This window comes from Apium graveolens, chromosome 11, assembly GCF_009905375.1.
Source record: "Apium graveolens cultivar Ventura chromosome 11, ASM990537v1, whole genome shotgun sequence".
Taxonomy (NCBI): domain Eukaryota; kingdom Viridiplantae; phylum Streptophyta; class Magnoliopsida; order Apiales; family Apiaceae; genus Apium; species Apium graveolens.
Window position 1 is genome coordinate 126214179 of NC_133657.1, and position 72089 is coordinate 126286267.

Below are 72089 nucleotides of genomic sequence, written 5' to 3' on the forward strand. Positions count from 1 at the left end.
GAGTTCTCTAATGGACTTTGGCTTATCAATAACTCAGAGTTCTCTAATGAATGTATACTTGTCGATATCTCTGAGTTCTCGAATGGATATCTGACTTATCGATATCTCTAATAGCATTTCCTGAGTTCTCAATAGACAATTCCTGAGTTCTCGATAGGTCTTTCTGAGTTCTCGAATGACTTCTCTATAACACTAATTCTGTGACTTGTAGAGATCTTGACTTAGCATGTTTTTCACCAAACAGATTTATTCAACTCCAAGCTTCTTCATAATTCTTCTGAGGCATGACCTTCTTGATCTTCTTCCAGATAGAATTCTTCGGCTTGACACTGTTTAGAGAAAAATGCTCCAGTCTGCTCCATTTATATTTTACAGACATTAAGTGTTACAAGTATAAATTACAGATTAAGGTTACAATACAACTAATCTTAGGGTTGGCCCCAAGCTTGACTGATTGCTAATGACATTGTCAGCATCAGTAATCTTTGACATCATCTATTATATATTACAATCTCCCCCAACTTGTTCATTATGAAATTATGCACAAGTTCTGATTGATGATGTCAAAACTTTAACTAAATGCAGAAACCAAAACCAATCTTCCCATCAGGTCTTCTTTTGTTGAGTTGCATTTAGATTTATTCAACATCCATTAGCTGTTTTGGCATTTAGATATATATTCTCCCCCCTTTTGACATTATCTCCAGGAAGAAAGATCCAGCTAAATGCACATTGTTCAAGCTGCTGTCATTGTCCATTTGGAACACTGTCTGCAGCTTCAAGCTTCATTGAGATTCATGGTGATGAGTTTATCAAAAAGAATAGAAGTTTCACTTAGATCTGCAGAAAAAGTCTGTCAGTGATAAAAGTCCTAAGCTCTCTGTTCTTTTGAATAAGTAGTCTCACCAATTCTCACTGCACTGTCTCATGACTTTTGAGAGTCAGAGTTCCCTCACAAGGATTACTAAATCCATACACTCATCTACCTCTCCTTTTTCCAGGAAGGATCCTTCCTCTCTTATTCTTTGTTTTTCACTCAATCTTTTCTCTTATCCTCACATGAAAGGCTCAAATGTTGTTTGACTTACAGAAATAAGAGGTGGCTTAGAAGAGTTAATCTGTGATCATATGATTAGAGGAAGACCATATAGGGCTAATCATACTCATTTCACCAGAAAAATGAGTGCATAAGCATCTATGACTCGGGTCACAGTTTGACTCACAGATTGCTCTATGGTTGTGACAGTGTGTTGTCCTCCACTTGTAGTGGGAACCTTCAATTGAATTGGAGGGGATTTGACTGGGTTACTGCCATGTGCACCAGCCTCAAACCCTTGTGTGTCTTGCAACACACTGGCACTTGAATGTGCTAAGATTTCCCTTCTTATGACATTGTCATAGGCAATTGTTCTTCTAGCTTGGACTGCTAAGACAACTTCTGCTAGAGTTATGAGGGGAGTTGTTCCTTCTTGAGGAACCTTCATTTGAATTGGAGAGGATTTAGATAGCTCCCCCTCAGGAGTACTACCCTCAAACCTTTCAGTCTGTGAAGACTGTTTTGCACATGAAGGTGCATAAGGAATACTCATGAAATATTCAGTAAACTGATAAATTTTCATGTTTGGTGGATTCTTTTCTGAAACAACAGAACAATCTGAAGAACATCATGAAATTGCTGTCCTTTTTTAAAATAGGTGGCTTTTGAGAGTCACCTGAGTGGGATTGTGTTTGAGTTTGTGTTGCTGTGCCTGGGTAAACCGCAGTTTGGTTTTGAAATGTTTTAGCTGCAGTTTTAGCACTAATACCTGTGAATTGATTATTTGAATTCTCTGTTGATGTCTTGTATTAGACCTGTAATGCATTGAACAAATGTATCTTTTTGGAGTTTCATTAGACAAATACATTGTAAGATATTTTAGTTGCAAGCACTATCGCAGAGAAGACAAAATTTAATATAGATATAAGCACATAGTAATTATTACACAAACAAGAGATTGCAAGACAAGAATCAGAACTTTCATTAAAAATGGAAACATAGTACATTAAGACAAAGATTGAACAAGTAAATCCTAATCCTAACTTGTCTAATTCAGACTCCTTCTTCTCGGCCTCCAACCTCCTTGCCCTGCGCTGGTAAGCTCTGGATATGGAGTGTACAAGAGAGATGATCCTCTCCTGCAACTCCAAAGTAGCAAGGCGTTGCTGCTCAGCCACTCTTGCACGTCTCTCCATCTCCAAAGAGACTTCCTCTTCAAAGAAAAGAATGCTGATTTGATCATTCCACGAGAGTTCGTAAAAGACCTCAAGTGGAATATCAAAGGGGCTGTAAACAACCCCCTTGAGACGGACACGAAGTCCGATAGGATCAAAATAAACTAGGTCATCATCCAAATGATGGACCGGTTGGTAAACTCCATGAATAAGTCTGTAAAAGACTGGGGCATCCATTTGAGTGAGAGAGAGAGAGATGAACAGGAGGTGAGTTTGAAAGTAGATGTTTGTTGAGAATAGGAGAGTAGTGATAAATGATAAAGAGTGAAGCATTTTAATTTATAGAGGGAGTAAAGATAGAAACCAAGAGACTCTTGAGTTTCCCGGATAATAAGAGTAATAATCACATAAGCATACTTGACAGCTAGAAATGACTAGTTACTATTCCCCCATGCAAGTACTCAAGAATATTAGTTTACTTTAAAGAGTGACTATTCCCCATGCAAATAAGCACGTACTCCCTACACAAAAAGTAACTCATCCTATTAGCAATCAGTCAAATAAATTTACCACTATCAGCATACTCAAAACAACACAAATAATGTACTAGTCTACTAACATTGGACTAACTTATTTTCACGTAAACAAGAAATCATATAAGCATGTAAATGTGTCAATAAGTCAGAGAAATTAGAGACAAAGTATGTCAAAAGTATTTTTATGAACAAAATTTATGAATTAAATTTGTTCAGTTTTTCATACTTTTTGCTTCTTTTGATCTTTTATTTATTAAGTTCATATACTAAAGATATGAAGTAATAAATATTCAGTTTACTTATAATTTTGAAAAATTCCAAGTTCAAATTGAATCGAGAAGTCTGGGTATTTATAGAAAAAGTAAAATACTTATCGAGAAGTCAAATAAACGTTTAATATTAAACTTATCGAGAAGTAATTTTGAATATGAGAAAGGTACATTCGATAAGTCATTTTATTAATTCTTTTCGAGAACTAAGAAATGATTTATCGAGAACTCTGATAAATGCCCAGTTTGATATTAAACTTATCGAGAATCAAATTGAAATCAGAATAAATTTTCCAAAAGTATTTGTCTAAAATAATTCATTGAATTAAATTATTCTAGTTCTGAGTTATTGATAAGTCTCAAAATATCCTTGTCGAGAACTCTGTGAATTAATACTATTAGAGAACTCTAAATGGTCTTATCGATAAGTCATAATAGAGCTTATCGAGAAGTCATTCGAGAAGTCTGTAAATAGACTTATCGAGGACTCACTCGAGAACTCTAAAATGACTTGTCGATTAGTCATTTTGACTTATCGAGAACTCAGTTCTCTATACCTTTGAGTATTGTTATTCTGCCTTATGTTAATTTTACACATTTAAGATGTAAATTAACAACTAAGCAGTTTACTTAGAATTTGAAATATTCTAAGTTAATTTTTGAGTTTTTAAGAAAAATAAATATACAGAGATTCTGAAATATTTATAATTCATATTTCAGTTAATTTCCAATTAAATCAAACTAGGTTGATATATTAGAAATTAATCTGCTACAACACATTAGCTGAGTTCTTGCCTTAGGATGAAAAATTGAGCATTCCAATTTCACTCACAAGTTTAGTGAAGGTTGCTTCATCCAAAGGTTTAGTAAAAATGTCAGCTAATTGTTTCTCTGTTGGAACAAAAATGAGCTCAATGGTACCATTTGCAGCATGTTCCCTGATAAAATGGTACCTAACATTAATGTGCTTTATTCTAGAATGATTAACTGGATTAGCTACTATAGATATGGCACTAGTATTGTCACACATAATAGGAATTTTGTGTAACACTAGACCATAGTCCATTAGCTGATTTCTAATCCATAGCACCTGAGCACAACAACTTCCAACAACTATATATTCAGCCTCAGCTGTGGAAGTTGACACATATTGTTGTTTCTTACTATACCAGGATACAAGTCTATGACCAAGAAATTGACAGCTTCCACTAATACTTTTCCTATCAAACTTGCATCCAGCAAAATCTGCATCGTGTATCCAACAGCTTCAAAACCAGTTCCCTTAGGATACCATAATCCCAAGTTTGGAGTTCCCTTTAAGTATCTGAAAATCTTTTTCACAGCCATCAAATGTGATTCTTTTGGATTGGCTTGAAATCTAGCACATAGACAAGTAGCAAACATGATGTCTGGTTTACTAGCAGTCAAATAAAGCAATGATCCAATCATCCCTCTGTAGCTTGAAATATCCACACTCTTGCCTTTCTTGTCTTCATCCAACTTGGTTGCAGTAGACATTGGTGTAGATGTAGGTGAGCTATCCACCATACCAAATTTCTTCAATAAGTCATTCACATATTTGGTTTGGCTGATGAAAATACCATCACTTATTTGACTAACTTGAAGGCCAAGGAAGTAACTCAATTCTCCCATCATGCTCATTTCATAGTCACTCTGCATTAGCTTAGAGAATCTTTGACAAAGCTTTTCATTTGTAGATCCAAAGATGATATCATCCACATAGATTTGAACTAGGATCATATCTTCACCATGCTTCTTGTAGAAGAGAGTCTTATAAATGGTACCTCTGGTAAAACCATGTTTGAGTAGAAATTCTGACAGTGTGTCATACCAGGATCTAGGTGCATGTTTCAATCCATATAAAGCCTCGAGTAATTTGTAAACAAAGTTAGGAAATTCGGGATTTTCAAAGCCAGGTGGCTGTTACACATAAACTTCTTCTTCTAGTTCACCATTAAGAAAAGCACTCTTGACATCCATTTGATACACCTTGAAATTTGAGTGTGCAGCAAATGCCAGAAAAATTCTTATTGCTTATAGTCTTGCAACAGGAGCAAAAGTCTCATCATAGTCAATTCCCTCTTCTTGTGAGTAGCCTTTAGCAACCAGCCTTGCTTTGTTTCTAGTAACAATTCCATTTTCATCCATTTTGTTCCTGTACACCCACTTAGTTCCAATTATGCTTCTGTTCTTTGGTGCATGGACTAATTTCTAAACTTTGTTTCTCTCAAACTGATTCAGCTCCTCCTGCATAGCACATATCCAATCAGGATCTAATAGGGCTTCTTCAGTTTTCTTGGGCTCTACTTGAGATAGAAAACATGCATGTAGGCATTCATTAGCAGTTGCACTTCTAGTTCTCACACCAGCTGAGGGATCACCAATAATAGCTTCTACTGTATGACTCCTATCCCACTTTCTAGTGTGTGTCTGTTGACTAGTGCCTTCATCATTTTCTTCAGTATTACCATGACTGACATTTCCATTCTCTCCTTCTCCCCCTGAGTTTGTGCCATCAAATTCAGGTGTCTGAAGAGAGCTTTCATTCCCATGATTTTGTTCAGAGGTCTCTTCATTTGTCATTTGTTGTGCCACAACTTCATCTTCCTCATCAGAATCACTATCAATGGTTAGATTCTCAAATGCAAGGGCTTCAGCATCATTTACATCAATGCATTCCAAGCCTGGACACTTGTCATCATCAAAAGTCACATCTGTGCTTTCCATAATTTTCTTTTGATCAATCACATAAACTTTGTAGGCTATTCTTTCCAATGAATATCCCAGAAAAATTGCTTTAAAAACTTTAGAGTCAAATTTTTCCACATATTCAGAGTTGTCTTTTAGAATATAACACTTGCTTCCAAACACATGTAGATGCTTCACTGTAGGCTTACTGTTAGACATGATTGAGTAAGGTGATTTTCCATGAGCTTTGTTGATGAGATATCTGTTTTGAGTGTAGCATGCAGTATTAACAGCCTCTTCCCAAAAACTAGTTGGCAACTGAACATCTTGTAGCAAAGTTCTAGCAGCTTCAACCAATGTTTTATTTTTCCTCTCAACTACTCCATTCTGTTGAGGTGTTCTAGCTGCTGAAAATTCTTGAACAAAGCCTTTGCTTTTGCAGAATCACTTAATATTGAGTTTCTGAATTCTGTTCCATTATCACTCCTCAATCTTTTCACACTAACTTTTCCTTCAGCTTGCTTCTCAATTTTCTTGATGTGCTCAATTATAATGTTTGAAGTTTCATCTTTAGAGTACATGAACTCAACCCAAGTGTATCTTGAAAAATCATCAACCATGACAAGGGCATATTTGTTCCTTGAAATGGACACGACATTTACTGGCCCAAACAAGTCCATGTGAATAAGTTACAGAGGTGCACTTATAGAATTCACAGATTTTGACTTGTGACTTGATCTTTTCATTTTTCCTTTATGACAAGCTTCACAAACTTCCAGTTGAGCAAATTCCAGACTGGGCATGTCTCTCACAAGCTCCTTCTTGACTAAGGTGTTGATTGCTTTGAAATTCAAGTGAGATAGCTTCTTATGCCACAATTTGCTTTGCTCTTCTGATGCCTTGGTGTAGAAACAACATACTCCATCCTTATTTGTTGAGTCTAAGTCTGCAACAAACAAGCTTCCCTTTCTTACTCCTTTAAGAGCAATTTCACCAGTCTTTTTGCTAATAAAAGCACAATCTTCTTTGTTGAAAACAACTTGAAAACCTCTGTCTGCAAATTGACTAACACTTAGAAGATTTACTTATAATCCAGCAACTAATGCTACATTTTCAATGACAACGTTTCTAGAAACAATCTTGCCATATCCCATTGTGAATCCTTTGTTGTTGTCTCCAAAGGTCACCAAAGGGCCAGCCATCTCCTCAAATTATGATAGCAGGGCCTTATCACCTGTCATATGCCTGGAACATCCACTATCAATGATCCATATGACCTTCTTTCCTTTGCCCTGCACACAATGAGGATTAAGTGTGTTTAGCTACCCAAGCTGTGTTGGGCACTTTCTTCTTGTTAACTGATTTTGCCGAAGTAGAATGAGAATTTTCAGATAAAATGGAATTCATAGACTGTTGAGCATTTTCCCTTTCAGATATAGAACCAATTTTTGATTCTATGAGATCAATTCTCAATTTGTGGCAACTCTTCATCACTTTCATGTTGCAGGGAATGCAGTCAAACTTGTCACAGAATGAATAGGGATCATTAGCCTTAGCTTCATTGTACTTGCAGACTCCTTCAGGTGGATTGCTAACAATCGTTTTACAAAGATGAGTTAGGTGATTCATTGATCCACAATTCTCACACCTCTTTCTAGGAGCATATGCAACATAAGCAAAATTATTGCTTTTGTTTATCCCAATCTTTCCATTTCTATTCTTCTTTTTCTTTTTGACCTCTTCAGCTTTAATCTCCTTCACAGGCTCCTTAGTTTCTTGATTGGCTTTTGTTGTTTCAACGGAGATGGAAGACTGAGTTGTCTCATCATTTTTCTTTTCCTTGTCCTCATCAGCTATCTCCTGTTTGATGATCAACTCTTCTTCACTGAAGTTCACCTCACATGCCTTGAACAAAGGTGATTCAACTTTCTTTAAAATAATTGGGACATTCTCAGTTTCAGTTGATTTTCCTTTATCGCTGACATACTTCTTTTTGTTGTTCAAACCCTCATAATCAAGACCAATGGCAATGTTTGCACATGGCTTGTTCTTTTCATTATATTGGCCAATCAATTCAGAAGCATTTTTGAAGGATTTTAGCTTCACTTCATTCTTCTCCAGCCTTTCTCTCAATACTGCTTCAATTTCACTTGCACACTTTAATTTGTTCTTTAAGTATGCAATTTCTTGCTTAGCAGCATCAAGCTCAACCAGCAACAATTCATTCTCTTGTTTTTCACTCTCAAGTTTTTCATTGATCTTTTTTAATCTGCTAACTTCCTCATTTGCAGCAATCATGCTTGTATGAATGTGGAACATTTCTGTGCTCATCTTTTCAACAGTTTCCTTATATTGACTCACATTTAAATCAATTGTGGTAAGAGTTGGTACCTGTGATTTAGATGATGAAGAATCTCCTTGCTCCAAGGCCATGAGTGCATAGTTTCCAACTTCTTAATCTTCATCATTATCTGAATCATCCCAGCTTTTACCCTCAGCAATATAAGCTTTCCCTTGTTGCTTCTTTAGAAAAGCATCATACTTTGCTTCCAATTCAAGATAGGCTTTGTCTTTCTTTGCCTTCTTGGGTTTCCTACATTCTGTAGCAAAATGGCCCAACTCATCACAGTTAAAGCACCTTATGTTTGATCTATCAACAGATCCAGTTTTATAGCCAGTTTTTCTATCAGGAGTGTACTTCCCTTTTCCTTTCCAGCTGCTGTCTTTGTTGAAGGACTGTCCTTTGCTCTTGAAAAATCTTGGTTTCTTCACTCTAATGTTAGAGAATTTTCTAGCCAAGTCATTGATTTGTCTAGCTCATCAAGCTCATCAAGAGTGTAAAACTCATCTTCTTCATCCAATTCCAGTATGACTTGCTCTTTAGTGTCATTGACTCTTTTCTCACTTGTAGAAATTACTGGAGTTTAGGATCTTTGCTCATCATTAGAGGTCTGGCCATCATTCACAATCAGTGTACTTGAGCCATCCATTACATATCCTTGACCAACCCCTAATGATTTCTTTTGAATCATTTCAAGTTCATAAGTTTTCAGAACCCCATAGAGCACTTCTAGTGTGATTCTACTCAAATCCCTTCCTTCTCTGATTGCAGAGATCTTTTGTTCCAAATGATCAGGGAGAGTAAGCAAGAACTTCAAATTCACTTCTTCAACATCATAAAATTTATCATGAAGCTGCAAGTCATTTATCAGCTTATTAAACCTTTCAAACACATCAGTAATAACTTCCTTTGGTTTAGCCATAAAACCCTCACACTGAGAAATCAATATCCTTCTATGATTTGACCTAACCTCCTCAGTTCCTTCATAGAGTATCTCAATCTTTTCCCAGATCTTTTTAGCAGTGTCACAATTGACAATGTTATTATACATTACATTGTCAAGTGACTTAATTAGTATCAGTTGTAAAGCACTGTCTAGGGAAACTTTCTCTCTTTCAGGTTCAGTATACTCAGAGGGATCCTTGGGAGCATAATGAGATGGAATAACCATGTCTCCATCTGTGGTTTCCTCAACTCTAACCATAGGAGTGAAGGGCCCATTCTTGAGGATCTGAATGTAAAGGTGATTGGCCATTCTTATAAACAACAACATTTTCTTTTTCCATAAAGTGTAGTTGGCCTTATCAAAGGGAGGAATCTTGATACTACTGATTTTCTATGTATTCATTTTTCCAAGATCTAATCTGTTTACTTTCAAATTTTGCTCTGATACCACTTGTTAGGTATGAATACAACACAGAGGGGGGGGGGTGAATGTGTTTTGGCTTAAATGGTTTTTTTTAATCGACTTTGGGTTTAGCAGTTGGTTGTTATCAATGATTTTGTAGAATAGATGTTAAACATAATCTTCAAAACTCAATTAATTTTATATTAAAAATCAAGAAGTGTTTTTCTACAAAATCTCTAAATTCTTGGTTTAGAACTTAGCTTCTTTCTTGAGAGAGAATACAATTTCTAATCTGAATTCTTACTATTGACTAAGGACCAGTGTTAACTTTATAACTTAATTAACTGCTAATTTACACAGTGTGTAATAAGACATGCTATTAGCTTTTCTAAACTATCACTTGTCATTTCTATTTATATAAAAACATATCTTCCATTTATGGCTTAGCATATCTTTAGCATTCCGTGTTCACTTTAATCTTCCTTTATTAGTTAATCTTTATCATTAATCTTGCACATCTCTCAAGTTGCTTTTTGTAGACTTGTCAATTCAGCTGTGTGAATTGTTTGTCGATTTACAACCTTGGATATTGAACTGTTCTATAATTCTGTACTTAGAGAAATTTCTTCACTTCGAGATCTCCAATTAAGCTGTAGAGAACTCGACATCTCGATAGGTGTTAGGGCGAAATTACGCACTAATATTCACGCAAGTATACGTGTTCGCAAGTAATATAGAATACTTTCTAGTTCGTTCCCTCAGAGACTCAGACTAATTTATTGTCTAATTTAACTCACTCACCAATGTATGACTACTTCTCAATGTTAAGATAATAACACTTAAAATTGTTGATTAAATATTAACTATAATTAACTACTTAATTAACCACTTAACTAACACTTCAATTTATTAATAATAAAACACTCATGAGATCACAACTTCATTATTACTTCCTTCTATAGCCATATTTATTACCTTTAGCATGTGACAGTGATGATATTAATCGAATAACACAAAACTGATAAAAGCCAACTTTCATTGTACTAATACCATTCTACCAAACATCCACAATTAAGATAGAAGTTGAATAGTCATCAATTATGTTGAGTTCCTATATGTCTACAGAAATTGACGACACAACGATTTAAGCACAAGTTATCCCTTTTTGATTACATAGGGCAAATAAAACTGTTAGAGTTACCCACTAATCATGCACAACGTACATGAACCTATGCTAGCATGGCAAGTTCTAAATCTCAAGATCCACCGTCGCTTCACAAGAGATTAACACCCTATCTTATATGTTCGCGACGCACATAAGACGAATACGCACAACCAATACTAGATATCATGCAATCATCACATACTAAAGTATTAAACAATTAACTAAAGAATTCCATAATAAATCCGTTGCAACCCCATGATCACGATTAGCCCATAATAGAACTTATCGCCATCATGGGTTCATATGAAATCATGATAAACAAACACAAGAAAATAATAACTAAACTGATTATATTAAAACAGAGTACGTCACAAGAGTAAATAAGTCAAAGCAAGAAAACTAGCATCCAACGTTATAACGAAACAAGAATCACAAGAATATATGCTTCCTCTTCGTTCCTGTGTGCTAAATCGGTCTTCTTCCTTATCTCCTTCGCTTCTTGCAAAACACAATCTAAAACATAATCTCCTCTTAATACTCTATGAAAATGTCTCAAAGATACCTATATAATAGTCCCATAAAACTCAGATTACATAGAAGTTGGAAGCCAAACAGAAATAGAAGTCTAAAATAATATATCTTTTTCCCCGACCTTGTGCGGCCGCTCAGCATTTCTGCGCGGGCGCGCAAGGCTGCTGCGCGGCCGCTCAGCATTGCTGCGTGGGCGCGCAGGACCCTTCTGGAAAAATTCCATGTTTGCTCCGTTTCTTCGCCGTAATCTACCCATTCTTTTCCTCTCGCAATGGTGAACACATGCCAAGGCTTATTCTTGATGATTCCTCCTCCGAAATGCAACTAATACCCTGAAATGCATAAACACTAGAAAAACGCATCAAATACACAAAATACTTGACTTTAAGACACCAATTTAAGCCATTTTAAGACGTTCTAAGTGGTATAAAATGCCACTTATCACACCCCCAAACTTAAATCGATGCTTGTCCTCAAGCGTCACAGACTCAAAAACAAATAAAAATATGCATGAATGCAATATATATGAAAATGCAACGATCCCCCTTACTACAATTAACCAACCAAATTGTCACATCTCAACAAATGCAGTTAGATACTAAAGATCAATAAACTCATGCAAACGGACATACCGCCAGAAACGTGGTGTGTGCAAATGCTTAACAGATATGCTTTGGAACTAGACCAATTACTATGACTAGACTATCCTCAAGGCAATCCTACGATTATACAAAGAATAAAAATTCTAGGCACAAAGTGATATACAACACTACAAGAACTCTGGAGCTTACTACGGAATCGTGCTTTTTATTTACAACTCAAATGCTTATTTGACCGTGCAATGAGTGAGGTCCACAAAAGACTTATACAATGGTATCCATGTAACGAGCGTTAGGTTAGCGGATCCCAGACTCTAAAAGCCTTAGGTCACTAGGCACAAAGTCCCCTAAGAACTTAATAACTCGAATACCAAAGAGCCCACTCTTGATCAATTATGCAAAATTTTTTTTTTTTTTTTTTATTTTTTCTGAGCAAGTGCGTTTCGCTCCATCTTGCTCAACCCTAGACTACTCGCATAACATGCGAGCCGGCTACTAGCCATTTGACGCCTAGCCACAACTAGCAACAAATTCCATTTTTACTCCATTTTTTTTCTTTTTCATGCCTTTACCACTAAGAACCTATTATCAAATTCTAAGCATAATAAATAGATTATCCTCGAAAATAATCAGATCATAACAACAATCTAGTCCTTAAGCATTCTCTAAGACTTAGTGACAATACAAGTGCTTCTAGCATGCATATCAACCTACACAACTTAATATCACTTTAATGCTATCACTACACTCGCATCAATATCACAAGTCAGTCGATAAATCATTGCAAAAGGGATCATGGTATATGCATGAGCTATATGATATGACAAACAAATAAAGCTATATATAAAAAAACTATGTGGCAAAAATTATGCAACTATATGAACTAACTATCATGAATATGCAGCTATATGACACACACAAAATATTCCTTAACTACCACCCCCAAACTTAAAATCTTCACTGTCCCCAGTGAAGGTAGTAGAAAGGAACACAGGGTATACCTACTCGGAGTCATCATCATCATCACCCTCAGTGGGTGGAGTATCAGGCGGCGGGTATGCAGAGTCCTCACCAAAAACTGGCCACTGGATATCAGCTCCAAGGCCTCGAAAAGCAGTCCCTAACGCAAGGGTGAGCTTCTGAGCAAACCTGCTCTGCGTCTCATACATGGCATCCATCCGCCGTGAAAGCCTCCTATACTGGGCATCACCCATCCCAGCACCCTCCTGAGCTCTCAAAGAACTAGCCTCACCACGCCCTGGCCTGGCCATAGTAGCACCTCGTGCTGGACGCCCTCCTGGAAGACGATAACCCAGCCCATGCTCCTCAGGCTCACCACCGGTCCACTCCTGCATCCCATTCAGAGTGCCAGAATCTATCGGAGCTGCTGGCAACTGCAACTGCTCATGAGCCGGCCAGTTCACTCCTACTGCTCGGCATAGCTTTGTAACCGTGGATGCATAAGGGATGTTCATATGCTTTGCTCCCCTCAAAAACTTCAGAATTCCTTGGTAGATAAACTCACCAAGGTCCACATAGTATTCCTCATTCAGAATTCCCCACAACAGCTGTGCTCTCTCAACTGTGACCTCGTGTGCATGTGAAGAAGGCAAAATATTAGCACATATAAATGCATTCCATGCACGGGCATACCTGTTCATGGCGATCGCCGGAAAGTGACAATACTCATTATTGGCTGGACTGCGGTTCCAAACTGTGCCCGGTCGACAGAGAGTCGCACAAATCAAATCCAAGTCAAAGTCCTCAGCAGTCTTTTCATTCCAGTTCTCCTCCTCGGGCTTCCTCTCTCGCTGTCCAATCACACGGCGAATCGCCGCAGGATGATAATCAACCGTCAGCCCACGAACTACAGAAAACCTATTCTTTTCAGCCTTCGCGTTCGCGTAGAACTCGCGAACAACACTCATCGGTACTGCTTCGGGTGACTCACAAAAAGCTATCCACCCCTTCTCTGCAATCATGGGCAACAACTCACCATCCCTCCCTGATGGTAAAAACCCCCTCTCCTTCAGAATCGGCTTCCCCAACAGCCTAGTGTACTCCTCCTCCGCAGCTCTGTCAGTTAACCGAGGCCTTGCAGCAGTACCCCTTGATGAATCATCAGTTGGAACTGTGCTGCTGCTGTCAATAGTGCGTGCTCTCTTGGGTGCCATTGATTTGTGAATAAAAGTGTGTAAGAACTGATTTTTGATATTTATGAGAGGGTTTAAGTGTAGGAAGTTTGTGGGAGATATGTAGGATAGGTGTATGTATATATAGGGTGTGGAGTAGGTTAAATTAGATTAGGAGTGGGGTTGAGGGATAAAATCATGGGGTAATGGGAAAAGAATTCGTGGGTTTATGGGCTGTGATGGTTTTTTGTGTTTTTATTTTATTATTATTTTTTTTTTCTGAACTGTAAAAAATTTTCTGGAACTCGACCCCTGCGCGGCCGCTCAGCATTTCTGCGCGGCCGCTCAGCATTTCTGCGCGGGCGCGCAGCAAGCTGTGCGGCCGCTCAGCATAGCTGCGCGGGCGCGCAGAGGGTCTCTGGAATTTTTTTTTTCAGCCCCTGTTTTCTGATTTTTTTTGTGTTTTTGGATAGGTTATTAACTTCTAAAGGTTCCTGTAACAACAATTCATGGGTTGCCTCCCACGCAGCGCTTCTTTTTCATCATTAGCTTGACGTTCCGTACCTTTCTCACATAGTCAACAACATGGCACTAACCACCTCTCGATTTGCCATGTCCCCATAGTAGTGTTTCAACCGCTGACCGTTAACCTTGAATGCTTGGTCCGAATCATTCTCAAAAATTTCCACCGCTCCATGTGGAAACAAAGTTTTGACAATAAAAGGTCCAGACCACCTTGATTTCAACTTCCCAGGAAAAAGTCGGAGCCCAGAGTTGAATAACAGAACTTGTTGCCCTGGCACAAATAACTTAGGATGTAGCTTCCTATCGTGCCACCTCTTCACCTTTTCCTTATACATTTTGTTATTCTCGTACGCTTGAAGTCGAAATTCATCAAGATCATTAAGCTGAAGCATTCTTTTCTTACCAGCTGCATCTAAATCCAGGTTCAATTTCTTCAATGCCCAGTAGGCCTTATGCTCAAGCTCCGCCGGTAGATGACATCCCTTACCGTACACCAACTGAAACGGTGACATCCCAAGTGGAGTTTTGTATGCTGTTCTGTAAGCCCAAACAACTTCATCGAGCTTTAAAGACCAATCCTTCCTTGACGGACAAACAACCTTCTCTAGAATGCGCTTTATCTCTCTGTTAGACACTTCCGCTTGACCATTTGTTTGCGGATGATAGGCAGTAGCTACTCGATGATTCACATTATAACGCTGCATCATAGAAGTGAACTTACGGTTGCAAAAATGCGATCCTTCATCACTTATGATTACCCGAGGTGTTCCAAACCTTGTGAAAATTTGCTTATGAAGAAAATTTAGCACTGCCTTTGCATCATTTGTCGGTAAAGCTTTAACTTCGACCCATTTTGAGATATAATCAACTGCCAGCAAGATGTACTGATTATTGCAAGATGAGATAAAAGGCCCCATGAAATCGATTCCCCATACATCAAAGACCTCGACTTCAAGCATCACATTTAATGGCATCTCATCCTTCCTTGACAAATTTCCCACTCTTTGGCAACGATCACACCTTAAAACAAACTGATGAGCATCCTTGAACAAGGTAGGCCAGAAAAAACTTACTTGCAGAATACGAGCTGCCGTCTTCTCACCTCCATAGTGTCCACCATAAACCGTGGAATGGCAGTCTCGTAATATCCCCTCCGTCTCACAGTACGGGATACATCTCCTGATGATCTGGTCAGCTCCCTGTCTAAACAAATATGGTTCATCCCACATATACCACTTCACCTCATGCAGAAACTTCTTCTTTTGCGCGGATGTCAAATTAAGAGGCATTATATTACTGACAAGATAGTTTACAATATCTGCAAACCATGGTTCTTCCTCCTGAATTGCAAACAACTGCTCATCCGGAAAAGATTCATTGATTAACGTCCTATCTTGTGAAGTAGAATCGGGATTCTCCAACCTAGAGAGATGGTCAGCTACTTGATTCTCAGTACCTTTTCTATCTTTGATCTCTAACTCAAATTCTTGAAGTAAAAGCACCCAATGAATGAGTCTCGGCTTCGAATCCTTCTTAGAAACCAGATAGCGAATAGCTGCATGATCAGTGAATACTGTCACTTTCGTACCAAGCAGATAAGATCAAAATTTCTCAAAGCCAAAGACTATAGCCAAAAGCTCCTTCTCAGTAGTGGTGTAGTTCAATTGGGCCCCATTTAAAGTCTTACTCGCATAGTAGACCACATGGAAGAGATTTTTCTTGCGCTGTCCCAGAACTGCACCTACCGCATAATCACTCGCATCACACATCATCTCAAACAGTTCTGTCCAATCTGGTGCTGTAATAACTGGTGCCGTGATCAAACTCTCCTTGAGAGTCTCGAATGCTGCCAAACATTCATCATCAAATTTGAAAGGCACATCTTTCTCAAGTAAATTGCACAACGGCTTAGATATCTTTGAAAAGTCCTTGATGAATCGCCGATAAAAACCCGCATGACCGAGAAAACTACGGATTCCTTTCACCAAATTAGGTGGGGGAAGATTTTCAATGACTCCCACCTTGGCCTTGTCCACCTCCAGACCTTTGCTAGAGACCTTATGCCCAAGGATAATGCCTTCACGCATCATAAAATGACATTTCTCCCAATTAAGCACCAAATTAGTTTCCACGCATCTTTTGAGTATGGCGCGCAGATTATTTAAACATTCATCATATGAGTGTCCAAAGACGGAGAAGTCATCCATGAACACTTCGACGTTATTTCCAATCATGTCAGAGAATATAGCCATCATACATCTCTGAAAGGTGGCCGGGGTGCCACATAACCCAAACAAAACTCTACGAAAAGCAAATGTGCCAAATGGACAAGTGAAGGTAGTCTTTTCCTGATCCACTGGTGCAATACAAATCTGATTATACCCGGAATAACCATCCAGAAGACAAAAATACTCATGTCCCGCCAATCTGTCAAGCATTTGATCAATAAATGGAATAGGAAAGTGATCCTTTCTTGTGGCTTTGTTCAATTTCCTATAATCCATGCATACTCTCCATCCTGTAACTGTTCGAGTAGGGATGAGCTCATTCTTTTCATTTGCGACCACAGTGATACCTCCTTTCTTAGGAACACATTGTACAGGGCTCACCCACGAGCTGTCAGAAATAGGATAAATGATGCCTGCATCTAGCCATTTCAGAATTTCTTTCTTCACCACCTCCTTCATGATGGGATTCAGTCTTCGTTGCTGTTCCATAGTTGGCCTACTTCCTTCCTCTAGCAGAATTTTATGCATACAATATGAAGGACTTATCCCCTTGATGTCTGCTATGGTCCATCCTATAGCCGATTTGAATTATCTCAAAATCCTTAAGAGCTTATCTTCCTCACTACCTGAAAGGTCAGTTGAAATAATAACAGGTAACGTAGATAAATCACCTAAAAAAGTATACCTCAAGTGTTCAGGTAATGGTTTAAGCTCCAAGGTAGGTGCTTCCTCTATTGATGGTTTGAGCTTCCCTTCAGCATTCTTAAGGTCAAAAGTACCAAGAGATTCAAATGGTATGTCGAGCTTTCGCTTCCATGGAGAAGCGTTCAGATATTGTAATTGCTCGTTGCTATCTTCATCATCGCTGTCAAAATCCCCCACTAAGGCCTTTTCCAATGCATCAGACATTAGCATGTGATCGAGTTCCGAAGTAACCGCAGAATCAATCACATCCACTTTTAAGCACTCCTCATCTTCTGTAGGGAATTTCATTGCCTTGAATACGTTGAAGGTCACATCCTGATCTTGGACCCGCATAGTAAGTTCCCCTTTTTGCATATCTATAAAGGTACGGCCAGTAGCCAAGAAAGGCCTCCCCAAGATTATGGGAATCTTCTTATCTTCCTCAAAATCCAGAATAACAAAATCTGCAGGAAAGAAGAGCTTATCCACCTTGACAAGCACATCCTCAACTATGCCCCTTGGGTAAGTAATGGAACGGTCAGCCAATTGTAGTGACATGTATGTGGGTTTTGGATCAGGCAGATCCAGCTTTTTAAAGATCGACAAGGGCATCAGATTAATGCTTGCTCCCAAATCACAAAGGCACTTGTCAAAAGTTAGATTGCCAATGGTGCAAGGAATGGTGAAGCTTCCTGGATCTTTCAGTTTTGGTGGTAACTTTTGCTGCAGAACAGCGCTGCATTCTTCCGTGAGAGCAACGGTTTCAAGGTCATCCAGTTTCACCTTCCTTGAAAGAATGGTCTTCATAAACTTCGCATAACTAGGCATTTGTTCCAGAGCCTCAGCGAAAGGCATATTGATGTGAAGTTTCTTGAACACCTCCAGAAACTTCCCGAACTGTCTATCCAGCTTTTGTTGCTGCAATCTCTTAGGAAAAGGTGGTGGAGGATAGAGCTGTCTCTCCCCTGTATTAGCCTCAGGCAGAGTGTGTTCAACAGTAGTCTTCCTTGGTTCCGCCGCTTTCTCCTTTTGCTTAAATTCTTCATCTCTAACTTCAGCTTTGACTTCTTTTGCCTTTTCAGCATCAGCTACTTTTCCAGACCTTAAGGTAATAGTCTTGACTTGCTCTTTAGCTTCCTTCCTGCTTGGTACTTCCGTGTCACTTGGAAGAGTGCCAGGTTGACGATTGAGCACTGCATTGGCTAATTGACCAATTTGATTTTCCAAGGTCTTGATAGAAACCGCCTGACTCTTGCACAACAGCTTAAGTTCCTCAAAATCAGCACTAGTAGGTGCAGCTGCACTTCCCTGTTGAGGATATGATTGCCTTGTAGCATACTGCTGTGGTTGCTGGAATCCAGGTGGGTTAAACTGTTTACTTACTCCTTGCTGATATGGTGGCTGAATAGCATTCTGATTATTCCCCCAGCTGAAATTTGGATGATTTCTGTTGTTAGTATGATAGGTCGCTGGCACAGGCTGCTGTTGTCGCTGATAATTATTCACATACTGAACAGATTCGTTGACAAGAGAACACTGATTCGTAGCATGAGAACCTGCACAAAGCTCACAAACCATAGCTATTTGATTAACTCCATACGTAGCCAAAGAATCAACCTTCATTGATAGCGCTTGGAGCTGGGCTGCAATAACGGTGGCTGCATCAACTTCCAGAATACCTGCTACCTTGCCTGACGTCATCCTCTGAGTTGGGTTTTGATGCTCATTTGCAGCCATCGTCTCGATAAGATTATACGCCTCAGTATAGCTTTTAGCCCATAAGGCGCCTCCAGCTGCTGCATCGAGCATGGGCCGAGATTGGGCCCCCAAACCATTATAAAAACCAGTGATTACCATCCAATCCGGCATTCCATGATGTGGACATTTTCTCAACATTTCCTTGTAGCGTTCCCAAGCCTCGCACATAGATTCTGTAGGTTGCTGCGCAAATTGAGTAAGAGCACTCCTCATAGCAGCAGTCTTTGCCATTGGATAAAACTTCACCAGAAACTTTTGTGCAAGATCTTGCCACGTAGTGATTGACCCCGCTGGTTCAGAATGTAACCAGTCTTTAGCTTTATCCCTCAGTGAGAATGGGAAGACCCTCAACTTGATAGCCTCATTAGTCACGCCATTATACTTAAAAGTGCTGCAGATCTCGACAAAATTCCTTATGTGCATGTTGGGGTCTTCAGTTGCCGCTCCTCCAAAAGAAACAGAATTCTGCACCATCTGAATAGTGCCCGGCTTGATTTCAAAGGTGTTAGCTTGAATAGCCGGATGAAGGATGCTTGACTGAATGTCATCAATTTTAGGCCGAGAAAAATCCATAAGAGCTGGATCAGCTTGAACAATACGATCTCCCATGTTTACTGGTTCTTTCTGCTCAGTTCCTGAATCCGAATCCTCAAAATCTAACTTCTCCGGTGTATCAAGAACTTCGTCTTTCTCCTCAGCTGTATCTAAGGTCCTCTTGCGAGCACGAGAACGAGTTTGCATAAACGTTTGCTAAAGTACCTGAAACACAACCGAAAAGAGTAATTAACTACTACGTCCTAATCACTGAGTCCTAATGACCAATGATGGTAAGTACATAAACTAAACAAATACGCCGAGTCCCCGGCAGCGGCGCCAAAAACTTGTTAGGGCGAAATTACGCACTAATATTCACGCAAGTATACACGTTCGCAAGTAATATAGAATACTTTCTAGTTCGTTCCCTCAGAGACTCAGACTAATTTATTGACTAATTTAACTCACTCACCAATGTATGACTACTTCTCAATGTTAAGATAATAACACTTAAAATTGTTGATTAAATATTAACTATAATTAACTACTTAATTAACCACTTAACTAACACTTCAATTTATTAATAATAAAACACTCATGAGATCACAACTTCATTATTACTTCCTTCTATAGCCATAGTTATTACCTTTAGCATGTGACAGTGATGATATTAATCGAATAACACAAAACTGATAAAAGCCAACTTTCATTGTACTAATACCATTCTACCAAACATCCACAATTAAGATAGAAGTTGAATAGTCATCAATTATGTTGAGTTCCTATATGTCTACGAAAATTGACAACACAACGATTTAAGCACAAGTTATCCCTTTTTGATTACATAGGGCAAATAAAACTGTTAGAGTTACCCATTAATCATGCACAACGTACATGAACCTATGCTAGCATGGCAAGTTCTAAATCTCAAGATCCACCGTCGCTTCACAAGAGATTAACACCCTATCTTATATGTTCGCGACGCACATAAGACGAATACGCACAACCAATACTAGATATCATGCAATCATCACATACTAAAGTATTAAACAATTAACTAAAGAATTCCATAATAAATCCGTTGCAACCCCATGATCACGATTAGCCCATAATAGAACTTATCACCATCATGGGTTCATATGAAATCATGATAAACAAACACAAGAAAATAATAACTAAACTGATTATATTAAAACAGAGTACGTCACAAGAGTAAATAAGTCAAAGCAAGAAAACTAGCATCCAACGTTACAACAAAACAAGAATCACAAGAATATATGCTTCCTCTTCGTTGCTGTGTGCTAAATCGGTCTTCTTCCTTATCTCCTTCGCTTCTTGCAAAACATAATCTAAAACATAATCTCCTCTTAATACTCTATGAAAACGTCTCAAATATACCTATATAATAGTCCCATAAAATTCAGATTACATAGAAGTTGGAAGCCAAACAGAAATAGAAGTCTAAAATAATATATCTTTTTCCCCGACCTTGCGCGGCCGCTCAGCATTTCTGCGCGGGCGCGCAAGGCTGCTGCGCGGCCGCTCAGCATTGCTGCGCGGGCGTGCAGGACCCTTCTGGAAAAATTCCATGTTTGCTCCATTTCTTCACCGTAATCTGCCCATTCTTTTCCTCTCGCAATGGTGAACACATGCCAAGGCTTATTCTTGATGATTCCTCCTCCGAAATGCAACTAATACCCTGAAATGCATAAACACTAGAAAAACGCATCAAATACACAAAATACTTGACTTTAAGACACCAATTTAAGCCATTTTAAGACGTTCTAAGTGGTATAAAATGCCACTTATCAATAGGCATGATGGCTTGTCGATATCTCTAAAACTTCATTGTTGACTTGACTTATCGACTACTGTGAGTTCTCTAGTGAATTTTGGTTTATCGATAACTCAGAGTTCTCTAATGGACTTTGGCTTATCGATAACTCAGAATTCTCTAATGAATGTATACTTGTCGATATCTCTGAGTTCTCGAATGGGTATCTGACTTATCGATATCTCCAGTAGCATTTCCTGAGTTCTCGATAGACAATTCATGAGTTCTCGATAGGTCTTTCTGAGTTCTCGATAGGTCTTTCTGAGTTCTCGAATGACTTCTCTATAACACTAATTTTGTGACTTGTAGAGATCTTGACTTAGAATGTTTTTCACCAAACAGATTTATTCAACTCCATGCTTCTTTATAATTCTTCTGAGGCATGACCTTCTTGATCTTCTTCCAGATAGAATTCTTAGGTTTGACACTGTTTAGAGAAAAATGCTCCAATCTGCTCCATTTACATTTTACAGACATTAAGTGTTACAAGTATAAATTACAGATTAAGGTTACAAAACAACTAATCTTAGGGTTGGCCCCAAGCTTGACTGATTGCTAATGACATTGTCAGCATCAGTAATCTTTGACATCATCTATTATATATTACAATTTATGCTGTCGATTCTGTGCTGCTTCGAGTCATTTTCGAATGAGTTCTACCTTTTCCTTGGTCTGCTGAATTAATTCTGGACCTAGAATCTTGCGTTCTTTAACTTCATCCCAATATGTAGGTGATCTGCATTTTATTCCATATAAAGCTTCATAAGGTGGCATTCCGATACTCATATGGTAGCTATTGTTGTAAGAGAATTCTACTAGTGGTAAGTGCTCATCCCAATTGCCTTCAAAATCTATTGCGCAAACACGTAACATATCCTCACTTGTCTGAATAGTCCTTTCACTTTGCCCGTTCGTTTATGGATGACAAGCGGTACTCATATTTAACTTGGTTCCTAGACATTCCTGGAATTGTCTCCAAAATCTTGAATTAAAACGGGGATCTCGATCCGATACTATAGACACTGGTATTCCATGACGCATTACTATTTCCTTGAGATATAGGTGCAATAACTTGTCAAGCGAAAACCTTTCGTTGATTGGAAGAAAATGTGATGACTTCGTTAATCTGTCGATAATAACCCAAATCGCATCGTGATTTTCCCTGGTCCTTGGTGTAATAACCCCAAAATTTTGGACTTTTTGTAACCCTTATGAATAGTGATTTTGCTAATTATGCTGAATAAGAAAACTTTTCATACCCCACTTTGTAGGGGTTCTTTTATTGTTATTCTGAAATCTTATTAGTACTCTATATGGTATATAAGTGTATGTAAAGATCGTCAGAATCCAAATTCGAACACTTTGATTTTTCCCGAAAATCCACCAGATACCGAAAGAATTGAGTATAAGGTAACAGGATAAAAAGGATTTAAATTCAAGGATTATAAGAGAGGATCATAAAAGGAATATAATGTATTGAGAAAGGTTAAGCAAACCCAAGTAATAAGATCCCGGGTATGATCCCTCAAACAATAAACGAAAACGAAAGTTAAGCGAACCGTATAACAGATCAGCGGTCATTAGCCAAGTAATTAGGAGTTAATCAAAGAGGTTAGTGATGATGATGTCATCACACCAACAAGAAGAAGACAAGTGTGGGAAGATGACATAAGAGGATGACATAAGCATGATACAATGGGAAGGAATTGTTGGTTGATTATAAGCCACACAAATTTTACCATGGTAAAAGATTAATTAACAACAAAAACAAAGCAACCAAGCAAACACATTCATTTCTCTTCCCCCCATCTCCTTGCTCACGGTTTTTTGAAGAAAAACAAGAAGAAAAATTTCCAAACCCAAGCTCCACTCAATCATAATTCAAGAGGTTTGTTTCTTTGGATCCTATATTTCATAACTAAGAAGAGCAAGTAGTTTGAGTGCTTGAATCAAAGGTTTTCTATCTCAAACAAATCATTTTAGTTTAGGGTGAATAGTAACTTTCAAGAACAAATTTTTAATTCTTGATTTTATTTGTAAGGTCAAGGTAGCTTAAGCATAGATAAAGGCTTCCATGGGCATTCCAAGGATCTTTCATGGATTAAACGCTTCAAGGAAGGTATAAAACTTCAAACCCTAGTTTTACTTTGAATATTTAGGAGCGGTTTTGATTAATATAGTTCATGAGAAGCATGATGCTTGTGTGTTTAAAGTTTGGTTGGGTTTGTAGCAATTTGGATGATTGAATCTTGTTTATAGTTAATGAAACTTAAGTATAAGCTTTTAGTTCATGATTGAGAGTAGTATAAATTGGAAATCTTAAGATGTTGGGGCTGTTGTAGTAGAGTATGGATGGAGTTTGGTTGTAGTAATGATTGTGGGATTGATTGTGGATAGATTTGGAGTTGTACAAATTTGGTAATCGCGTAAACATAGCCGTCGTAATGCCCGATTTACCTTAGACTGCTTTTGTTCTTAACATCAGGACCCGTAAACTCACTGTTAGGTTTTGGCCATTGCCATGATTAGATAGTTCATGTTACGAGCTTCGTTTTGATATGTGGTTTGCTTAAATCCGATGTACGGTTTAGGAGAAACGGCCGTTTTAAGTAACGACATTTCGTGACCGAACCATTACCCCTCGCCTTACTTTGAAACCTTGGTTAAGGCCCTTAAATGACTAATTGGAATATGAAACAATTATGTAAAGTGGATTAGGCAGTTGGTAGGGTAATCGCGAAAGAATCGCCATAAAATTCCTAATGGTTAATTTATTAAAAATGGTGGAGCCGAGGGTACTCGAACGACTTAAGTTAATCGTTAAGCGCGAAAGCGAACGTTAGGGTCTAATTGGTTAAAATATAGATTCTTAAGCGACTTTGGTTTAATTCCAACTTATATGTTGTTTATAAGTTACCAGACTTATCCCAGGACTTTTACCACCCCCAGTCGCTCAGGCAAGTTTTCTACCCGTTATACTGTTGTTGTGATGTAAATATATGTATATGCATTATCTTGTGATAAGTGCATGATTGTTATTAGCAAATCTTGCGATATATTGGAGCATGCTGATATGGTATATATGCATGTCTGTTTCGTAATCTTGATATCTCTTTGTTGATTCAAATGCTTATAAGTTGCATAATACCTATGCTAGAGATAAGCAGTAGTTGCGTATACCCTTAGTATAGGGGACCCAAAGGTGAACATTTTCTAAACCGGGAGTCGATGTTCCCGAGTATAATATATATATATATATTTATATATATATAGATATAGTTTTCAAAACTATTAATCGAATAAGGTTTATTCGATAACTTTATTTTATTTAATGAATATTATTTTGAATATTCATTCGAGGACTTATGACTCCGCTTATTTTATTAAATGAATATTATTTTGAATATTCATTCGAGGACTTATGACTCCGCTTTTTTATTAAATAATATTCTTTATTTTATTAAAGAATAATTTTTCGATAATCAAACTTATTTTCGATTATTCAAATAAAGATCGTACTTTCGTATAAGTATATCTTTGGTTATTTATTATTCATTTCAAGTATAAGTTTTAAAACTTCTACTTCAATTATTTTTATAAGGATTATCCTTATGGGAATATTATTTAAATAATAATATTCAGATATTTTCTAATATATCGGGACTGATTTATTTCATTAAATCAGCATTACTCCAAACATTCTTAAAAATGTTTTCGAGTCTTCAAAATGATTTTAAAAGTTAGAGCGGATCCAAAAACTCATTTTCAAATTTAAGATCTTCCTTTCGAAGGGGATTTAAATACTCGCTTAAAAATTGAGGGATCCGACTCTGTGGTGTATTTTATATTCGCAACGAGGTTGCTGTTTTGATAAATGAATTGATTACTTACCCAACGTTCGGGAAGTAAGTCCATCTAATTGAGTCGGCATAAGCGACAGGCCGGGGTACGGTCTATCAAAGTGTAAGTGGCTGGTCCAGCACAAGGTCCTAAGACGACCAGGGTGATGACCGGTGGGGGATTCATCCATCTACTAGTAGAAAAGGTTACTTATTGGTATCTTTGCCTGATCAGCAAGATATCAGGTTTACGCCAAAATTCTTTTCTTTCCAAAATTCATTGGATATTGCAACTCTGTTCATACTTTACATGACAGAGGTTTTCAGGAAATGTATGAGAGATATATATGGATATATATATATATATCGGGACTTAATGAAGTATCTCGTAACTTCATTATTTATAATGATATTTCAAGGACCTAATCTATTCAAATCTTATCTTGTAGTCTCATCTATGTGTTGAACTTTTGAAACGGATTATACCTTGAACGGTGGTATTTCAAGTAGTATTTGGAAAAGATATACGTATATTGGGGTATCTTGTAACTTCATCTTTTCAACTTATATCTGGTTAATGATTATCTTATGCATGACAAAGATTTTCAGAAAAACGTTGAGACAAGGTTAGATATATAAGATCACCTTGCAACGATATTTTTATACAGTTATAAATTAGAACTCTGTGTATATTATACATGGCAGAGGATTTCAAAGATTTTGAAAAGTATATAAGTATATATACTGAATATTTTGCGACTTCGTCGCGTTAAGATATCAAACTTGGTTCATTTCTTCTTGACCAAGACTTTCATAAGTACTATGAGAATGCTCATATATTGTTAATTATTATACATATTATTTCGGTGGGCTTGTTGCTCACCCTTGCTTTCTTCTTTCATCACACAACAACAGTTAGACATGATGAAAAGGACCAAGCTCCCAATTCGTGAGCGGATAGAAAACGTTCCGCAGTTTCCTGTAGGCGTTGATGCCGTTGTAGCTGAGGTAGGAACTACCAATAGGCTAGGCTTTCAACTTTTATTGTACCAGCCTTATGTACATTTATGAATTGTAATAATGGCAAATAATATGTAAATTTATTCAGAAACCCTTTTGAGGTGTAATGACTTATAATTGTGGAATAAAATGTACTTGTGTTATTTTTTGGTATTCATCTCTGAGACTATAACTTGTGGTGTGTGTGTATATTATGGGGTCACAGTACGCAGTAGATGATTGTTTATTAAGAATTAGGTGTTATTAAGGGAAATGGAACTCGTGACAACCCGGATCCCCGACCCTGGATTTGGGGGTGTTACAGAAATGGTATCAGAGCCAAGCGTTATAAACCTCAGAGATGAAGTGACGTTAAAATAATAAGTTCACTAAGATAAATAAGAACTCTTGCCAAGTTCATAGTCGGACTACCTAACGTATTACTGACAGTTAAAACCCTTAGGGGAACCCTTATAAATATAGTGATAAAGGCGTAGTTCGTTATCGTATATGGTAGCGGGACTCCGAACCCTGAGGTTGAGGAGCAATAACGCGATGATATTTTATTAGGTATTGGAGATCAGATTGTGGATCCGATAGAGTGTCCTAACGAGGGATCAGATGATGTTCATATTGAGGATGTAGCGGTTGAGGATGTTGTCCTAGAAGGGATTTTTGCTGAGGAGGATCCCGTGGGGGATCCTGATAAGAATGAATAAGGGCCACTGAGGTAGGATTGGTCGGTCACTACCGGAGGTTCGTTCAAGTTCGTAAAGATAGTAGCCCCTTTAACGCGGCTTACTCATAAGACTGAGTAGTTCGAATGGACAGAGAAATGCGAGAACAGCTTTCAAGAATTGAAGCAAAGGTTGGTGACGGCTCCTATGTTGGCATTTCCGGATGGAAAAGGAGATTTTGTGATTTGTAGTGACGCTTCGCATAAGGAATTACGGTGCTTCTTATACAACACAAAAAGGTAATCGCGTACGCATCAAGACAATTAAGGGAATGTAAAATTCGATATCCCCACCCATGAGCTTGGGCTCGTGGCAATAGTTTTGCCCTAAAGATTGGAGGCACTACTTGTATGGAGAGAAGTGCGAGATTTACACAAGCCATAAGTGCTCTAGTGCATTTTCACGCAGAAAGAGCTCAACATGCGCCCAAGGAGGTGGTTAGAGCTAATCAAGGATTACGATTATGAGATTCTTTATCATCCAGGGAAAGCCAAAATGGTAGCTAATGCCCTTAGTATAAAGGAGAGACTCAAAATGAAAATGTCTTTGGGAGAGTTGATAAGAGATTTTAAGAAAATGGAAATAGAAGTGAAGGTAACCGGAGCCGGTACCGAAACGCTGTTTGAGATTGCAATACAGCCCGAATTATCGAAAAAGATCATATTGTGCCAAGAAAAAGTGATGAATGAAGGCAGAGAGTCAATGACTGGAGAAGAGATTAATACCAAGAAAGATGATAAGGGAATAACGAGGTATTCCTACAAAATTTGGGTTCCAAACATTTAAGAGCTTAAGGAGTGGATCTTAGATGAAATCCATAGCTCGAGGAATAAGATTTAGGGCAAACCCCGAATGTGATAGTCAGGGAGGTTGCCATTAAGAAAGAAGGAGTGTAATAACCCCAAAATTTTGAACTTTTTTTTTGTAACCCTTATGAATAGTGTTTTTGCTGATTATGCTGAATGGGAAAACTTTTCATGCCACACTATGTAGGGGTTCTGTTATTGATATTCTGAGATTTTATTAGTACTCTATATGGTATATAAGTGTATGTAAAGATCGTCAGAATCCAATTCCGAACACTTTGATTTTTTCCCGGAAATCCACTAGATACGGAAAGAATTGAGTATAAGGTAACATGATAAAAAGGATTTAAATTAAAGGATTATAAGAGAGGATCATAAAAGGATTATAATGTATTGAGAAAGGTTAAGGAAACCCAAGTAATAAGATCCCGGGTATGATCCCTCAAACGAGAAACGAGAACGAAAGTTAAGCGAACCGTATAACAGATCAGCGGTCATTAGGCAAACAATTAGGAATTAATCAAGGAGGTTAGGGATGATGAGGTCATCAAACCAAAAAGAAGAGGGCAAGTAAGGGGTGATGACATAGCAAAGGTGACATAAGCATGATATAGGGGGGGAGGAGGTGTGGTTGGTTTTTAACCACACAATTTTCAAGGTTAATAAGGTAATTAACCAAATCAAATCAAAAGCAACCAAGCTAAGCTAAACAAATCACAAACACAAAAATCATTTCCTTTCTTCTTCAACATTTGCTCTCGGCTTTTCTTCATTTCAAGAAGAAGAAATTTCAAAGTTCAAGTTCCAAGCTTCCTTAATTAGTAAGGTAATTATCTAGTACTCCTTATGCATAGATATAGCTATCCTATAAGTTTGAGCTCCAAAATCATTCACAATCTCTTCCAAGAAATCAATGAAGAAGATAATGAATAGTGATTTCAAGATTTTTAACTTGATTTTTCTTGTTTTTCCTTTAAGATCCAAGCATCCCTAAGACATCTCAAGGCTTCTTAAGGCTTCCTAGCTACTCACATCACTTCAAGGAAGGTATAACATCTTCAAACCCTAGCTTTACTTTGTATATTAGGATGATTTTGATTGTTATGGTAAAAGAGTAGCTTGATGCTTGCATGTTTAGAGTTTGGGTTGGAGTTGTAGTAAATTGGATGTTGGAATCTTATTGATTAGTTAAAGGACTTAAGTATAGTTTTAAATTCATGTTTGAGAATAACATAAATTGGAGAACTTGAGGTGTTGGGGGCTGTTGTAGTATGGTATGGATGGATTTTGGTTGTATGAATGAATTGGGGTTGATTGGTGGTTGAATTGGAGTGTTTTAAATTTGGGTAATCGCGTAAATATAGCCGTCGTAATGTCTGATTTACTTTAGGCTATTTTTGTTCTTAACATTAGGACCCGTGAACTCACTGCTAGGTTTTGACCATTGCCATGATTAGATAGTTCATGTTACGAGCTTCATTTTGATATGTAGTTCGTTTGATTCCGATGTACGGTTTAGGAGAAACGGCCATTTTAAGTAACGACGTTTCGCGAACGAATCATTACCCCTCGCCTTACTTTGAAACATAGGTTAAAGACCTAAAAGGGCTAATTGAAGTATGAAACATTTATGTAGTGGATTAGGCAGTTGGTAAGGTACTCGCGAAAGACTCGCCTTAAAACCCTTAATGGTTAATTTATTAAAAATGATGGAGCCGAGGGTACTCGAGCGACTTAAGAGAATCAGTAAGCGCAAAGCGAGCGTTAGAGTCTAATTTGGTTAAAGTATAGATTTACAAGTGACTTTGGTTTAATTCCAACTTATATGTTATTTATAGGTTACCAGACTCGCCCCAAGCCATTTATAACCCCCAGTCGCTCAGGCAAGTTTTCTACCCGTTATACTGTTGTTGTGATGTAAATATATGTATATGCATTATCTTGTGATAAGTGCATGTTTGTTATTAGCAAATCTTGCGATATATTGGAGCATGTGATATGGTATATATGCATTTCTGTTTCGTAATCTTGATATATATCTGTTGATTCAATTGCTTATAAGTTGCATAATACCTATGCTAGAGATAAGCAGTAGTTGCGTATACCCTTAGTATAGGGGACCCAAAGGTGAACATTTGGTAAAACCGGGAGTCGATGTTCCCGAGTATAATAAATATATATATATATATATTTATATATAGATATAGTTTTCAAAACTATTAATCGAATAAGATTTATTCGATAACGTTATTTTATTAAATGAATATTATTTTGAATATTCATTCGAGGACTTATGACTCCGCTTATTTTATTTAATGAATATTATTTTGAATATTCATTCGAGGACGTATGACTCCGCTTATTTTATTTAATGAATATTATTTTGAATATTCATTCGAGGACTTATGACTCCGCTTAATTATTAAATAATATTCTTTATTTTATTAAAGGATAATATTTCGATAATCAAACCTATTTTCGATTATTCAAATAAAGATCATACTTTCGTATAAGTATATCTTTGGTTATTTATTATTCATTTCAAGTATAAGTTTTAAAACTTTTGCTTCAATTATTTTATAAGGATTATCCTTATGGGAATATTATTTAAATAATAATATTAAGATATTTTCTAATATATCGGGACTGATTTATTTCATTAAATCAGCTTTACTCCAAACATTCAAAAAAATGTTTTCGAGTCTTCAAAATTATTTTAAAAGTTAGAGCGGATCCCAAAACTCGTTTTTAGATTTAAGATCTTCCTTTCGAAGGAGACTTGAATATTCGCTCAAAAATCTTGCGGATCTGGCTCTGTGGTGTATTTTATATTCGCAACGAGGTTGCTTTTGAGAAAATAATTTGATTACTTGCCCAATGTTCGGGAAGTAAGTTCATCTGATTGAGTCGGCATAAGCGACAGACCGGGATACGGTCTATGAAGGTGTAAGAGGCTGGGTGACAGTCCATCCACGCGTGAGTGGCCGGGTAACGGTCTAGCGCGAGGTCCGAATGGGACCAGGGTGATGACCGACGAGGAATTCATCCATCTACAGTAGAAAAGGTTACTTATTGGTATCTTTGCCTGATCAGCAAGATATCGGGTTTATGCCACAATTCTTTTTCTTTCCAAAAATTCATTGGATGTTACAAACTCTGTTCATGCTTTACATGACAGAGGTTTTCAGGAAATGTATAAAGACATATATGTGGATATATATATCGGGACTTAATGAAGTATCTCATAACTTCATTTCATTCAATAATATTTCAAAGATTTAATCTATTCAAATCTTATCTTGAAGTCTCATCTATGTGATGAACTTTTGAAACGGATTATAACTTGAACGGTGGTAGTTCAAGTAGTATTCAAAAAAGATATAAGTATATTGGAGTATCTTGTAACTTCATCTTTTAAACTTATATCTAGTAAATGATTATCTTATGCATGACAAAGATTTTCAGAAAAACGTTGAGACAAGGTTAGATATATGAGATCACCTTGCAACGATATTTTTATACAGTTATGAACTGGAACTCTGTGTATATTATGCATGGAAGAGGACTTCCAAGATTGTGAAAAGTATATATGTACATATATACTAAATATTTTGTGACTTGGTCGCGGTAAGATATCAAACTTGGTTCATTTCTTCTTGACCAAGACTTTCATGAGTACTATGAGAATGCTCATATATTGTAAATCATTATACATATTATTTTGGTAAGCTTGTTGCTCACCCTTGCTTTCTTCTTTCATCACACAACAATAGATAGAAAAGATGAACAGGACCAAACTCCCAATTCGCGAGCGGATAGGAAACATTCCGCAGTTTCCTATAGGCGTTGATGTCGCTGTAGCTGAGGTAGGAACTACCAATAGGCTAGGCTTTCAACTTTTGATGTACCAGACTTATGTATCTTTATCAATTGTAATAATGGCAAAGAAATGTAAATCTATTCAGAAACCCTTTTAAGGTGTAATGGCATATAATTTTGGAATAAAATGACTCGTGTTATTTTTGGATATTCATCTCTGAGACTATAACTTGTGGTGTGTGTGTTTATTGTGGGGTCACAGTACAGAGTAGTTGATTGTTTATTAAGATTGGGTGTTATTAAGGGAAATGGAACTCGTGACAACCCGGATCCCCGACCCCGGATTTGGGGGTGTTATAGAAATGGTATCAGAGCTAAGCGTTATAAACCTCAGAGATGATATGACGTTTAGATAATAAGTTCACTAAGATAATAAGAACTCTTGCCAAGTTCATAGTCGGGCTACCTAACGTAGTACTGACAGTTAAAACCCTTATGGGAACCCTTATAAATATCGTGATAGAAGCGTAGTTCATTATCGTATATGGTAGCGGGACTCCGAACCCTGAGGATGAGGAGCAACAGTGTGATGATGTTTTATTACTAATTGGAGATCGGATTGTGGATCCGATAGAGCATCTGAACGCAGGACCAGATGATGTTCATATTGAGGATGTAGCGGTTGAGGATGTTGTCCTAGAAGGATTCCATGGAGGATCTGACAAGAATGTATAAAGGACCACTGAGGAATTGATGACCATGGTTAGGTCGACTACCAGAGGTAGGATTGGTCGGTCACTACCGGAGGTTCGTTCAAGTTTGTAAAGATAGTAGCCCCCTTTAACGCGGCTTACTCGTAAGACTGAGAAGTTCGAATGGACAGAGAAATACGATAACAACTTTCAAGAACTGACACAAAGATTGTGACGGCCCCTATGATGGCATTGCCGGATGGAAAAGGAGATTTTGTGATGTGTAGTGATGCTTCGCATAAGGAATTAGGGTGCTTCTTATACAGCACAACAAGGTAATCGCGTACGCGTCAAGACAATTAAGGGAATATAAAATTCGATATCCCCACCCATGAGCTTGGGATCGTGGCAATAGTTTTGGCCTAAAGATTGGAGGCACTACTTGTATGGAGAGAAGTGCGAGAATTACGTAAGCCATAAGTGCTTTAGTACATTTTCACGCAGAAAGAGCTCAACATGCGCCAGAGGAGGTGATTAGAGCTAATCAAGGATTACGATTATGAGATTCTTTATCATCCAGGGAAAGCCAAAATGGTGACTGATGCCCTTAGTGTAAAGGAGAGACTCAAGATGATAATGTCTTTGGGAAAGTTGATAAGAGATTTTGAGAAAATGGAAATAGATATTAAGGTAACCGGAGCCGGTACCGAAAAGCTGTTTGAGATTGCAATACAGCCTGAATTATTGGAAAAGAATATATTGTGCCAGAAAAAAGTGATGAATGAAGGCAGAGAGCCACCAAATAGATAAGAGATTAATACCGAGAAAGATGATAAGGGAATAATGAGATATTCCTACAGAATTTGGGTTCCAAATGTTCAAGAGCTTAAAGATGAGATCTTAGATGAAAGCTAGTTTGAGGAATAATATTTAGAGCAAACCCTGAACGTGATAGTCAGGGAGGTCACCATCAAGATAGAAGAAACCCATAACATGATGAAGTGGAAAATGAGGATTTTAAATATGTAGGATGACCCCGATTATGGGGAGGAGGAGGGAATGTTCAGACTAAGGAAACAGAAGTCGAATAAGGAAAGGAGACCCGAGACGGTACTCCTATACGAAAATTTATGGACCTGTCTAGACAGAACTTAGACTATTATCCCCAACCACCACCCTGAGGAAACAATGCGGTGAGAAATTCTTTCAGGACCTTTAAGTCGCTAAGCTCTCAGAGTTCCAAGGAACAAGCTGACCCAGTCGAGGCAAGAGCCTGGCTAAAAGAAATATAGGAATCATTTGAGATTCTAAATGATTGACGAATCACAAAAGACTGTTTTATCACTTACCCTCCTAAGAAAGAGGCCACCCGCTGGTGAAAGGCCAAAGAAGGCACGGAGCAAGAGATTATAATAAACTGATTTAAGTTCAGTCAATTGTTTTCAGGAAAGTACTTCCCAAGGTTATGGAGATAGTGTAAAAGCTTTAGAGCCAGAACAAAGGCAGACGAGTGTGATGAATTATGAATCTAAGTTGTAAAATTTATCAAGATTCGTTCTGAGGATACGAATCCAGAATGACGGGATGTTTGAAATCAATGTTTATGTTATGTTGGTTCATGAAATAATGATAAGAGAAAGGAAAATAAAAAGAAACTGAAGTGGAAAGGAATATAAAGGCAATAAAGTTTGAGGTATGATAAGGGAGTTGGGTATGAGGAAACCCTAAAGACTCGTAGCAATAGAAATAGAAAAGTATGCATTCGTCAGGATGAGGGTGATTCACCATGAGTTAAAATTGATGGTTGAAGGCATAAGAGATACATATATTTTATCCCCTGTAAGTTGGAAGGATTCGAGGGAAACCTTGAGATAATTCGAAGGATAAATAATGAGACGCGGATAGACTGAGGAGACAAGGAAGTAAGAAATTAGGAAAATTGGATGAAGGAAGTGACCTTTAAGAATGTGAAGTGTAAGACCGGTGGCTCGATACCCAGAAAGGGAGACGCCAGGTATGAAAGATATCCCAACATTGAGGTGACTGTTGAGATAAACAACAAAGTAAATAAGGAATTATTAAGAAGATGTTTCACGTTGAACACGACCAATATCTTCCAGAACATCCTTGTTATCGTTACCAAATTAGGCAAGAAAAGCGGATAACCGTTGATATCTTTTGGAGGCCATATTGATTGACCTCATTTTGAATACAGATGTTATTGTGAAATTAGGCATATACTATCGAGGTGGGAATGATTGAATAAGACACCCTTATCAGGGATATATGACTTGATTTATCCATGGAAGGATGCATGTACCTTTTTAAAGGTGGAATTAAGGATAGAACATCGGTAACTTAAAACGAATCCTAGGGGAATGCATAAAGGTTGGCATTTCACCCTTAATAGGGATAGTATGAGTTTTGACAGTATGAATTGGAAAGGATTAAGGTAATAACAACCTTTAAGAATCAGTGGAGAATTGTTTTTCCAGAAGTATATAGACAATGATTCTGGTATTAATAAATGGTATCTTGATATGCCCTGTATCTAGGGAATACAGGAGAAATGATTCAAGGATAACCTTAGAGGTTTTACAAGGAGAAAGGTAATATTCAAAATTCTCAAGAATAGAAATGTTGATAAAGGAAATGTGACGTAATTATAATGATGCCAAGTGGGGCACGTGTTAAACCACGAGAAAGTATTGATCGAACCAGTAAAGGTCGAACCTGTTCAGGGCAATTAAGGCCTAAGATAAAAGATGTTCTAAGTATGATGAGAGTCAGTCGTGACAGTGATTAACCTCTAAAGACTGAGGCAATAACTTATGGAAAAATGGTGATATTTTTTTTTACTCATCAGATTTTAAGTAAAATATCTTCACACAAGTAGTGATTGAAGTGAGGTAGAAATTTAGTTGGAGGTGGTTAAAAGGACATTGATTGTAAGGAAATTTTACTATCAGGAAAGGCCAAAGAGGTGGCCAACACTTTAAAGGTAAGAGGATAATTATAGGCTCTTGTGCCAAAGGAATACAGTGATGATGGTTAAAGCTGTGATGGTTGTATTATGGTTTGGAAGATTGACATTCCTTCTGATGACTGTGCAATACCCAACCGTAATAGTAGTGGTAAAGGTTTAATTCGTGTAATCGCCATGAGCGGGCTATCTATCTCAGAAGGTACTATCTTGAGATAAGCCAGGACCATGTTTCAAAAAGGACTAGAAGAACCTTTGAGTTAAGTCTTCTATTTAAGACATATGATTAAGAATGGTATTAACCTACTATCGTTGCTTTGATTGAAACTCTTCTGCAATTTTATCTGCTTCATGTAATGAAAGTACGTCAGAATTTGGAGTGTTCATCATGAATTATGAATGGTGATTATGTTAACTCCTTAGAAGAATTTGATACGACATGTATGGACTCCGTATGGTTAGCTATTAAGATTTCATAGAAAATGAATAACTATAGTAGGTCAGCGATGGACCACAGTGATGCAGCAATGATTCTGCGAGTAATGAGTCGATTACAACCATGAGAGTTGTATTGGAATGGATGTTGAGATTGAGTACCACTAATCGGGTCATGGTGGTGTATAAGTTATCATTGGTAGACTAATTAAGTAGATTATCTACCTATTGAATACTTATTCCTTCTTATCAATAGAGAGTCGTATTACTATACGAGGAAGGTTGCATTGCAAGCATAGAATTCTAGTAACGATAATGTCTAAAATGAGATCCCAGATTCGATTTTCGATGTCGAAGGAGTTTTAAAGGTGATTGTGAATAAGCTCGAGGAAGAGCATGGGTCCATAGAATGATGGATGGAATAGTAAATATTTAAGCATGTGAAATGCGATGCTATTATACTTGATGTTGATATAAATACATATATGTTTTGTTCTCCTATGACAAACCTCTATAGTTCAGAGGTAGATTCCAAGCCTGATATTTTGTGGCAGTATATTTTATATATATACAATTCTCTTCAATTCGTTCTTTTCTCTCCTTTTCATTTCATATAAGCTGAGAAGAACAACCCTTCCAGAAGGGGAGGTATTGCCGAATGACTATCTATCTGTGTGATAGAAGCCTAGTAGGATACCATCTATTGTTTAATTGCTTGTCAAGTACTAAAGGCTGGCCACCTTCTGTACTAACTATGCAATAGAACAAGTGTTCATGATTCATAGTGATCTCTCAACAAATTCCTTTACTTCTATATGATGGATCAAGCTTTCGAAGATGGAAGCAGCTAATGGAAGTAGTATCAGTACGGTGGTATTCCGATTCTAACGCGTTAGTGATACTAAGGTTGACGTGGTAATTAAAAAGGTTATAGAATGCTAACAAGCAAAAGTATAACCAGTATAATATTAGGAACAGAAGGTGGTAGCGATTACGAACTGGAAAAGAATGGGTATTGAGAAGCAAAAGCTCTAATGCTAAAAGCTATAATGAGAGTGTGTGCAATAGACTTGAAAGAATTTGGAATGATCACTTAACGCGGATTAAGTTTTCTCATGAAAATAGATCATGTCATTATCGAGATGTCACCTTATGAGATCCTTGAGGGAAGACAATGTCGATCTCCCTTATGATAGGATGAAGTTGTAGAGCACAAGATGCTCGGACCCGCAGTAGTTCAAAGGACCAAGGATATAATAGATCTAATCAGAGGACGGCCGGTAGTAGCCCAAGATGGACATAAGAAGTATGCTGCTTTGACTCGAAAGGACAAAGAGTATTATGAAATAGGGGACCTAGTGATGTTAAAGGTATCCCTTGGAAAGGATTGATGAGGTTCGGAAAGAAAGGAAAGCTAAGTCTACAATTTGTTGGACCCTTGGATATATTAAGACGTATTGGGAAGTTAGCATACGAGCTAGCCCTACCCCCGAACTTATAGCAAGTCATAACGTGTTTCACGTATCAATGTTAAGGGAGTGTAATTCAGATGACAGATAAATAGGGGCATATGAGCGCATAGACATGCAACCAGACGTAACCTATATGGAGCAACCAGAAAGGGTTATAGACTAAAAAGGGACAAGTGCTTAGGAGAAAAGTGATCAAGCTAGTCAGAGTGTTATGGCAGAATCATAATGTGGAAGAATCAACTTGGGAACTAGAGAGCGCAATGCTAGAAAAGTACCCCCATTTGTTTTCTATTTCATTCCGGGACGGAATCCTTTTAAGGAGGGGAGACTGTAATAACCCCAAAATTTTGAACTTTTTTTTTGTAACCCTTATGAATAGTGTTTTTGGTGATTATGCTGAATGAGAAAACTTTTCATGCCACACTATGTAGGGGTTCTGTTATTGATATTCTGAGATTTTATTAGTACTCTATATGGTATATAAGTGTATGTAAAGATCGTCTGAATCCAATTCCGAACACTTTGATTTTTTCCCGGAAATCCACTAGATACGGAAAGAATTGAGTATAAGGTAACAGGATAAAAAGGATTTAAATTAAAGGATTATAAGAGAGGATCATAAAAGGATTATAATGTATTGAGAAAGGTTAAGGAAACCCAAGTAATAAGATCCCGGGTATGATCCCTCAAACGAGCAACGAGAACGAAAGTTAAGCGAACTGTATAACAGATCAGCGGTCATTAGGCAAACAATTAGGAATTAATCAAGGAGGTTAGGGATGATGAGGTCATCAAACCAATAAGAAGAGGGCAAGTAAGGGGTGATGACATAGCAAAGGTGACATAAGCATGACATAGAGGGGGGGGGAGGTGTGGTTGGTTTTTAACCACACAATTTTCAAGGTTAATAAGGCTAATTAACCAAAATCAAATCAAAAGCAACCAAGCTAAGCTAAACAAATCACAAACACAAAAATCATTTCCTTTCTTCTTCAACATTTGCTCTCGGGCTTTTCTTCATTTCAAGAAGAAGAATTTCAAAGTTCAAGTTCCAAGCTTCCTTAATTAGTAAAGTAATTATCTAGTACTCCTTATGCATAGATATAGCTATCCTATAAGTTTGAGCTCCAAAATCATTTACCATCTCTTCCAAGAAATCAATGAGAAGATAATGAATAGTGATTTCAAGATTTTTAACTTGATTTTTTCTTGTTTTTCCTTTAAGATCCAAGCATCCCTAAGACATCTCAAGGCTTCTTAAGGCTTCCTAGCTACTCACATCACTTCAAGGAAGGTATAACATCTCCAAACCCTAGCTTTACTTGTATATTAGGATGATTTTGATTGTTATGGTAAAAGAGTAGCTTGATGCTTGCATGTTTAGAGTTTGGGTTGGAGTTGTAGTAAATTGGATGTTGAAATCTTATTAATTAGTTAAAGGACTTAAGTATAGTTTTAAATTCATGTTTGAGAATAACATAAATTGGAGAACTTGAGGTGTTGGGGCTGTTTTAGTATGGTATGGATGGATTTTGGTTGTATGAATGAATTGGGGTTGATTGGTGGTTAAATTGGAGTGTATTAAATTTGGGTAATCGCGTAAACATAGCCGTCGTAATGTCCGATTTACTTTAGGCTGTTTTTGTTCTAACATTAGGACTCGTGAACTCACTGCTAGTGTAATAACCCCCAATTTTGGAAAATTTTGAAACCCTTATGAATAGTGTTTTTGCTGAATGAGGAAAACTTTTCATGCCACACTATGTAGGGGTTCGTTATGGATATTCTGGGATATTATTAGTACTCTATGAAGTATATAAGTGTATGTAAAGATCGTCAGAATCAATCCGAACACTTTGGTTTTTCCCGGAAATCCACAAGATACGGAGAGAATTGAGTATAAGGTAACAGGATAAAAAGGATTTAAATTAAAGGATTATAATAGAGGATCATAAAAGGAATATAATGTATTGAGAAAGGTTAAGGGAACCTAAGTAATAAGATCCGGTGTATGATCCTTTCAAACGATAAACGAGAACGAAAGTTAATGCGAACCGTATAACAGATCAGCGGTCATTAGGCAAACGATTAGGAAGTTAATCAAAGGGATTAGTGGGAATGATGTCATCGAACCAATAGAAAGAGGACAAGGAAGGGAGGCTGACATCATGAGGATAATATAAGCATGACATGGGAAGGAAGGAGGTGTGGTTGAATGAGAACCACACAAATTCAAGGGCAAGAAGGTAATTGACTAAATCAAGCACAAAAACCAAGCAACCAAGCCAAGCAAAAATCATTTTCATCAAAATCAAAAGCACCAAGGCTTTGTTCCTGAAGCTCGGGTGGTTTTCTTAAAAATGAAAGTCCAAGCTCCTCCACTTACTATTTAGCAAGGTAATTATCCTAAGCTTCCCATGGATAGTTACATACTTCCTATAAGTTTAAGCTTCTAATTCCAAGCCAATCTTTTTCTATAAATCATGAAAGAAGATGGTGAATAGTGTTTTCAAGAACTAAATTTGTGTTCTTGAAGTTTTTGTTTAGATTAGCTTGGATAAGGGCTTTAAAGGTGATTCCAAGCCATTCTCTTGATTCTCCACTCTCCAAGGAAGGTATAAACTACAAACCCTAGCTTTAGTTTTGAGTAATTAGGATTGAATGTGTTTGATATAGCATATGTGAAGCATGATGCTTGAATGGTTGAAGTTTGGTTGAGTTTGTAGAGATTAGTTGGTTTTGTTGCATTGTTGGAGTTGTAAATCTTGGTAATTAGTTAAGAACCTAAGTAAAGCTTTTAGTTCATGTGAGGAATAAGTATAAATGGTTAATGTGGATTTGTTGGGGTTGTTATGATGTGATAAGGATGGATGTTTGTTGTATGATGGATTTGAGGTTGGATTTGAGGTTGATTGGAATGGGTTTGAATGGTTTAAACATTGGTAATCGCGTAAACATAGCCGTCGTAACGTCCGATTTTCTTTGGACTGTTTTTGTGCATAACATTAGGACCCGAGAACCCCCTGCTAGATTTTGACCCATTTCCATGTTTAGATAGTTCATATTACGAGCTCGTTTTGATATGTAGTTCGTTCGATTCCGATGCACGGTTTAGGAGAAACGACCGTTTCAAGTAACGGCGTTTTCGCGAACGAAACTTTTCCCATCGCCTTACTTTGAAACATAGGTTAAAGACCAAAAAGGGTTAATTAATGTATGAAACATTTATGGTAAGTGTGTTAGGCAGTTGGAAGGACACTCGCGAAGGAATCGCTTTAAAACTCGTAAAGGTTAAATTATTAAAAATGGTGGAGCCGAGGGTAACCCGAGTGACTTAAGCGAATCAGTGAGCGCCAAACAAGCGTTAGAGTCTAAGTTAGTTAAAGTATAGATTTACAAGTGACTTTGGTTTAATTCCAACTTACTTGTTGTTATAGGTTACCAGACTCGTCCCGAGCCATTCGTAACCCCCAGTCGCTCAGGCAAGTATTCTATCCGTTTATACTGTTATTGTGATGTATAAATTTGTATATGCATGATCTTGCGATAAATGCATATTGGTTATTTAGCAAATTCTTGCGATATATTGTAGCATGTGATATGGTATATATGCATGCCTGTCTCATATTCTTGAGTTATATCTGTTGGTTCAGTTGATAATACCTATGCTAGAGGATAGCGGTAACTTGCATATACCCTTAGTATAGGGACCCAAAGGTGAAAATATTTTCTAAAACCGGGAGTCGAGGATCCCGAGTAGATTTTGTATAAATGGATATGGATATATATATATATATATTTATATATATATATATGGTTTATAGTTTTCCAAACTATTAATCGAATAAGGTTTATTCGATAACTTTAACTTTATTTATTTATTGAATATTATTTGAATATTCATTCGAGGGTTTATGACTCAGTTTATATTATTTATTGAATATTTTTGAATATTCATTTGAGGATCTATGACTCCGATTATTTGCTGAGCTATATTCTTTATTTTATTAAAGAATAAGGTGTCAATAATCAAACTTATTTTCGATTATTCAAATAAAGATAATACTTTCATATAAGTATATCTTTGGTTATTTTAATACTCGTTTCAAGTATAAGTTTTAATACTTTACTTCAATTATTTTTATAAAGATTATTCTTTATGGGAATATTATTTAAATAATAATATTCAGTCATTTTCTAAATATTCTGGGGACTGATTACTTCATTAAATCAGCTTTACTTCCAAACACTCTATAAAGTGTTTCGAGTCTTCAAAATGATTTTTAAAAGTTAGAGCGGATCCCAAACTCATTTTTATATTTAAGATCTTCCTTTTAAGGGGATTTAAATACTCGCTCAAAACCTGAGGGATCCGGCTCTGTGGTGTGTTTTATATTCGCAACAAGGTTGGTTTTGATAAATGAATTGATTACTTACCCAACACCTCGGGAAGTAAAATTCTTGGAACAAGTTAATCCATTAACAGGCCATTCGCCTGGGAAATATCGGTGAGTTCTCCTTCCAAATGGATACAACTCTTGGTGGAGCCATATCAACAAGTTTCTACTTGGGGAAAGTGGGGACGAGCTTTACGTTTCAGAGTCATGGATTTCATCTGAACTAGGAGTGGCGTAAGTGGACGAGTAGCGCCGGCCCAGCCTTATTATATTGGCCCAAATGGCCTGGAAGTTCCGCTAAGGCGGTCCATTCCTTAGGAGTTCAGTGTTCGGTTGTCAAGTAAATCCGACAGGTTCTCCTCTACATGTAGAAAATGGTGGGGTTGTACTACTACGACTGATCATCGTAAGTGGTCTTCCTGGCGCGGCAAACTCCCGTAATGAGTTCATCATCCATTGGATAATTTCTGCAACACTACCCAGAGCACTTCGATAGAAAGGCTACGTTGGGCGATTGTTGAGTGTTGGCAGGGTCAAGTTTTCAAAATGATGTTTACATCAATGAAGTATCTCGTAACTTCATTTTATTTTTGATAATATTTTAAGGATTTAATCTATTCAAATCTTGCCTTATAGTCTCTTCTATGTGATGAACTTTTGAAGCTAATTATAACTTGAACGGTGGTAGTTCAAGTAGTATTTGGGAAAGATATAAGTATATTGGGGTATCTTGTAACTTCATCTTTTAAACTTATATCTAGTAAATGATTATCTTATGCATGACAAAGATTTTCAGAAAAACGTTGAGACAAGGTAGATATATGAGATCACCTTGCAACGATATTTTTTTTATACAGTTATACACTGGGACTTTGTGTATATTGTGCATGGAAGAGGACTTCCAATATTTTGAAAAGTATATATGTATATATATATACTGAATATTTTGCGACTTCATCGCATTAAGATATCAACTTGGTTCATTTCTTTTGACCAAGACTTTCATGAGTACTATGAGAAGGATCATATATTGTTAATCATTATACATATTATTTTGGTGGGCTTGCTGCCTCACCCTTGCTTTCTTCTTTCATCACACAACATCAGATAGACAAGATGAACCGGACCAAGCTCCCGATTCGCAAGAGGTTAGGAGACGTTCCGCAGTTTTCTAGAAGCACTGATGCCGCCATAGCTGAGGTAGGAACTACCAATAGGCTAGGCTTTCAACTTTTGATGTATCAGGATTATGTAATTTATGAATTGTAATAATGGCAAAGAAATGTAAATTTATTCAGAAACCTGTTTAAGGTGTATTGGCATATAATTGTGGAATAAAATGACTTGTGATTATTTTTGGATATTCATCTCTGAGACTATAACTTGTGGTGTGTGTGTTTATTGTGGGGTCACAGTACAGAGTAGTTGATTATTTATTAAGATTGGGTGTTGTTAAGGGAAATGGAAACTCGTGACAACCCGGATCCCCCGACCCCGGATTTGTGGAATCATTACGCCTTGCCTTACTTCGAACATAGGTTAAAGACCTAAAAGGGCTAATTGGAGTATGAAACATTTATGTAAAGTGGATTAGGCAGTTGGTAAGGTACTCGCGAAAGATTCGCCTTAAAACCCTTAATGGTTAATTTATTAAAACTGATGGAGCCGAGGGTACTCGATGCGACTTAAGCGAATCAGTAAGCGCAAAGCGAGCGTTAGAGTCTAATTTGGTTAAAGTATAGATTTACAAGTGACTTTGGTTTATTTCCAACTTATATGTTATTTATAGGTTACCAGACTCACCCCAAGCATTTATAACCCACAGTCGCTCAGGCAAGTTTTCTACCCGTTATACTGTTGTTGTGATGTAAATATATGTATATGCATATATACCATATCACATGCTCCAATATAGGGTATATATCACTGCTTCTAGAGATAAGCAGTAGTTGCGTATACCCTAGTATAGGGGACCCAAAGGTGAACATTTGCTAAAACCGGGGAGTCGATGTTCCCTGAGTATAATATATATATATACTATATATATATATTTATATATAGATATAGTTTTCAAAACTATTAATCGAATAAGGTTTATTCGATAACGTTATTTTATTAAATGAATATTATTTTGAATATTCAATTCGAGGACTTATGACTCCGCTTATTTTATTTAATGAATATTATTTGAATATTCTTCGAGGCGTAGACTCCGCTTATTTTATTTAATGAATATTATTTGAATATTCATTCGAGGACTTTATGACTCCGCTTAATTATTAAATAATATTCTTTATTTTATTAAAGGATAATATTTCGATAATCAAACCTATTTCGATTATTCAAATAAAGATCATACTTTCTATAAGTATATCTTGGTTATTTATTATTCATTTCAAGTATAAGTTTTAAAACTTTTACTTCAATTATTTTATAAGGATTATCCTTATGGGAATATTATTTAAATAATAATATTCAGATATTTTCTAATATATCGGGACTGATTTATTTCATTAAATCAGCTTTACTCCAAACATTCAAAAAAATGTTTTCGAGTCTTCAAAATGATTTTAAAAGTTAGAGCGGATCCCAAAACTCGTTTTCAGATTTAAGATCTTCCTTTCGAAGGAGACTTGAATATTCGCTCAAAAATCTTGGGGATCCGGCTCTGTGGTGTATTTTATATTCGCAACGAGGTTGCTTTTTGAGAAAACAAGTTGATTACTTGCCCAATGTTCGGGAAGTAAGTCCATCTGATTGAGTCGGCATAAGCGACAGACCGGGGTACGGTTATTGAAGGTGTAAGAGGCTGGGTGACAGTCCATCCACACGTGAGTGGCTGGGTAACGGTCTAGCGCGAGGTCCGAGATGCGGCCAGGGTGATGACCGGCGAGGAATTCATCCATCTATAGTAGAAAAGGTTACTTATTGGCATCTTTGCCTGATCAGCAAGATATCGGGTTTATGCCACAATTCTTTTCCTTTCCAAAAATTTATTGGATGTTACAACTCTGTTCATACTTTACATGACAGAGGTTTCAGGAAATGTATAAGAGATATATATGTGGATATATATATCGGGACTTAATGAAGTATCTCATAACTTCATTTCATTCTATAATATTTCAAAGATTTAATCTATTCAAATCTTATCTTGAAGTCTCATCTATGTGATGAACTTTTGAAACGGATTATACTTGACGGTGGTAGTTCAAGTAGTATTCGGAAAAGATATAAGTATATTGGAGTATCTTGTAACTTCATCTTTTAAACTTATATCTAGTAAATGATTATCTTATGCATGACAAAGATTTTCAGAAAAACGTTGAGACAAGGTTAGATATATGAGATCACCTTGCAACGATATTTTTATACAGTTATGAACTGGAACTCTGTGTATATTATGCATGGAAGAGGACTTCCAAGATTGTGAAAAGTATATATGTACATATATACTAAATATTTTGCGACTTGGTCGCGGTAAGATATCAAACTTGGTTCATTTCATCTTGATCAAGACTTTCATGAGTACTATGAGAATGCTCATATATTGTAAATCATTATATATATTATTTTGGTGGGCTTTGTTGCTCACCCTTGCTTTCTTCTTTCATCACACAACAACAGATAGAAAAGATGAACATGACCAAGCTCCCAATTTGCGAGCGGATAGGAAACGTTCCGCAGTTTCCTAATAGGCGTTGATGTCGCTGTAGCTGATGTAGGAACTACCAATAGGCTAGGCTTTCAACTTTTGATGTATCAGATTTATGTATCTTTATCAATTGTAATAATGGCAAAGAATGTATATCTATTCAGGATCCCTTTTAAGGTGTAATGGCATATAATTTTTGAATAAAATGACTCGTGTTATTTTTGGATATTCATCTCTGAGACTATAACTTGTGGTGTGTGTGTTTATTGTGGGGTCACAGTACAGAGTAGTTGATTGTTTATTAAGATTGGGTGTTATTAAGGGAAATGGAACTCGTGACAACCCGGATCCCCGACCCCGGATTTGGGGGGTGTTACAAGGAGCCCATAACATAATGAAGTGGAAAACAAGGATTTAACGTATAAGATAACCCCAAGTATGGGAGAAGGATGAAACATTTCATACTAAGGAAACAGAAAGTCGAGTAAGGAAAGGAGACCCGAGACGGTACTCCTATACGGCAATTCATGGACCTGTCTAAAGAGAACTTAGACTATTATCCCCAACCACCACTTTGAGGAAACAATGCGGTAGGAAATCCTTTCATGACCTTCAAGTCGGTAAGCTCTCAGAGTTCCAAGGAACAGTTGACCCAGTCGAGGCAAGAGCTTGGCTAAAGGAAATATAGGAATCATTGAGATTCTAAATGACTGACGAAGCGCAAAAGACTGTTTTTGTCACTTTCCTTCCTAAGAGAGAGGCCACCCGTTGGTGAAAGGCCAAGAAAGGCACAGAGCCAGAGGTATAATAAACTGATTAAAGTTCAGATAATTGTTTTCGGAAAAGTAATTCCCAAGGTTATGGAGATAGTGTAAAAGCTTTAGAGCCGAAACAAAGGCGGACGAGTATGATAAATTATGAATATAAGATTGTAAAAGTTGTCAAGATTCGTTATGATGACAGGAATCCCAGAACAACGTGATGTTTGAAGTCAATGATTAGTGGGTTCATGAAATGATTGTAAGAGAGAGGTAAATAAAAAGAAACTGAAGTGGAAAGGAATATAAAGGCAATAGAGTTTGAGGAATGATAAGGGAGTTGGGTATGAGGAAAACCCTAAAGACTCGTAGCAATAGAAATAGAAAAGTATGTAATCGTCAGGATGAGGGTGATTCACCATGAGTTAAAGTTGATGATTGAAGGAATAAGAGATACATGTATTTTATCCCCTTTAAGTTGGGAGGATTCGAGGAAACCTTGAGATAGTTCGAAGGATAAATAATGAGACGCAGATAGACGGAAGAGACAAGAAAGTAATAAATTAGGAAAATTGGATGAAGGAAGTGACCTTCAAGAATGTGAAGTGTAAGACCGGGGGCAAGATACCAGAAAGGGAGAAGCCAGGTATGAAAGATATCCCAATATTGAGATGACTGTTGAGATAAACAACAAAAGTAAATTCACGTTGAACACGACCAGTATCTTTCAGAACATCCATGTGATCATTACCAAATTAGGAAAGAAAAGTAGATAACCATTGTTATCTTTTGGAGGCCATATTGATTGACCTCATTTGAATACAGATGTTATTGTGAAATTAGGCATATACTATCGAGATGGGAATGATTGAATAAGACACCCTTATCAGGGATACATGACTTAATTTATCTATGGAAGGATGCAAGTACCTTTTTAAAAAAGGTGGAATTAAGGATGGAACCTCGATAACCTTGAGATGAACCATAGAGGAATGCATAAAGGTTGGTATTTCACCCTTAATAGGGACATTATGAGTTGGGTAGTATGGAACGAAGGACTAAGGTAACAACAACCTTTAAAGTTCAGTAGAGAAATTTTTAAGAATTACTTAAACAATGGTTCTAGTATTAGTAAATGGTATCTTGATATGCCCTGTACCTAGGGAAGTACCGGATGAAGAATTAAGGATAACCTTAGAGGTTTTACAAGGAAAAGGTAATATTCAAAGTTCTCAATAATAGAAATTTTGATAAGGAAATATGACATAATTATAATAATGCCAGGTGGGCACGTGTTGAACCATAAGAAAGTATAGATCGACCCAATGAAGGTCGAGATTGGTGAATACGAGAAGGACCCAAGATAAGAGACGTCCTAAGTATGATCGAGAGTCAGTCGTGACAATGTTCACATCTAAAGACTAAGGCAATGACTTATGAAAAATGGTGATTTTTTTTTACTCGTCAGATTTTAAGGAAAACATCTTCACACAAGCAGTGATTGGAAATGAGGTAGAAAATTTAGTTGGAGATCGTTCAAATGACATTGATTGTAAGGAAATTTTACTATCAGGAAAGGCCAAAGAGGTGGCCGACACTTTAAGTGTAAGAGGGAAATCATAGGCGCTCGTGCCAGAGGAATACAATGATGATGATTGAAGCCGTAAAGGTTGTATTATGGTTTGAAAGATTGACATTCCTTCTGATGACTGTACAATACTCAACCGTGATAGTAGTTTGGTAAAGATTTAATTTATATAATCGCCGTGAGCGGGCTATCTATCTTATAAGGATATATCTTGAGATAAGTTAGGACCATGTTACGAAAGGACTAAATGAACCTTTGAGCTTCATGTCTCCTGATAAAGACATATGATTAAGAATGGTATTAACCTGTTATCGTTGCTTTTATTGAAACTCTTCCGCAATTTTATCTGCTTCATGTCATGAAAGTATGTCAGGATCTGGAGTGTTCTTCATGAATTATGAATGGTGATTATGTTAACTCCTTAGAAGAATTTGATACGATAGGTATGGACTCCGTATGGTTAGCTATTAATATTCCAAGGAAAACGAATGACGACAGTAGGTCAGTGGTAGACCCTAGTAATGCAGCAACGATTCTTTGAATAATGAGCCGATTACAACCGTGAGAGTTGTAGTGTAATGGATGTTGAGATTGGGTACCACTAATCGGGTTGTGGTGATATATAAGTTTTCACTAATAGACTAATTAAGTCAATTATTTACCTATTGAATACTTATTCCTTCTTATCAATAGAGAGTCGTATTACTATACGAGGAAGGTTGCGGTGCAAGCATAGAATTCTAGTAACGATGATGTCTAGAATGAGATCCCAGATTCGATTTTCGATGTCGAGGGAGTTTCAAAGGTGATTGTGTATAAGCTCGAGCAAGAGCATGGGTCCATAGAATGATGGACAGAATATCAAAAATATTTAGGCATGTGAAATACGATGCTATAATACCTGATGTTGATATATATACGTATATGTTTTGTTCTCCTATGACAAACCTCTATAGTTCAGAGGTAGATTCCAAGCCAGATATTTTGTGGCAGTATATTTATATATATACAATTCTCTTCAATTCATTCTTTTCTCTCCTTTTCATTTTGTATAAGCTGAGAAGAACAACCCTTCCAGAAGGGGAGGTATTGCCAAATGACTATCTATCTGTGTGATAGAAGCCTAGTAGGATACCACATGTTGTTTAATTGCTTGTCAAGTTCTAAAGGCTGGCCACCTTCTGTACTAACTATGCAATAGAACAAGTATTCATGATCATAGTGATCTCTCAATAAAATCTTTTACTTTTATACGATAGATCAAGTTTTCGAAGATGGAAGCAGCAAAAGGAAGTAGTATCAGTGCGGTGGTATTCCGAATCTAACGTATTCATGAAACTATGGTTGGCGTGGTTATTAAAAGGTTATAGAACGCTAACGAGCAAAAGTATAACCAGTATAATATTATGAACGGGAAAAGAGTGGGTATTGAGAAGCAAAAGCTATAATGCTAGAAGCTATGATGAGGGTCTGTGCAATAGACTTGAAAGAATTTGGAATGATCACTTAACGCGGATTGAGTTTTCTAACGATAATAGATCGTATGTCTGTATCGAGATATCGCCTTATGAGATTCTTGAGGGAAGACAATGTCGATCTCCCTTATGTTAGGATGAAGTTGTAGAGCGCAAGATGCTCGGACCCGTAGTAGTCCAAAGGACCAAGGATATAATAGATCTAATCAGAGGACGGCTGGTAGTAGCCCAAGATGGACATAAGAAGTATGTTGATTTGACACGAAAGGACAAAGAATCAGAAGTAGGGGACCTAGTGTTGTTATAGGTATTCCCTTGGAAGGGATTAATGAGGTTCGTAAAGAAAGGGAAACTAAGCCCAAGATATATTGGACCTTTTGAGATACTAAGACGGATTGGGAAGTTGGCTTACGAGCTAGCCTTACCCCCGAACCAACAACAAGTTCATAATGTGTTCCATGTGTCAATGCTAAGGAAATATCATTGGGATGCCAGACACATAGTGGAGTACGAGCAGGTGGATATGCAACCAGATCTGACTTACGTGGAGAAACCAGTAAAGATTATGGATAAGAAGGAGCAGGTGCTTCGGAACAAAGTGATCAAGCTAGTCAGAGTGCTATGGCAGAATCATAATGTGGAAGAATCAACTTGGGAACTAGAGAGCGCAATGCTAGAAAAGTACCCCCATTTGTTTTCTATTTGATTCCGGGATGGAATCCTTTTAAGGAGGGGAGACTGTAATAACCCTAAAATTTTGGACTTTTTGTAACCCTTATGAATAGTGATTTTGCAGATTATGCTGAATAAGAAAACTTTTCATACCACACTTTGTAGGGTTTCTTTTATTGTTATCCTGAGATCTTATTAGTACTCTATATGGTATATAAGTGTATGTAAAGATCGTCAGAATCCAAATTCGAACACTTTGATTTTTCCCGAAAATCCACCAGATACCGAAAGAATTGAGTATAAGGTAACAGGATAAAAAGGATTTAAATTCAAGGATTATAAGAGAGGATCATAAAAGGAATATAATGTATTGAGAAAGGTTAAGCGAACCCAAGTAATAAGATCCCGGGTATGATCCCTCAAACGATAAACGAAAATGAAAGTTAATTGAACCGTATAACAGATCAGCGATCATTAGCTAAGTAATTAGGAGTTAATCAAAGAGGTTAGTGATGATGATGTCATCACACCAACAAGAAGAAGACAAGTGTGGTGTAAGTCATATGTCATAGCCTATTTGTATATTCGAGGATTCAACTCAACTCAAATAAGAATGTAATAAGTAAATAGTGGATCGACCGTCAGAGAGATCTCGCAAAGTAATATCTGTCAAAGGATTCAGAAACAAGGTTCATCTACAGACTTGAGGAGTTAATTCACTGGAAGAAGTTCAAGAAGTTGATCATGCCTCAGTGATATAAATCAAGATCGTGGATTTAATCAAGTGACAGAGATCTCGTCAGAGTATCATTAATTACAAGGATTTAATCTCAAGAAAATCAAAGTGTCAAAGTCAAGACATGAAGAAACGTCACGGAAGTTAGTCACTCATGAACCAGACAGTACATCGAGTGTCAACATTGAAGTGGTGGAATTGATTCATAATTTTCAGTGATTTTCAAAAGATTTGCAGAAGGATGGGTGTTGTTGAAGACTAGAATTAATTCTCTATTAATTAATTAAGTCATCTAATTTAATTAAGAAAATAAATTATATCTGCGAAGAATAATTTATTTATTAATTGAATTAATTGATTAATTAATTCTGAATTAATTTTAGGAATTTCAGAATTTAAATTGGATTAAAATTCATTTAAATTCAGCAAGTCAAACTGATTGTACTAGTATGACAATCGGTATGACAATCAATAGTCATACCGAAAGTCATGCTAGTACAAACAATAGTCTCACCGAAAGTTACACTGGGAGGAGGATTATCTTGCTAGTTCATTCTGATTGTCTTGCTAGTTCTAAGGATAGTCCTACCGATTGTCTTGCTGAGCTCAGGATTGTCTTACCAGGTCAATTCTATTATGTTGATTAAAAAAAAGCAGACAAGCAGCAGTTCACTACAACTCAATCATCCAACAAACAAAAAACAAGAACACAGCAGCCGCAGCAAATATTTCATTTTCATCTGCTTAATTCAAAGATCAATTTCTAGATTGCAAAGTTAAATCCAATCAACTAGAAATCTTTATCTTGTTCTTGTGTAACAATCTAGCGGATCAAAATCCCTAGAACTTAATCTCAAATCACGTTTAGTATTTGATTCTAATTATTGCAAAAATAGAAAAAGTTCATGTCGATTTTATTCTAGATTTGTGATAATTGATTTGAGATTAATACCTTGTAATCGATACAGTTGTTGTAACACCTTTCAAGTTAATAATATTTTTATTTAACTTGAATTTTGTTTCACATTTTTTATTCCGCATTTATTCGATTATTTGGTACTGTTTGTATTCAACCCCCCTTCTACAAACAAATTGGGACCTAACATGTGGGAAGATGACATAAGAGGATGACATAAGCATGACACAATGGGAAGGAATTGTTGTTTGATTATAAGCCACACAAATTTTACCATGGTAAAAGGTTAATTAACAACAAAAACAAAGCAACCAAGCAAACACATTCATTTCTCTTTCCCCCATCTCCTTGCTCACGGTTTTTTGAAGAAAAACAAGAAGAAAAATTTCCAAACCCAAGCTCCACTCAATCATAATTCAAGAGGTTTGTTTCTTTGGATCCTATATTTCATAACTAAGAAGAGCAAGTAGTTTGAGTGCTTGAATCAAAGGTTTTCTATCTCAAACAAATCATTTTAGTTTAGGGAGAATAGTAACTTTCAAGAACAAATTTTTGATTCTTGATTTTATTTGTATGGTCAAGGTAGCTTAAGCATAGATAAAGGCTTCCATGGGCATTTCAAGGATCTTTCATGGATTAAAAGCTTCAAGGAAGGTATAAGACTTCAAAACCTAGTTTTACTTTGAATATTTAGGAGTGGTTTTGATTAATATAGTTCATGAGAAGCATGATGCTTGTGTGTTTAAAGTTTGGTTGGGTTTGTAGCAATTTGGATGATTGAATCTTGTTTATAGTTAATGAAACTTAAGTATAAGCTTTTAGTTCATGATTGAGAGTAGTATAAATTGGAAATATTGAGATGTTGGGGCTGTTGTAGTAGAGTATGGATGGATTTGGTTGTAGTAACGATTGTGGGATTGATTGTGGATTGATTTGGAGTTGTACAAATTTGGTAATCGGGTAAACATAGCCGTCGTAATGCCCGATTTACCTTAGACTGCTTTTGTTCTTAACATCAGGACCCGTGAACTCACTGTTAGGTTTTGTCCATTGCCATGATTAGATAGTTCATGTTACGAGCTTCGTTTTGATATATGGTTCGCTTAAATCCGATGTACGGTTTAGGAGAAACGACTGTTTTAAGTAACGGCGTTTCGTGACCGAACCATTACCCCTCGCCTTACTTTAAAATCTTGGGTAAGGCCCTTAAATGACTAATTGGAATATGAAACAATTATTAAAAGTGGATTAGGCAGTTGGTAGGGTACTCGCGAAAGAATCGCCTTAAAATTTCTAATGGTTAATTTATTAAAAATGGTGGAGCCGAAGGTACTTGAGCGACTTAAGTGAATCCTTAAGCGCGAAAGCGAATGTTAGAGTCTAATTGGTTTAAAGTATAGATTCTTAAGCGACTTTGGTTTAATTCCAACTTATATGTTGTTTATAGGTTACCAGACTCATCCCAGGACTTTTACCACCCCCAGTCGCTCAGGCAAGTTTTCTACCCGTTATACTGTTGTTGTGATGTAAATATATGTATATGCATTATCTTGTGATAAGTGCATGATTGTTATTAGCAAATCTTGGGATATATTGGAGCATGCTGATATGGTATATATGCATGTCTATTTCGTAATCTTGATATCTCTTTGTTGATTCAAATTCTTATAAGTTGCATAATACATATGCTAGAGATAAGCAGTAGTTGCGTATACCCTTAGTATAGGGGACCCAAAGGTGAACATTTTCTAAACCGGGAGTCGATGTTCCCGAGTATAATATATATATATATATATATATTTATATATATATATATAGTTTTCAAAACTATTAATCGAATAAGGTTTATTCGATAACTTTATTTTATTTAATGAATATTATTTTGAATGTTCATTCGAGGACTTATGACTCCGCTTATTTTATTAAATGAATTTTATTTTGAATATTCATTCGAGGACTTATGACTCCGCTTTTTTTATTAAATAATATTCTTTATTTTATTAAAGAATAATTTTTCGATAATCAAACTTATTTTCGATTATTCAAATAAAGATCGTACTTTCGTATAAGTATATCTTTGGTTATTTATTATTCATTTCAAGTATAAGTTTTAAAACTTCTACTTCAATTATTTTTATAAGGATTATCCTTATGGGAATATTATTTAAATAATAATATTCAGATATTTTCTAATATATCGGGACTGATTTATTTCATTAAATCAGCATTACTCCAAACATTCTTAATAATGTTTCCGAGTCTTCAAAATGATTTTAAAAGTTAGAGCAGATCCCAAAACTCATTTTCAAATTTAAGATCTTCCTTTCGAAGGGGATTTAAATACTCGCTTAAAAATTGAGGGATCCGGCTCTGTGGTGTATTTTATATTCACAACAGGTTGCTGTTTTGATAAATGAATTGATTACTTACCCAACGTTCGGGAAGTAAGTCCATCTAATTGAGTCGGCATAAGCGACAGGCCGGGGTACGGTCTATCAAAGTGTAAGTGGCTGGGTGGCAGTCCATCAACGCGTAAGAGGCCAGGTGGCGGTCCAGCACATGGTCCTAATACGACCAGGGTGATGACCGGTGGGGGATTCATCCATCTACTAGTAGAAATGGTTACTTATTGGTATCTTTGCCTGATCAACAAGATATCAGGTTTATGCCAAAATTCTTTTCTTTCCAAAATTCATTGGATATTGCAACTCTGTTCATACTTTACATGACAGAGGTTTTCAGAAAATGTATGAGAGATATATATGGATATATATATATATATATATATATCGGGACTTAATGAAGTATCTCGTAACTTCATTATTTATAATGATATTTCAAGGATCGAATCTATTCAAATCTTATCTTGTAGTCTCATCTATGTGTTGAACTTTTGAAATGGATTATACCTTGAACGGTGGTATTTCAAGTAGTATTTGGAAAAGATATAAGTATATTGGGGTATCTTGTAACTTCATCTTTTCAACTTATATCTGGTCAATGATTATCTTATGCATGACAAAGATTTTCAGAAAAACGTTGAGACAAGGTTAGATATATAAGATCACCTTGCAACGATATTTTCATACAGTTATAAATTAGAACTCTGTGTATATTATACATGGCAGAGGATTTCAAAGATTTTGAAAACTATATAGGTATATATACTGAATATTTTGCGACTTTCGTCGCGTTAAGATATCAAACTTGGTTCATTTCTTCTTGACCAAGACTTTCATAAGTACTATGAGAATGCTCATATATTGTTAATTATTATACAAATTATTTCGGTGGGTTTGTTGCTCATCCTTGCTTTCTTCTTTCATCACACAACAACAGATAGACATGATGAACAGGACCAAGCTCCCAATTCGTGAGCGGATAGGAAACGTTCCGCAGTTTCCTGTAGGTGTTGATGCCGTTGTAGCTGAGGTAGGAACTACCAATAGGCTAGGCTTTGAACTTTTATTATACCAGACTTATGTACATTTATGAATTGTAATAATGGCAAATAATATGTAAATTTATTCAGAAACCCTTTTGAGGTGTAATGACTTATAATTGTGGAATAAAATGACTTGTGTTATTTTTTGGTATTCATCTCTGAGACTATAACTGGTGGTGTGTGTGTATATTGTGGGGTCACAGTAGGCAGTAGATGATTGTTTATTAAGAATTAGGTGTTATTAAGGGAAATGGAACTCGTGACAACCCGGATCCCCGACCCCGGATTTGGGGGTGTTACAGAAATGGTATCAGAGCCAAGCGTTATAAACCTCAGAGATGAAGTGCCGTTAAAATAATAAGTTCACTAAGATAAATAAGAACTCTTGCCAAGTTCATAGTCGGACTACCTAACGTAGTACTGACAGTTAAAAACCCTTAGGGGAACCTTATAATATAGTGATAGAGGCGTAGTTCGTTATCATATATGGTAGCGGGACTCCGAACCCTGAGGTTGAGGAGCAATAACGCGATGATATTTTATTAGGTATTGGAGATCAGATTGTGGATCCGATAGAGCGTCCTAATGAGGGACCAGATGAGGTTCATATTGAGGATGTAGCGGTTGAGGATGTTGTCCTAGAAGGGATTATTGTTGAGGAGGATCCCGTGGGGGATCCTGACAAGAATGAATAAGGGCCACTGAGGAATTGATAACCATGGTTTGGGAAACTACCAGAGGTAGGATTGGTCTGTCACTACCGGAGGTTCGTTCAAGTTCATAAAGATAGTAGCCCCTTTAACGCGGCTTACTCATAAGACTGAGTAGTTCGAATGGACAGAGAAATGCGAGAACAGCTTTCAAGAACTGAAGCAAAGGTTGGTGACGGCTCCTATGTTGGCTGTTTCCGGATGGAAAAGGAGATTTTGTGATTTGTAGTGACGCTTCGCATAAGGAATTAGGGTGCTTCTTATACAGCACAACAATGTAATCGCGTACGCGTCAAGACCAATTAAGGGAATGTAAAATTCGATATCCCCACCCATGAGCTTGGGCTCGTGGCAATAGTTTTGCCCTAAAGATTGGAGGCACTACTTGTATGGAGAGAAGTGCGAGATTTACCAAAGCCATACGTGCTCTAGGCATTTTCACGCAGAAAGAGCTCAACATGCGCCCAAGGAGGTGGTTAGAGCTAATCAAGGATTACAATTATGAGATTCTTTATCATCCAGGGAAAGCCAAAATGGTAGCTAATGCCCTTAGTATAAAGGAGAAACTCAAAATGAAAATGTCTTTGGGAGAGTTGATAAGAGATTTTGAGAAAATGGAAATAGAAGTGAAGGTAACCGGAGCCGGTACCGAAACACTGTTTGAGATTGCAATACAGCCCAAATTATCGAAAAGATCATATTGTGCCAAGAAAAGTGATGAATGAAGGCATAGAGTCAATGACTGGAGAAGAGATAATACCAAGAAAGATGATAAGGGAATAATGAGGTATTCCTACAAACTTTGGGTTCCAAACGTTTAAGAGCTTAAGGACTGGATCTTAGATGAAATATTAGCTCGAGGAATAATATTTAGGGCAAACCCGAATGGATAGTTAGGGGAGGTTGCATTAAGATAAGAAGGAGCCCATAACACTCAGAAGGGGAAAACAAGGATTTTAACGTATAGATAAACCCAAGTCTGGGAGAAGGATGAAACATTTCATCAAAGGAAACAGGAAGTCGAGTAAGGAAAGGAGACCGAGACGGTACTCCTATACGACAATTCATGGACCTGTCTAAAGAGAACTTAGGACTATTATCCCCAACCACCACCTTGAGGAACCAATGCGGTAGAACATCCTTTCATGACCTTTAAGTCGCTAAGCTCTCAGAGTTCCAAGGAACAGGTTGACCCATCGAGGCAAGAGCTTGGCTAAAGAAATATAGGAATCATTTGAGATTCTAAATGACTGACGAAGCGCAAAAGACTGTTTTTGTCACTTTTCCATCCTAAAAGAGAGGCCACCCGTTGGTGAAAGGCCAACAAAGGCACAGAGCCAGAGGTTATAATAAACTGATTAAAGTTCAGACAATTGTTTTCGGAAAAGTAATTCCCAAGGTTATGGAGATAGTGTAAAAGCTTTAGAGCCGAAACAAAGGCGGACGAGTATGATAAATTATGAATATAAGATTGTAAAGTTGTCAAGATTCGTTATGATGACAGAATCCCGGAACAACGTGATGTTTGAAGTCAATGATTAGTGGGTTCATGAAATGATTGTAAGAGAGAGGTAAATAAAAAGCAACTGAAGTGGAAAGGAATATAAAGGCAATAGAGTTTGAGGAATGATAAGGGAGTTGGGTATGAGGAAACCCTAAAGACTCGTAGCAATAGAAATAGAAAAGTATGTAATCGTCAGGATGAGGGTGATTCACCATGAGTTAAAGTTGATGATTGAAGGAATAAGAGATACATATATTTTATCCCCTTTAAGTTGGGAGGATTCGAGGAAACCTTGAGATAGTTCGAAGGGATAATAATGAGACGCGGATAAACGGAAGAGACAAGAAAGTAAGAATTAGGAAAATTGGATGAAGGAAGTGACCTTCACGAATGTGAAGTGTAAGACCGGGGGCATGATACCCAGAAAGGGAGACGCCGGTATAAAAGATATCCCAATATTGAGATGACTGTTGAGATAAACAACAAAAAGTAAATTCACATGAACACGTCCAGTATCTTTCAGAACATCCATGTGATCATTACCAAATCAGGAAAGAAAAGTAGATAACCATTGTTATCTTTTGGAAGCCATATTGATTGACCTCATTTTGAATACAGATGTTATTGTGAAATTAGGCATATACTATCGAGATGGGAATGATTGAATAAGACACCCTTATCAGGGATACATGACTTGATTTATCTATGGAAGGATGCAAGTACCTTTTTGAAAAAGGTGGAATTAAGGATGGAACTTCGTTAACTTGAGATGAACCATAGAGGAATGCATAAAGGTTGGTATTTCACCCTTAATAGGGACATTATGAGTTGGGTAGTATGGAACGAAGGACTAAGGTAACAACAACCTTTAAAGATCAGTAGAGAAATTTTCCAGAAGTACTTGAACAATGGTTTCTAGTATTAGTAAATGGTATCTTGATATGCCCTGTACCTAGGGAGTACCGGATGAAGAATTTAAGGATAACCTTAGAGGTTTTACAAGGAAAAAGGTAATATTCAAAGTTCTCAAGAATAGAAATTTTGATAAGGAAATATGACATAATTATAATAATGCCAGGTGGGCACGTGTTGAACCATAAGAAAGTATAGATCAACCCAATGAAGGTCGAGATTGGTGAAAACGAGAAGGACCCAAGATAAGAGACGGTCTAAGTATGATCGAGAGTCAGTTGTGACAATGTTCGCATCTAAAGACTAAGGCAATGACTTACGAAAAAATGGTGATTTTTTTTACTCATCAATTTTAAGGAAAACATCTTCACACAAGCAGTGATTGGAAATGAGGTAGAAAATTTAGTTGGAGATCGTTCAAATGACATTGATTGTAAGGAAATTTTACTATCAGGAAAGGCCAAAGAGGTGGCCGACACTTTAAGTGTAAGAGGGAAATCATAGGCGCTCGTTCCAGAGGAATACAATGATGATGGTTGAAGCCGTAAAGGTTGTATTATGGTTTGGAAGATTGACATTCCTTCTGATGACTATGCAATACTCAACCGTGATAGTAGTTTGGTAAAGATTTAATTTATGTAATCGCCGTGAGCGGGCTATCTATCTTATAAGGACATATCTTGAGATAAGCCAGGACCAGGTTACGAAAGGACTAAATGAACCTTTGAGCTTCATGTCTCCTGATAAAGATATATGATTAAGAATGGTATTAACCTTCTATCGTTGCTTTTATTGGAACTCTTCCGCAATTTTATCTGCTTCATGTCATGAAAGTACGTCAGGATCTGGAGTGTTCATGAATTATGAATGGTGATTATGTTAACTCCTTAGAAGAATTTGATACGACAGGTATGGACTCCGTATGGTTAGCTATTAATATTCCAAGGAAAATGAATGACAACAGTAGGTCAGTGGTGGACCCTACTAATGCAGCAACGATTCTTTGAATAATGAGCCGATTACAACCGTGAGAGTTGTAGTGTAATGGATGTTGAGATTGGGTACCACTAATCGAGTTGTGGTGATGTATAAGTTATCATTAATAGACTAATTAAGTCAATATTTACCTATTGAATACTTATTCCTTCTTATCAATAGAGAGTCGTATTACAATACGAGGAAGGTTGCGGTGCAAGCATAGAATTCAAGTAACGATGATGTCTAGAATGAGATCCCAGATTCGATTTTCGTTGTCGAGGGAGTTTCAAAGGTGATTGTGTATAAGCTCGAGCAAGAGCATGGGTCCATAGAATGATGGACAGAATATCAAAAATATTTAGGCATGTCAAATACGATGCTATAATACCTGATGTTGATATATATACGTATATGTTTTGTTCTCCTATGACAAACCTCTATAGTTCAGAGGTAGATTCCAAGCCAGATATTTTGTGGCAGTATATTTTATATATATACAATTCTCTTCAATTCATTCTTTTCTCTCCTTTTCATTTTGTATAAGCTGAGAAGAACAACCCTTCCAGAAGGGGAGGTATTGCCAAATGACTATCTATCTGTGTGATAGAAGCCTAGTAGGATACCACATGTTGTTTGATTGCTTGTCAAGTACTAAAGGCTGGCGACCTTCTGTACTAACTATGCCATAGAACAAGTGTTCATGATCATAGTGATCTCTCAATAAAATCTTTTACTTTTATACGATAGATCAAGTTTGCAAAGATGGAAGCAGCAAAAGGAAGTAGTATCAGTGCGGTGGTATTCCGAATCTAACGCGTTCGTGATACTAAGGTTGGCATGGTTATTAAAAGGTTATAGAACGCTAACGAGTAAAAGTATAACCAGTATAATATTATGAACGGGAAAAGAGTGGGTATTGAGAAGCAAAAGCTATAATGCTAGAAGCTATGATGAGGGTCTGTGCAATAGACTTGAAAGAATTTGGAATGATCACTTAACGTGGATTGAGTTTTCTTACGATAATAGATCGTATGTCAGTATCGAGATATCGCCTTATGAGATCCTTCAGGGAAGACAATGTCGATCTCCCTTATGTTAGGATGAAGTTGTAGAGCGCAAGATGCTCGGACCCGCAGTAGTCCAAAGGACCAAGGATATAATAGATCTAATCAGAGGATGACTGGTAGTAGCCCAAGATGGACATAAGAAGTATGTTGATTTGACACGAAAGGACAAAGAATAGGAAGTAGGGGACCTAGTGTTGTTATAGGTCTTCCCTTGGAAGGGATTAATGAGGTTCGTAAAGAAAGGGAAACTAAGCCCAAGATATATTGGACCTTTTGAGATACTAAGACGGATTGGGAAGTTGGCTTACGAGCTAGCCTTACCCCCGAACCTACAACAAGTTCATAATGTGTTCCATGTGTCAATGCTAAGGAAGTATCATTAGGATGCCAGACACATAGTGGAGTACGAGCAGGTGGATATGCAACCAGATCTGACTTACGTGGAGAAACCAGTAAAGATTATGGATAAGAAGGAGCAGGTGCTTCGGAACAAAGTGATCAAGCTAGTCAGAGTGCTATGGCAGAATCATAATGTGGAAGAATCAACTTGGGAACTAGAGAGCGCAATGCTAGAAAAGTACCCCCATTTGTTTTCTATTTGATTCCGGGACGAAATCCTTTTAAGGAGGGGAGACTGTAATAACCCCAAAATTTTGGACTTTTTGTAACCCTTATGAATAGTGATTTTGATGATTATGCTGAATAAGAAAACTTTTCATACCACACTTTGTAGGGGTTCTTTTATTATTATTCTGAGATCTTATTAGTACTCTATATGGTATATAAGTGTATGTAAAGATCGTCAGAATCCAAATTCGAACACTTTGATTTTTCCCGAAAATCCACCAGATACCGAAAGAATTGAGTATAAGGTAACATGATAAAAAGGATTTAAATTCAAGGATTATAAGAGAGGATCATAAAGGAATATAATGTATTGAGAAAGGTTAAGTGAACCCAAGTAATAAGATCCCGGGTATGATCCCTCAAACGATAAACGAAAACGAAAGTTAAGCGAACCGTATAACATATCAGCGATCATTAGCCAAGTAATTAGGAGTTAATCAAAGAGGTTAGTGATGATGATGTCATCACACCAACAAGAAGAAGACAAGTGTGGGAAGATGACATAAGAGGATGACATAAGCATGACACAATGGGAAGGAATTGTTGGTTGCTTATAAGCCACACAAATTTTACCATGGTAAAAGGTTAATTAACAACAAAAACAAAGCAACCAAGCAAACACATTCATTTCTCTTCCCCCCATCTCCTTGCTCACGGTTTTTGAAGAAAAACAAGAAGAAAAATTTCCAAACCCAAGCTCCACTCAATCATAATTCAAGAGGTTTGTTTCTTTGGATCCTATATTTCATAACTAAGAAGAGCAAGTAGTTTGAGTGCTTGAATCAAAGGTTTTCTATCTCAAACAAATCATTTTAGTTTAGGGTGAATAGTAATTTTCAAGAACAAATTTTTGATTCTTGATTTTATTTGTAAGGTCAAGGTAGCTTAAGCATAGATAAAGGCTTCCATGGACATTCCAAGGATCTTTCATGGATTAAAAGCTTCAAGGAAGTTATAAAACTTCAAACCCTAGTTTTACTTTGAATATTAGGAGTGGTTTTGATTAATATAGTTCATGAGAATCATGATGCTTGTGTGTTTAAAGTTTGGTTGGGTTTGTAGCAATTTGGATGATTGAATCTTGTTTATAGTTAATGAAACTTAAGTATAAGTTTTTAGTTCATGATTGAGAGTAGTATAAATTGGAAATCTTGAGATGTTGGGGCTGTTGTAGTAGATTATGGATGGAGTTTGGTTGTAGTAATGATTGTGGGATTGATTGTGGATTAATTTGGAGTTGTACAAATTTGGTAATCGCGTAAACATAGCCGTCGTAATGCCCGATTTACCTTAGACTGCTTTTGTTCTTAACATCAGGACCCGTGAACTCACTGTTAGGTTTTGGCCATTGCCATGATTAGAGAGTTCATGTTACGAGCTTCGTTTTGATATGTGGTTCGCTTAAATCCGATGTACGGTTTAGGAGAAACGACCGTTTTAAGTAACGGCATTTCGTGACCGAACCATTACCCCTCGCCTTACTTTAAAATCTTGGTTAAGGCCCTTAAATGACTAATTGGAATATAAAACAATTATGTAAAGTGGATTAGGCAGTTGGTAGGGTACTCGCGAAAGAATCGCCTTAAAATTTCCTAGTGGTTAATTTATTAAAAATGGTGGAGTCGAGGGTACTTGAGCGACTTAAGTGAATCGTTAAGCGCGAAAGCGAACGTTAGGGTCTAATTGGTTAAAGTATAGATTCTTAAGCGACTTTGGTTTAATTCCAACTTATATATTGTTTATAGGTTACCAGAATCATCCCAGGACTTTTACCACCCCCAGTCGCTCAGGCAAGTTTTCTACCCGTTATACTGTTGTTGTGATGTAAATATGTGTATATGCATTATCTTGTGATAAGTGCATGATTGTTATTAGCAAATCTTGCAATATATTGGAGCATACTGATATGGTATATATGCATGTCTATTTCGTAATCTTGATATCTCTTTGTTGATTCAAATGCTTATAAGTTGCATAATACTTATGCTAGAGATAAGCAGTAGTTGCGTATACCCTTAGTATAGGGGACCCAAAGGTGAACATTTTCTAAACCGGGAGTCGATGTTCCCGAGTATAATATATATATATATATATATATTTATATATATATATAGATATAGTTTTCAAAACTATTAATCGAATAAGGTTTATTCGATAACTTTATTTTTTTTAATGAATATTATTTTGAATATTCATTCGAGTACTTATGACTCCGCTTATTTTATTAAATGAATATTATTTTGAATATTCATTCGAGGACTTATGACTCCGCTTTTTTTATTAAATAATATTCTTTATTTTATTAAAGAATAATTTTTCGATAATCAAACTTATTTTCGATTATTCAAATAAAGATCGTACTTTCGTATAAGTATATTTTTGGTTATTTATTATTCATTTCAAGTATAAGTTTTAAAACTTCTACTTTAATTATTTTTATAAGGATTATCCTTATGGGAATATTATTTAAATAATAATATTCAGATATTTTCTAATATATCGGGATTGATTTATTTCATTAAATCAGCATTACTCCAAACATTCTTAAAAATGTTTTCGAGTCTTCAAATGATTTTAAAAGTTAGAGCGGATCCCAAAACTCGTTTTCAAATTTAAGATCTTCCTTTCGAAGGGGATTTAAATACTCGCTTAAAAATTGAGGGATCCGGCTCTGTGGTGTATTTTATATTCGCAACGAGGTTGCTGTTTTGATAAATGAATTGATTACTTACCCAACGTTCGGGAAGTAAGTCCATCTAATTGAGTCGGCATAAGCGACAGGCCGGGGTACGGTCTATCAAAGTGTAAGTGGCTGGGTGGCAGTCCATCAACACGTAAGAGGCCGGGTGGCGGTCCAGCACAAGGTCCTAATACGGCCAGGGTGATGACCGGTGGGGGATTCATCCATCTACTAGTAGAAAAGTTTACTTATTGGTATCTTTTCCTGATCAGCAAGATATCAGGTTTATGCCAAAATTCTTTTCTTTCGAAAATTCATTGGATATTGCAACTCTCTTCATACTTTACATGACAGAGGTTTTCAGGACATGTATGAGAGATATATACGGATATATATATATATATATATATATATATATATATATATATATCGGGACTTAATGAAGTATCTCGTAACTTCATTATTTATAATGATATTTCAAGGATCGAATCTATTCAAATCTTATCTTGTAGTCTCATCTATGTGATGAACTTTTGAAACGGATTATACCTTGAACGGTGGTAGTTCAAGTAGTATTTGGAAAAGATATAAGTATATTGGGGTATCTTGTAACTTCATCTTTTCAACTTATATCTGATTAATGATTATCTTATGCATGACAAAGATTTTCAGAAAAACGTTGAGACAATGTTAGATATATAAGATCACCTTGCAACGATATTTTTATACAATTATAAATTGGAACTATGTGTATATTATACATGGCAGAGGATTTCAAGGATTTTGAAAAGTATTTAAGTATATATACTGAATATTTTGCGACTTCGTCGCGTTAAGATATTAAACTTGGTTCATTTCTTCTTGACCAAGACTTTCATAAGTACTATGAGAATGTTCATATATTGTTAATTATTATACATATTATTTCGGTGGGCTTGTTGCTCACCCTTGCTTTCTTCTTTCATCACACAACAACAGATAGACATGATGAACAGGACCAAGCTCCCAATTCGTGAGCGGATAGGAAACGTTCCGCAGTTTCCTGTAGGCATTGATGTCGTTGTAGCTGAGGTAGGAACTACCAATAGGCTAGGCTTTCAACTTTTATTGTACCAGACTTATGTACATTTATGAATGGTAATAATGGCAAACAATATGTAAATTTATTCAGAAACCCTTTTGAGGTGTAATGACTTATAATTGTGGAATAAAATGACTTGTGTTATTTTTTGGTATTCATCTCTGAGACTATAACTTGTGGTGTGTGTATATTCTGGGGTCACAGTATGCAGTAGATGATTGTTTATTAAGAATTAGGTGTTATTAAGGGAAATGGAACTCGTGACAATCCGGATCCCCGACCCCGGATTTGGGGGTGTTACACTTGGTAATTCTACTACGAAATCCATTGCTAAATGCTCCCATTTCCATTCTGGAATATCTAGTGGTTGTAGTAATCCGCTCAGGCGTTGATGTTCAGCTTTGACTCATTGGCACGTATAACACTTACTAACCCATTTCGCTATCTCTTTCTTCATATTTGGCCACCAAAAATTTTTCTTCAGATCTCTGTACATCTTGGTGCTTCTGGGATGAATTGAATATCTTGAGCTATGAGCGTCTTGTAAAATTTCCGCTTTCAATTCTGGTACGTTAGGTATCCAGATTCTCGAAACAACTCAAAAAATTTCCTTGGCATCTCTCTGTCTGGTAATCTCTTCTCCTGACAAATTTTCGATTTCATGATTCATTACTTTTTCTCGACACCTTCTTATCTTCTTCAATAATTTTGGCTGGAAAGTCATTGCTTGAATCATTTCAGTAGAGCTTTCTGGAACACGAACTTTAATTTCCAATTTATCGAATTCTTTAATCATGTCTTCTGAAGATATTAACCAGTTTAATCATTCCTTTCGACTCAACGCATCTACTACTACATTAGCTTTGCTTGGATGATAATTAATTGAAACATCGTAATATTTGATTAGCTCTAGCCAACGTCGCTGTCGCATGTTGAGTTCTTTCTGCGTGAAAATATATTTCAAACTTTTATGATCTGTGTAAATCTCACATATTTTGCCATATAGATAGTGTCTCCAGAGTTTCAGTGCGAATACCGTTGCTGCTAATTCCAGATCGTGCGTCGGATATTTCTGTTCATGTGGCTTTAGTTATCTAGAAGCGTATGCGATTACATTGCCATGTTGCATCAAAACATATCCAAGTCCTCGATAAGAAGTGTCGCTGTAAATAATAAAGTCTCCTTGATCATCAGGTAAGATAAGTACAGGTGCGGTCACCAATCGATTCTTTAATTCTTGGAAACTTTCTTCGTATTTCTCATTCCATTCGAACTTTTCATTCTTTCGAGTTAACTTGGTCAATGGTATGGCTATCTTTTACAAAGTCTTTAACATATCTTCTGTATCAACCTGCTAATCTCAAGAAACTTCTGACATCCGTCGGAGTCTTCGGTCTCTCCAGTTTAAAATAGCTTCAATCTTCGCTGGATCAACTTGAATTCCTTCAATACTAATAATGTGTCCTAGAAATTGCACTTCCTTTAACCAAAATTCGCATTTTGAAAATTTCGCATAAAGTTGTTCCTTCCTCAATGTCTCTAATATTATTCTCAGATGCTCTGTATGTTCTTCTTCCATCTTTTAATAGATTAAGATGTCATCAATAAATACAATGATAAACTTATCCAGGTACTTCTTGAATACTCGATTCATCAAATCCATGAATGCTGCTGGTGTATTAGTTAGTCCAAACGCCATCACAAGAAATTCGTAATGTCCATATCTCGTTCGGAACGCAGTCTTTGGAATATTTTCTGCTTTTATCTTTAATTGATGATAGCCCGATCTTAAATTGATTTTCGAAAAACCATGTCGCTCCTTTCAGTTGATCAAATAAGTCATCGATTCGGGGTAAAAGATATTTGTTCTTGATAGTTAACTTCTTCAGCTCACGATAATCGATACATAGTCGCATGCTACCGTCCTTCTTTTTATTATGAACAACACGGGTGTGCCTTATGGGGATACACTGGGCCTTATAATTCCTTTGTTGAGAAGATCCTGCAACTACTTTGCTAATTCTTTCATTTCAATAGGTGCCATTCGATACTGAGCTTTCGAAATTGGTTCAGTCCCTGGTGCCAAATCAATAGTGAATTCGATTTCTCGATCCGGAGGTAATCCTAGCATCTTATAAAGTTTCTTCATCATCCTTTTTGATTCCACTTCCTTTCCTATTTCCGTTCTTCATTCTCATAGCTCCTTCGAAACCGAACTCTAGACATTAATACTCATTTTGCTGTCATATCAAATTAGATATTAATACGAACTTTGATGCTCACAACATCCCATCTGAAGTAAACATCAATCATCTATATTAATACCACTTTCGATATTTAACAACAACCTAAGTATTGACATCAATCGGAAACTGAATTAAAACTGTATCTCACACTTTATCCAAAACAGAAGTACTTGACAAATCATTTATTGTATGATTATCAAAACAGTTTAGAAACAAGACGTCCTTTGATAAAACTTTGTTGCAGATGATAAAATCTCTTTGATTGTCTAATAAAATCCATATTGGTGTGATTATTAATCTCATCTTAGTCCGCCTCCGTTCTTCATTTCCTTCCTTCTCTTTGCTCTAGCTTCAATCTTTAGTTCTTGAAAACATTTTTTTCTCACTTGTCCATATATATAATTTTTTATTTCTTTTGTCTATTACAAAGGCATATTCATCCAAGTAAAGCCTCATGCACTTGCAGCAACTTCTGAATTCTACTGGTGTTCATACATTTTCCAAATTCCTCATTGCTTTAATTTGGAATTCGAAAGTCACATCAAAATTTGACTTAATCTAATTGGAATCGATTTCCATCTAACTAACCATTAATTATAAAATTAACCAATTAACTTACTTAATTGATCAATTGCACCAAGTGATGACTAGCTAAACGAAATCAAAGATCAATCATATATAGTCGGATTGGCTGTTACAATCTCTTTCAAGAACCGATATCACAAATTTTTGGAGTATCAACATGATTATCAACAACACACGGAAGTATACTTTCTATCTTCGAAAGTAGGGTAATTTTTGAAAATTTAGGCAGCATCTCCTTTATATTACTGACTACCAGTCGGGCTCAAGCCGACACCAACAATTAATCAAGCCATCAACAGTCACTTAAACAAACACAATCAACCTTCAAATATACCAATTCACTGCCACCTTCTAAACTTAATATGTCACTACCGCATATCATACTAACCATTACAACCCATATTTTAGTTCAACTTAGGATTATAGCGAACAATTCTGATGATACCATGACCTTTCTCATATCTTCTGATTATAACAGAATATCAATACTGAGTATAATTATAATTTATTCTAGAATTCTTCTAGTTCATGTTTCAAATCAAACTCTCTATTTAACAATTCATCCATCCTTGGAAATATACACTTGTTCTTATTAATTAACTTGTTCAACTTCTGATGACCAACACCTAGTCTCGACCAACCCTCTTATAATCTTGCGAATGAGTTCATTTAGTTTTAAAGCTTCGCATCTCAAAAATTGTTGCAGTCAAACCACCATACATTCATGTCCCCTTATGTCTTTTCATACTGAACTTTCTTTGCCGACCCAGCTACAAGCATTAATTTTACCACAACTCACTTACTTGAATGTGAAAACCCAATCATTCCTTGACGAACGCACTCAAAGTTTATTCGTAACTAGCATTTCTTCGATCTTGAATCTTAATGACAAACATCTCCCACATGATTGAGGTATGCTTAATTTTCACAACGTGTTACTCGATTATCTAGTTATTATTTGGAATTTCTTCGTTCGTCTCCGTTGTCCAATTGATCATTTACCTCATCTGATACATGAAGCTTTACTTTCTTATTTCTCTAGTTAATTTACCTCATACGATTTGCTAATTACTCCAATTTATGCCAAAATCTCATACTTGCAACATATCATGTATGAAGATCCCCACCTTTGATTTAATGTCCTCGCAATTATCCGTTATCGGCATAGTGATTCTTCTCTGCACGTAAATGTCCACCATCCATTGGCTTGCAATTATCCATACGTATTATATAATTTTATATGCTACACAGGTTGTTAGATATATTTGTGATGTCATGTCTAATAATGATTTGTGTTTAGTTTTCAGATCTTAACTAACAGGAAAAATCATGACTTAACTGGAAATTAGTACTTATACTGAAGTCAGAACTTAAGATATCAGAATCTAAGTTATCAGAACTTAAGATATCAGAAGATATTCACTAGAAGATAATATTAGGACTTAAGAAGACTTTCAGATAAGGAAGGCGGCTGATTGAAGGGAAAGAAGATCAAGACTAAAACAAGAAGAAATATGCATGAAGAAGAATTTTATGAAGAATAGAAGACTTGGAGGAAAAGATAACTAATTGATATAATTTAGGATACATAATTATATTCGATATCAATTAGAGATTATCTTGTAACTGTGTGGTATATAAACACAAACATAGGGTTTACACTATATGTGTTATCATTATCGAGAATATTATTCATTGTAACTCTAGCAGCTCTCGTGATATTTGTTCATCACTGAGAGAGAACGGTTCCATTGCAATAATGTTTTATTAATAAGATTATTCTTTGTTACATACTTGTGTTCTTAATTCGATTTGATTGTATTATACACTGTATTCAACCCCCTTCTACAGTGTGTGTGACCTAACAAGTGGTATCAGAGCCTATCTGTTAACACATATACAGTAAAGATCCAAAACAATCATGTCTGAAGAAGAACAAACTCCAACCAAGCCCAACAAAACTGAAGAAACTCCAAAGACTCAAATCCACAGTCGATATGAGACAATTAGGGTTCCCATACTGAGACCTTCTGAGTATCCCATATGGAAAGTGAGGATGACTATGTTTCTGGAAGCTACAGATCCAGAATACCTTGACAGAATTAATGAAGGACCACATAAGCCAACCAAGCTCTCTGTTGTAGTTGCAGATTAGCCAGCAAAGACCGTACCAAAGGAGAAAAGTGAGTATACAGCTGAACATAACTCATCTATTGCCAAGGATGCAAAGGTAAGGCATTTGCTGCATAGTGCCATTGATAATGTCATGTCAAATAGGGTAATTAACTGCAAGACTGCAAAGGAGATATGGGATGCTTTGGAAACAAGGTGTCAGGGAACTGATGCAATTAAGAAGAACAGGAGGACTATACTCACTCAAGAGTATGAGCATTGTTAGTCCCTTAACAATATAGCAAGAATTACAGAAGGGGGGTTGAATGGAATTCTTGAACCTTTTTCTCGAAATAAAAATGTTCAACTCGAATATAGATATAAATGTTTTGATTAGCACAATGTGGAATAGAAACTTAATTGAATCAAAACATAAGTAATTAAAAACAAGAGTCTTTAAAAACTTTCTGGTGGATTTAAACAATTCCACCAGAGATATATATTATATATCGAGAGGACTCTGTATGCAAGAATGCTCACAGCTGCTTACAAATTGAACTGCTGAGAATACAGGGAAATGCTAAAGATTCTGCTTATAAAAATTTCTCTGTTTTTGTGTCTCAACACATATATATCTATTTGCTACGTTCTTGGTTTATATATTACCAAGATTACAAAGTCAAAAAGACTGAATAAATATAAAATCTATCAGACTTAAGTTTTGCTGCTTTTCGTCCTCTATTACCCAGTTAATGGGCTTCCACAGTAGATTTGTATACATCTCGATGGCTGTGCTCAACTTTCACTATTCAACTGCTGTTTGAATTCTTTACATGATCATCCGTTGGATTCTATGAACATCCGTTGGATATATGATCATCCGTCGACTTTCTGAACATCCGTTGATGGTCATTTGATCATCCGTCGATGGCTTTGTTAATCATCCATCGGTAGCTATTTTGGCACTTGACTTCATTTCACTTATGCAGTATTACAAGACATCATTTATATATAATTAATCAACCTATTCTGCATATCTAGTTAAAGTCAACATGACTTATAGGCTACTACAGAATCTATACAAAGATGTATACAGAACTGTGCTACAGACTTATTATTACATAAGCTACTAACTCGATGGATAATAAGTTAACATCCGTCGGGACTATAATGAGTTATCCGTTGGGACTATAATTCTTATCCGTCAAGTGCTACATTATTTCACTAAGTAAAATCCACTTAGATGTTTTGTTTATGAAATCATCAAGTACAGAACATATGCACAACAATCTCCCCCAATTTATGTCTACTGGAATTGTAGGCATAAATTAAGAGATACTTGATGATAACAAAATATCATAAACATACAGCTTTAAAGATAAGCAGATAATACTGAAAGTGCTTTAAGTAATCAAAATGTACAAGGTTTGGCTCACAGTCATTTTCAAGATGCTCCTCTAGCCTGAGCAGATTTTTCTAGTTTCTTGAAGGTCTGGATCTTCTTCCAAGCTTTCTGTTATTTTTATCAATCTGATTTTGGAGCTGCCTGTGGAATTCCAGTTCATCAGATTCTGAGAGATCTAGCTTTTCTTGCATTTCCAAGAGAGTCTCATTGCTAAAGATGCTCAATTGGTCTTCTAATCTGAAGAATCTTCTCACACCCTTGTCATCTATGAACTCCATCAACCAGTAGGGCCTTAGATGCACTCTTCTCCCAGTGTATAGAATGATTAGAGTCTTTGGGAGTGCATCTTTAGCTCTAATACTCCTTAGTTCTTCAATCTTCTTTAATACTAGTCTTCTTGCAGTTACATTGAACCCAAAGTTCTTCTTGAAGGATGAATAAACTTTAATAGTACAGCTTGGCTCTCTTGAAGAATCCTGTGAAGAGGCCACACAATCTCTTTTCCTCCTTTGTACTTGAACACTAACCTTTCAGGTAGGTTCCTGTATGCATCAATTCCCCTCACTTCATCCAGTTCATCCGGATAGAGGTTTAGATCTGAAAATTCTTTGATGTCACACAAGTACAAGTAGTCTCCCTTGTTGACTTTGGGTTGAGCTTTAACTACTGACTTGGATTTGAGTGGTGACAACTTCACTTTCTTGACTACCCTTGACTTTGTCCTTTTTGGCTTGCTAAGGATTGGTAAATTGAAGTCAGGAATTGGTATTTTATCCCACTCTATTGGCTCATCCTTGGGCACAATAGGTTCACCATGAATATTCCTGTAGGGATCCACCACCCTTATATCTTCAAATGCCACAGAGGGCTTTGATGCTTGAGTTGTAGCTGGTGTGGGTACCTTAAGAAATTGATCTTCCAATTCTTTGTCAGCAATATCCAGTTTCCTTTTTGTTCTTCTAGCCAATTATTTCTTCCTTGGGAATTTCTTCTGTTCTTCAATTTTCTTCTTTGATTCAGCAGCTTCAGATGGTTGTGAGGGAATTTGTTGAGATGAATTCACAGCCTGTAGCTTGGCCAAGATAGCAATCTGCTCTTTCTTTTGTTTAGACTTCTGTGCATCTAGAGCAACTTGCTTCTTTTCTTGCTTCAATCTGGCTTTTTCTTCTCTCTTTGCTTGAGCAAATTGTGGATGTCCAGCTACCACACAATTTTCTTTCCATTTCTGAATATCTTAGCAATTCTCCTTTTGGAAGCTGAATCAACTGGATCTTTATAGAAGAAAATTGATCTTGACAGAAGCTTCTTCTCATCAGGCTTGGGTGTCTCATACACAGTGTCCAAGGGGTTCTTC

General features: G+C 36.6%; 1 non-coding gene across 1 annotated transcript; it reads left to right on the forward strand.

The window, feature by feature from the left end:
* Nucleotides 1–19145: 19145 nt before the first annotated feature.
* Nucleotides 19146–19252, forward strand: LOC141698801 (small nucleolar RNA R71). Its single transcript, XR_012565303.1, has one exon. It is a non-coding gene; the product is annotated as a small nucleolar RNA R71 (small nucleolar RNA).
* Nucleotides 19253–72089: the final 52837 nt, after the last annotated feature.